The sequence below is a fragment of the Microtus pennsylvanicus genome, chromosome 2 (assembly GCF_037038515.1).
Source record: "Microtus pennsylvanicus isolate mMicPen1 chromosome 2, mMicPen1.hap1, whole genome shotgun sequence".
NCBI lineage: Eukaryota > Metazoa > Chordata > Mammalia > Rodentia > Cricetidae > Microtus > Microtus pennsylvanicus.
In genome coordinates, this window is record NC_134580.1 from 61,776,887 (window position 1) to 61,848,751 (window position 71,865).

At 45.2% G+C, this 71,865-nt stretch overlaps 1 protein-coding gene across 3 annotated transcripts; it reads left to right on the forward strand.

Moving 5' to 3' along the window:
* The first annotated feature begins 20,445 nt into the window (after positions 1-20,445).
* On the forward strand, positions 20,446-51,799 carry Azin1 (antizyme inhibitor 1). 3 transcript variants are annotated; one of them, XM_075961153.1, is made up of 13 exons: positions 20,447-20,844; positions 24,828-24,965; positions 31,986-32,131; positions 37,388-37,583; positions 38,569-38,742; positions 40,563-40,735; positions 42,152-42,286; positions 44,337-44,418; positions 45,379-45,453; positions 46,046-46,208; positions 47,516-47,631; positions 48,146-48,360; positions 49,476-51,799. In XM_075961153.1, exons 4-13 carry the CDS (start codon positions 37,482-37,484, stop codon positions 49,585-49,587), a joined length of 1,347 nt encoding a protein of 448 aa, XP_075817268.1. In that variant the 5' UTR covers positions 20,447-20,844; positions 24,828-24,965; positions 31,986-32,131; positions 37,388-37,481; the 3' UTR covers positions 49,588-51,799. The 3 variants fall into 3 exon arrangements, with proteins under 3 accessions (XP_075817269.1, XP_075817268.1, XP_075817266.1); XM_075961154.1 differs by lacking the exon at positions 31,986-32,131 and having other exon boundaries at positions 20,446-20,844; positions 41,996-42,286; XM_075961151.1 differs by lacking the exon at positions 31,986-32,131.
* Positions 51,800-71,865: the final 20,066 nt, after the last annotated feature.

Sequence of the window (71,865 nt, forward strand, 5' to 3'; positions counted from 1 at the left end):
CTCTGGCCAGGCCTTGTGGGAGCTTCTGGCTGGAGGAATGAGGGCCGGCAAATAGGCCCGCTCCAGCGGTGCTCTGGGACCGGAACTCGGGGTACTCCCCTAGCATTGGTAGGGTAGCATTGGCAGAACTTAGCTAGCGCACTAAAACTTTACATTGCTCTACTCCAGCTTTGGCATCTGGGAGATAGCTCAGGGGGTAATGTTGTCATGCAGATAGGAAGGGCTGAGTTCTAGCCCCAGAAAAAGGGGACAATCCAGGTGTGGGCAAGACCGGTGGCTCAGGGGTTAGGAGCCCTTGCAGCTCTTCCAGGTCCCGTGTCAGACAGCTAGCTCACAGGCAGCTGGCATTCCAGCTCTAGGGGTTCCTATGCTTCTAGTTTCTTCAGAAATCTGCACTCACACACACGAACTCATATACATAATTAAAAATAAAACTTAAAGAAAGAAAAAACAACCCAGGCATGATGATCCATACCTGTAATTCCAGGGTAAGGGAGGTGGAAACAGGCGGATGGGACCAGATAGATTCGCAGCCAGCCTACCCTAATGGTGAATTACAGTCCAGAAAGGAAACAAGCAAAACAGAACAGACTCAAACTTTGCTTTAAAAAATAAAAGGACAACCACTTGTGGGGCAGGGGTTAGGTAGAGCTCAGTGGAATGCTAGCCTAGTATCCACAGGCCCCGATTCAGTTCCCAGCTCCATAAAACTTCATTCATTCATTCATTCATAAGTTACTTAATGCAATACAAACAAGATATATATATATGTATATATATATTAGATATTTATCTCGTATGTGTTATTCGAAAGTTATTTTCTCTAGTTCTATGGTTGCCCATGTACTCTGTTGATAGTGGTTTTGCTTTTTTTCTTTTGTTTTTATTGAAATAAATGTCTTGTGCCTGCAAGGCAGGTGTTCTACTACTGACACGCGTGTGCCCGGCCTGATAGAGTGTTTGTTTGAGATAAGGTGCCATAGTAGATTTGAGCTCAGGAGGTTGCCAAAGATGACCTAGAACTTCTGATCCTTTTGACTTATCTCCTGGGTCCTAAGGTTTCAAGCACGCACTACCATGCCCCGTTTATGAAGTGCTGGGCACTGGCCCAGCTTGGTATACGCTAGGCACACACTTTCCCAGCTGTGCTATGTCCCTGTCCCCCAACTTCATTATTTTGCAAGCTTGTATTCCCCTTTTCCAGTGTAGTTTGTTTTCTGGCCCATTGGATAGTCTTGACACTCTCTTGAAAGCTACACAGTATTTGAGAAGATTTACATCTGGGCCTGCTATCTTATTTCATTGGCTTATGTGTTTACCTGTGTTGACTGAAGTTGATTTACAGTGAATTTTTCAAAATCGGAAGCATAAATCGGGCATAGTGGTATATGCTCTCAATTCCAGAATTTGGGAGGCTGAGGCAGGAGGATTGAGGGTTTGAGGCAAGGGGTGGGCATAGAGCTCAGTTGCTAAACATGCATGGTTTCAAAAAATAAAGTTTATGAGGCCAGCCTGGGCTATAAAGTTATGATGGTTTGAAAGAAAATGCCCCCCCAAAGGGAGAAGAGTGACCTTGTTGAAGTAGGTGTCATCTTGTTGGAGGAGTATGTCACTGTGGAGGTGGGCTTTGAGGGCTCTTGTATGCTCAAGCCATGACCATTCGACAGATCACTTCCTGTTGCTCACTGGTCGAGATAGAAGCGCTCTCAGCTCCTTCTCCAGCACCACTTCTGCCTGCATGCTGCCATGCTCCCTGCCATGATGACAATGGACTGGACCTCTGAAATGTAAGCAAGCTACCCCAGTTAAATAATTTCTTTGTAATAGTTGCCGTGGTCGGGGCTGGAGAGATAGTTCAGTGGTTAAGAGCACTGGCTGCTCCTCCAGAGGACCCTGAAGCAATTCTCAGCACCCGCATGGCAGCTCACAACTGTCTGTACCTCTAAGATCTGACACCTCACACAGACATACATGCAGGCAAAACACCAATGCTCACAAAAATCAAGAAAAAGAAAAGAGTTGCCGTGGTCATGGTCTCTCTTCACAGCAATAGAAACCTTAACTAAGACAAATGTAAAGCTTAAAATCTCTGGTTTTGTTCCTAAGACAGGGGTTCACATAGCATAGTCTAAGCTGGCCCAGAACTCTCCGTGTAACTGAGACTGGCCTGGAACTCCTGATGCTTCTGCTTTCACCTCCTGCGTGCTGGGGACTGTAGGCACGTGCCACTGTATCCAGCTTCCATTTCTGGTCTTTTTTTTTTTTTTTTTTTTTTTTTTTTTTGGTTTTTTCGAGACAAGGTTTCTCTGTGGTTTTGGAGCCTGTCCTGGAACTAGCTCTTGTAGACCAGGCTGGTCTCGAACTCACAGAGATCCGCCTGCCTCTGCCTCCCGAGTGCTGGGATTAAAGGCGGGTGCCACCACCGTCCGGCTCCATTTCTGTTCTTACTCGAGGTTGCTTTGGCTAGTCTGAGTCTCTTGAGATTTCATACAGATTTTAGTATGTTTTTGCAAACCAGAACCTCGGGGATTTTGATAGAGCTTGCTTGCTTTAGGGAAGCTGCAGGCAGAGGGAACAACGTTGGGCTGGCTCTAAACCTTCGTGCAGAATAGCTTGGGGTAGCTGAAGTCCCTGGAGCAGAGCCAGTAAGAAGGGAAGATGGGGAGGTGCCCTACAAAGACCCTGATTTCAAGGGAGACAAGGCATCAAGGAAGAATCCACATAAGTGCATGTGGTGGTCGTCACTGGGACGGGGTGTGGGGATGGTTACTGGGGACTTTTAGCAGAGTGCCTCTTAAGGATTAAAGATACAAAGGCTTGTGTTTCTAAGCTGTAATTTAGAGACTAATTCTGAAGAAGAGGATTAATACTAACCAGGTGCCCTGCCCTCTCTCTTATACTCATGGGAAAGACAGTAAATACGGGCACGGACAGACTGGGGTGGGAAGCCTGGCAGGCCTGGCAGTTGGCTTAATCTCTTATTTATTTTCGGAGAGACAACGTGGCAGTAGCATGATGGAACTGGGACAGGCCACCCCTGACTCCCACTTCCAAAGCTCAGGAGAAGCGCTAAAGCAACTTGTTTCCCCTGGGCTCCTTCAAGGCAGCAGCAGAGGAAGCGGTCAGCTTTCAATCAAGGCAAGGAGCAGGACAGGGCTGTGAGCGTGGGCTGGTTTTCTCACCACGAATTCCAGCAGGAACAGCAGGCATGAGGAGAGACCAACACTGTCCTCACTGAAGAGGAAAGAAGGTGGCTGATGGAGGCCCTGTTGCTTCAGCTTCTACAGAATGAGAATAGGGGAGTTTGTTGGAGAGTCATGGCCCTTAAGGATTGCTGGGGAATCTTGGCCCACAGAGACCTGGGAGGTCAAGTTGAGCATCAGAGAAACAGACTGGGATCTTAGTGTGATATAGGATTTGAGCTAGACCAGCATGGCTGTAGGACTTACGTAGATGATAAAGCAACGGGAGGGTTCCAGATGCAGACATCAGTGTGATAACCCACGGGCCTATAAGCAAACCAGACAGCCTCAAGCAAAACATTTGTGTTGGGGTTTAGGATATGGCTCCTGGGGTGGGGCTGGGGCTTGGGGAGACTTCTGAGCTAGCAGAGGTGTCAAGCCATGATTTGTAATAACCAGGGCTCATTACGGTTTCTTCCCAGTGGAGGACAGTGAAAACAGCACTTACGGAAGGTTGGTGTGGGCCACGCCTGTGCAAAGTGGGTAGGGCAGGGAAAATGGAAATTCCTTCTCATTTTGTAGCTATCCAAACATGCCATGGTGAGAGACAAGGAAATTTCAAGCTAAGGACTCTCTATACTTGTCTACCTGTGAAAGATGGGGAAAAGAGAGAAAGGTTCAAACAAGTTAGGCATGGTGGTGAAAGCCTTTAATCCCAGCACACGGGAGGCAGAGGGAGGTCAGTCTCTGAATTCAAGGCTAGCCTGGTCTGCACAGTGAGGTCCAAGCCAGCTAGAGCTCCCTAGTGAGATTCATACTCAAAACAAAACAAGAAGTTTGAAATTAGATGTTGTAGCTCACACCTCATCCCAGCGTTTGGATGCTGAGCATTGGGCTACATAGGAAGACCCCTGTCTCAAAGCACCCCAACAGCCCAGCTTGTCATACAGGTCTTCAGTCTTGGCAGCACTCTGGATGAAAAGGCAAACAAGGCCAGCCTGGTACATGTGAGTTCTAGGCCAGTCATGTCTCGAAGGAAGGAAAGAAAGGAAGGAAGGAGAGAAGGAAGGAAGGAAGGAAGGAAGGAAGGAAGGAAGGAAGGAAGGAAGGAAGGAAGGAAGACGAAAGGTGTGTTTCTTCAGGATGGGGGTAGTGTTGAAAGCCGCATAAGAGCTAGTGAAATACATGGCCCAGAGGTAAAGGCTCTCCCTGCCAAGCCAATGACCTAAGTTTGAACCCCAAAACCCTTACAGTGAAAGGAGAGAACTGACTCCCGCAAGTTGCCCTTGGTCTTCGGTGGTATTAAAAGGACCCATTCAGACACTAAACAAAAGCAGATTAAAAGAAAGAAGAAAAGATCACATAACAGTCTGAATACTAAAATGGAGGATCCCATGGGACCATTTGAGAAGCTGCATGTCATAAGCATGGGGCTGGAAAGATGGCTCAGTGGTTAAGAGCACTAAATGCTCTTCTGGAGGTCCTGCGTTCAATTCCCAGCTCTCTCTCTCTCTCTCTCTCTCTCTCTCTCTCTCTCTCGCGCGCGCGCCTTATGTGGCCAAGGCTAGCCCTGAACTCATAGATAAGTGAATATGAGTCTGATCCTCCTGCTGACATCTCTCAAACTCGGGAATTATGGTTTGTTTATGTGATATATATATATATACATATATATATATATATATGGTGTATGCATGTGTGTGTGTGTGCGCGCGCGCGCGTGCGTGCGTGTTTATATGGATGGGTGTGTATTCATGGATGCACTGCAAAGGCCAGAAGAAGAATCTGGTACTCTATGACTTTCTGCCTTATTCCTCTGAAGCTGGAGCTAGACTGTGGTTGATAGGCCCCATCTATCCTCCTGTCTGTCCCACACAGCCCTGAGCAGTAGAATTACAGACACTTGCACAATCATGCCTAGCTTCTTTTTCCTCCTCTTCTCTGTTTTTGTTTGTTTAAGACAGGGTCTCACTATGTAGCCCTGGTTGGCCTGGAATTTGCTATGGAGGTTTTTGCCTCTGCCTCTACCTCCCTGCTGCTAAGATTAAAGGTACATGCCATCATTTCCAGCTTCTCTGGCTTTTTAAGTAGATGAAGATTCCTCATACTAAGGCAACATGTCTAATAATCCACTGAGCAGTCTCCCCAGCCCAGCTTGCATTGTTTTTAGGATTTATTATTGTCACTACCATTATATTATTATTATTGTTTTTTGAAGCAGGATTTCTCTGTGTAGCCCGGCTGTCTTGGAACTTTCTCTGTAGACCAGCCTGACCTTCAACTCAGAGATCACCAGCTTCTGTCTCCCAGATGCTGAGATTAAAGGTATGCACCACCACCACCCGGCTTGGATTTATTTTTAATTGCATATATTTGTGGTATGTCCGTGTGGGTATGTGCGTGTGGGTATGTGCGTGTGGTATGTGCATGCGAGTGTAGTTGCCCACGGAGCCGCTGGAACCAGATGCACTTAGGTGGCCTGGGAGCTGGGTTTACTGGTAGTGTGAGCCATGAGTCATGGGAGCTGAATTCCACTTCTACAGTTTCCTCACCCTCCACCAAGTTTACATTTTTTAAGTGTTGATTTTACTAATTTCGTGGGTTTTCCCCAAATTCTAGTATCTTCCTGCTTTCTTCACCTATACATTTAGTAGTCTGCATGCTTAGGATAAAGAGACAAGAAGAACTTCCAACAGGCAAGTTTTGTAGTTTGCCTAAGTGTCAAAAGTTAAGGACTTAGATTTTCTGGAGCAACAGCCTCTCTCCCCATGAGAAAGTCCCACAGCCTTCTCTGCCATCTGGTTTACCCTCTGCATCTGTTAGATCACTGAGTTTGCTCTCTCTAACCTGGCTCCCTGAGATCTGAGCACCCAGAGGGCGGGACCAAGTGCCAGGAAGAGGACATAAGTAATGACAGTTCCCAGGAAGAGTACTGAATCTGCTTTCAGACCTTGGTTCTTTAGCGATTGAAACTGAGCTTACACCAACCACGTGAGGGATGCCGGTGCTCCATGGCCCTGTGACCCTCCTACCAGTGACCTTTCTCTCTGTGGCCTACAGCTCCGAGGAAGCAGAGACAGCCCACAGCACAGACCCTCCCGCAGTAAATCGGCTCCCACTCTGAGCGAGGGCAGCTGGAAATTTGATCTAGGACCCAATTTACTGTTAAGGCCCATTGTTTTTGTGGACAAAGAACAATGACCCAGGCTGTTTTCTTTCTTCTAAGCACTTTAGATTTTATACTATTAGAATGTCCCTCGTTTTCTATTCATTTACTTTCTTTGAATAGCAAACACTCTTAGTAATTAGGGACAAAGATAAACACCCACTGCTTTGTTTTGGGTGGTGTGTGTGTGTGAGGGGAGGGGTACTGGGGATTGAATCCAAGCCTTGTTGATGTTAAACACGAACCTCAGCTTCCAAGCTATGTTCCCAGCTTTACTCTGAACAGTTTTTCCTACTTTATGACTAAAGTTTAAATTTACTTTTAAAAAATTTGTTCTTCTCGAATTATACCCAAACATTTATTTTATTTTTCCATTTGTTTTGTTATTATTCTTAGAAGGAGTAGCAGAAGAGTGTGTGCCAGCGTGGGCACACTTGTGCCTCGGCTTCTGTGTGGCAATGAACAGAGAACTTTTAGAATGGGCTCTCTCTATCTTGTTTCTGACGCAAGGTCTCTGTGGTGGTTTGACTGAGGTGGCACCACAGTCTGGGCATCTGAATACTGGCCCCCAGGTGGTGGCTGTCTGGGGAGACTTAGGAGGCGTGGCCTTGCTGGGGGAACTGTCACAGAGGGCAGGCTTCGAGCTTCAAAGCCAGCTATTTCCAGTTCTCTCACTCTGCTTCCTGTTTGTGATTGGAGATGTGACCTGCTGCCATCAGTCCCTAGCGCTGGCTTGCCACACTTCCCCGTGTGATAGTGACCGTGAACACCTATCTCTCTGAAGCAATGCGCCCCAAATAAAACCTTCTTTCCATGCCTTGCCTTGTCCTGGTGTTTTAGCACAGCAATATTAAAGTGACAGAAGTTACCGGGGAGTGGGCTGTTGCTGTAAAGGAAATAACCATGTGTCTTTTCTTTCCGAAGACTGTGGAAGACTTTCAAACTCTGGACTGGAAAATTGTTTGACTGTTGTAAATAGAGCTTAATGGTCAGTCCTGGAAGGAACTGGGGAGACAGCAGAGCTGGGAGCCATGCAGACTGTGGAGGAGGCCCAGCTCAAGAGCTTTTAAAGCAAAAGAATATTAGCACCTAGGGTGATCGGTTGGAACCTCCAGGTCACTCCTGTGTAGTACCGGAAGCCCCATTCCCGTCTCTGTCTCTCTAAACCCTGCCCACTCAGAGAATCTCTTAACAAAGGGAAGGCACCAAAAAGCCTGATCCAGCATTCCTGGTGGCTATGGTAGCTTCCTCCCCTGAAACTGCCAGCCACCCAAGTCCTCACCTAAAGCAGTGAGCTTTTTACTACACCTGGGCAGAACCCACAACCTATATAATCTCCCTGCTTTAGTTGGGGGCTTGGCTTTTCTGGCCTCAATCTCTGGGACTGGAGAACCCACCCAGGAGTTGCTTTGATCAAATAAATCTGTTGTTATACTTTCTTTTGCGGGGGGGGGGGGAGGGGTTCTGAGACAGGGTTTTTCTGTGTAACAGCCCTGGCTGTCCTGGAACTCACTCTGTAGTTTGTTGGCTTCCCGTGTGCTGGGAGTAAAGGCATGTGCCGCCACCACCCAGTATTGTTATATTTTTTTTTCAGTTCAATTTGATCCAGTTTACTGTACTGCCAGAGAAACCTATTATTGGTGGGGGGTGGTGGTGGCACAGAAAACCTTTTAAGGGAATGAGTTAGAGGCCTTTCTTATGTTAGCTTGGCAAAGAATGTACTGCTTCCTGCCTGTGTCCCAAGAACTTGCCTGCGACTAGATTAAAAAAGTATTTAATTTATTTGGCAGAAGAGGTTTCAAAGCAGCCTAATACTGACTCTTCTGTGTTGTGAAGGTCTTCAATGAAAAGGAGCCAATGGTGCAGAAAGAAATACAAACTGTGTAGTTTGAAGAGAAAAAGTACCAGGATATTTAATGCTGCAGCCAAAGCTTGTGCTGAAAGAGAAGCAGATCAGGGATTAGCCAGGTCGTTAAGGGAATAAAGGTGGTTCTCAACCTTCCTAATGCTGCAGCCCTTTAACACAGTTCCTCCTCATGGGGTAACGACCCATGGTGACCCCATCCATAAAATTATTTTCCTTGCTACTTCATAACTATAATTTTGCTACTGTTATGAGTCGTAATGTAAATATTTTTGGAAATAGAGATTTGCCAAAGGAGTCTCGCCCCACAGGTTGAGAATGCTGGACTAAAGGGAAGGGTGTCCTCAGGGCGGTCAAGCTTCCAATGTGTGAAAAGATCTGAGATACTGTCTGCCCCTAGAAAACAACAACGAACTTCTGCAGATGTCATTCTAAGGGCCAAGGATCTGGCCCAAGCTGGCAGCTGAAACTGGCAATGCTGTCCCCGTGGTTCTGGCTTTAGAGTACCGAAGGACACACAAGTAAAGGGGTTGTAGGATCTTACAGCGGTTGTAGGATCTTCCCTCGTGGTTTCAGAGACTCCCTGCGGCCAGGCAATGTGTGGCAGGTGAGTCTCTGCGTGGCGCCCTCAGAGAAACCGTTGTGTTTGAAGCTCTGGAAGTGAAGCCCGGTTTGCAGTCTCCAGGGAGACCCCAAGATGTTGGAGTTGCCAGAGCTGTTGGATGTCTGCCAACAAGAGCTGCACCCTCTTCCCTGTCTTCGCTACTGTCCTGTTACTGTAAGGGTGCCCCATGACCAAGACAGCCTGTAAGAGAAAGCTGCCAGGGATCTGCCTAGAGAAGACACGATCTGCAGGTGAATCAGGATGGCTGCCAGCAGCATCTAATTGGAGAAAGAATACACTTTTTATACTCTATAGTTGCATATAGGATTAAATAGGAGAAAAGGAAGCACGTGAACTTGATCAAGGGTAGTGGTATCTAGCACTGACCTGGACAAAAGGTACCAACCACCTGTTAAATGGTAGAGCCACTAGTTCTTGTTAGAAGTAAGAAGAATGACTATTTTATCAAGCAGGAACTTTCCTCAAGTCCCTAGGGAATGGAGACCCTTATCCGAATGCCTGGCCTTGGAAAAGGTCTTCTTCTAAGGACCAGACGCTATGCTACAGTTTCTTAGCCTTACTCTATGTGCCTGTTCCCCTCATACTGTTCCCAAAGAGGAAGGGCCTGTCATCTTACTCTTTCCCCTTCATACTGCACCATTCTGATTTCTCTGTATTAACTGAACTCCTGCCCTTAATGGCCTCAGGACCTGGATCTGATCTGTAGGAGCTTCATGCCTGGGATCAGGTGTGTCTAATAAATCTCTAACTTTCCTGTTCTTGGTGTAATAAGGAGGGCACAATGGAATTTCTGATTCTGTGGTGGCGGGGATTGTTTTTTCCAAAGAATTATTTTGTCTAGGGAGGCTACCTTTGTACACATTTTTATCCTTTACTAAAGCCCGCACAAGATTTCCCAAAGGGAAGGGCATTGATAGTGAGAATTGCCAAACATGGAAGTAAAAAGGTGCTGGAGAAGTGTGGTCTGCCATGCCCAGATACTGGGGCTTTGTCAAGCAGCAATGGTCGCCATGTGGCCTAGGCCAGAAAGCATTTAATTGGGGGCTTGCTTATGTTTTGAGAGGATGAATCCAGGATCTTCATGGTGGCGGTGTGGAGGGAGGCAGGCAGGCAGGCACGGTGCTGGAGAAGCTGGGAGTTTACACTGCCCTGCCAGCTGCAAGGAGAGAGGGCAGAGGGCAGGAAAGAGAGGAGGAGAGGGAAGGGGAGGGGAGGGGCGGGGAAGGAGGCTGGCTTGTGAAAAGTCAAAGCCCATCCCCAGTGGCAGACCTCCTCTGACGATGTCACACCTACTCAACAAGGTCAGGCCTTTGAATTCTTCCCACAGGGGACCAGGCCTTCAAACTTAGGAGCCTGTAGGGGCCCTTGTCATTCAGACGCCCCACTCAAAAAAAAAAAAAGTATGTTACCGACAGCAAAGCTGGAAAAGTAAGAGCTTAGGAGCCATTTGCGTCTTTTGCGTCTTCTGACACAAAACAGGGAGTTGCAGAGTTTGCCCTGCAGGGCTTTGACCTTGCTTTGGTCCAGTATTTCCTCACTATGCCGTTATTCTTTCCTTTTGGAATGGCGAGCCTTTTCCATGCCAATATATGTGGGAAATTTGCTTTCTTTCCTTTTACAGAGGGCTCCAATTAGAGATGTCCTTGAGTTTCTGACAAGACTTGGACTTTTAAACAGTGTGGAAACTGATAATCTATGGGGACATTTGAAATTGGCTGCAAGCTGCAACACTATACAGTAATTGCTCAGTCGTCTTTTCATGAGCGGCTTATCAGAACCAGGGGATCTGGTAAAGGCTAAACCAAAGAGCAGGGCTTTTTGGCGTTATTGCTTTGATTTTTCGCAGTAGCTAACTCCCTTTCTGTTACATATTTGGGGATTAATTCCCACAGCTCAGAACTGTTTCGTGAGAACAGTTTCCCACTGCCAGCTCTTGATCCTCTCTCCTAGGTAAGCGTAGAGATCCGTCTTCCTGCCATATCTTTATCAGCAGGCATTTGGTCAGAGTTTAGGGCCCAGGCAAAGAACATCCCATCTAAGGTCTCCAAGATCTTCACAGATCTCCAAGGATGTAGAGTTACTACCTGCCCAAGCTGCTGCTCTGGTTTTACCCCACAACACCCACGATCAGAATGACTGATAACAGCCTAGCCCAGAGCTGATAATTTAGAGGCCTGGGGCTCTTCCTTTAGAGCATAAGTCCAACTCCAGACCTAGGTCCTTGGAAATTACGGTGTCCAGTGTATGTGCTGTATGATCAAGAGCCATCAGCTTCCCCTAGGTTGCCTAGTTACATCACAGCCTCTATGCATACTGGGGGGAAAAAAGCAGCGTGCTGATTAAAACAATCTGTGCCCTATTCATAATTTTACTGAAAATAAACTCCTTAGCTCTTTACTACCACCTAGACATGTAGCAGAGCGCACCAACCTTCCCCTCTAGAACTTCCTGATGATTTAATTCCCTGACTTAACTTTCTCCATTAAAGAGCTCACTGGACGTGTACTAGCCACTCACACAGATCTGTGTGTGTGTGTGTGTGTGTGTGTGTGTGTGTGTGTGAAAACTCTTATCTGATTTTCTATGGGGTAAAATAATTTCAGCCCTGCAGCCTGCTAGGGCTGGGGGATTGCTGGTTTTAAGAGTGTGTATGACTGGGAACACTGGTGATGGGCAGAACTCAAGACAAGGAGGAAGGATGCAGACTAAGGAAAAATGTAGAGCTAAGAACAGTGGAGAACGAGGAGAGCGAGTAACGGGCGGAACAATGAGAGAAGATGGATTGAAGGGAGGAGAATAAAGACACCTGGGCAGACAATTCCTGCTGTGAGTAGATTTCTTACCCCTCAGATCCTTACCTCAGATATCTAGCCCCCTTTTAACTATCCATGGTTCAATTAAACTCTCTTTAATTGAGCCCTGAAAGGGAGTCCTACAGGCGAAAACCTTAAAGGCTTCCTAAAGAAGTTGAACTAAATACATTTCTTACATTATGATATGGCTACCACACTATGGGGGCCAGCGAGGGACACGTGGTGGTTTGAATGATAAATGTCCCCCACAGTTCCCAATACTTGCAGAGTCCTTAGTTGGTGGCCCTGCTACCCAGCTTGTGAGCTTCCATGTAGCTCTCCTGTCATGGCCTCCCACTTAGTGCAGGAGTGCAGACACACACTTGTGCATCTGGCTTCTTCCATGGGTCCCAAGGGTCAAACTTGTCAGGTCTGTCCTACAAGAACCTTTGCCTGCTAAACCATCTCAGCAACGCTTGCTTTTTTTTTTTTTTTTTTTTTGTGAGATAAGTCTGACGCTGTAGCCCAGGCTGGCCTGGAACTCACCATGGAATCCTGGCTGTCCTCAGCTGCACAGCTTCTGCCTCGGCATCCCAATTGCTGGGATGTCTTCACATATTGTTCAGCAAAGCCTCCCCTCCCCCAAATAAGTAGTGATTTTTCCTAAAGAGGAGGGGTCAATCAAATGATCAATCGCTGCTCAACAGCATCTGATTTTAATATGGATAAGCAAAGAAATAAAAGTTCTTAGCCAGGCAGTGGTGGCGCACACCTTTAATCCCAGCACTCAGGAAGCAGAGACAGGTGCATCTCCGTGAGTTCGAGGCCAGCCTGGTCTACAAAGTGAATTTTAGGACGGTCTCCAAAGCTACAGAGAAACCCTGTCTTAAGAAAAAAGAAAGAAAAAAAGGAAGAAAAGAAGGAAGGAAGGAAAGAAGGAAGGAAGGAAGGAAGGAAGGAAGGAAGGAAGGAAGGAAGGAAGGAAGAAAGAAAGACAAGTCCTTTACATGTTAGTGTTTTAGTTAGGGTTTCTATTGCTGTGAAGAGACACCATGACCATGGCAACTCTAAGCTCTAAGGAAAACATTTACTTTACTTAGGGTGGTTCAGTCCATTATCATCATGATGGGGAGCATGGTGCATGCAGGCAGATGTGGTGCTGGCTACATCTTGACTAGAAGGCAGCAGGAACTAGACTGACCGTTACACTGAATGAAACTTGAGCAAAAGAGACCTCAATGCCTGCTCCCACAGTGACACACTTCTTCCAACGAAGCCAAACCTCCTAATAGTGCCACTCCCTTTGGGAGCCATTTTCTTTCAAACCACTACAATTACTAGTATGCATTTAAAATATTGCTAAATTTTTTTGAAATATGAAATAAATACATCATGATTAAGGAAGGATAGAGTCCAAGAGGTCCCTCCTGGTAAAGTCTGGTGACAAGACAACTTTCTGCTGCCTGAGACAGTCTATGTCATTGCCAGTAACTCTGTTAGCCATTAGAGAGCGGGCACAGGACTCTCTGTACTGAGTGTTCTGTACAACAGAAAAGAAAATCAAATATGGTGACTGGAGGAAGAAACGGAGGTTGATACAATCATATTCCATTGTATGTATGTGTGTATAAATATGTGTGTGCATATAAAATTCTCAAGGGAAAAAATGATTAAAAAATTAAGTTCTTACCCCAAAGAAAACACCTTGTTCACAAAAGTCAGTCAATAATGTTATAACATCAGACAAGATAGTATCAAAGGCCCACAGAAAGGCACAGACCCAACCTGGCAGAAACTCCGGAGGGACTGAGTTGCCTGTGTGGTTGACAGATCTCACTGATCTTGCTCTGTCACTGTAATTTCCCATTTACCTGCTGGAGCTTGACACTCCATGGCCAAAGTGACCCGAGGAGTCGATACAGCTGAAATGCTTGCTTTGAACTTGGCTCGCTCTGTGGATTAGTTGTCTTTGGGTGGGAACAGTGTTTCACTTTATAGCTCAGACCTGCCTGAAGTTTACCATGTAATCCAGGCTGGACCAATGCAGGAGCCTCCATCCTCAGCCTCCCAAGTGCTGGGTCACAGGCCACATCAGACATTTTTCAGAACATGAACCCGATCCTCTCTGTTCGACCATATGGTCTTGAGCAGGCTGCACAGCCCTCCTGTTTCTGTTTTCTCCATTGCGAAATGAGTAAAGAATGAGCTATGTGACAAGCTCACTCGAGACTTAACAGAAATCACTTTAACCTCATGTCTGCCACCTCAGGTAGTGTCTTGTTCACATACACGCATGCACACACTTGTTTTGAGTCAGTTTCTCTTTTATTTTTCTTTTCTTCTTTCTTTTTTGATTTTGCTTTTCAAGACAGGGTTTCTCTGTAGCTTTGGAGCCTGTCCTGGAACTAGCTCTTGTAGACCAGGCTGGCCACAAACTCACAGACATCTACCTATCTCTGGGATTAAAGGCATGCACCACCACTGCCCAACCGAGTCAGAATTTCATATAGGCCAGGTTGGCCTTAAACTCAATTCAGACCTCTAATACCTACTCAGAAAGTGCTGGGATTACAGGTGTGTACCTCTAGACCTATTTTATACATTGCTGGTGATCAAACTCAGGACCACCTATATCCCAGGTAAACATTCTACCAACTGAGATACACCTTCAGCCCCTCAGGGTTTTGTTTTGTTTGTGTGAACAGCAGAGGACAACTTGGAGTTGATTCTCTCCTACCATGTAGGTCCCTGAGATTGAACATAGATACAGCCTTGGCAGCAGAGGCCTGGACCAGCTCATCTTTTTCAATGGCCTTGATACCATTTATTAACAATCATGCAGGCAGCAGAATTAGTTCACCTGAGTTAAGCTACTTATTAAAGAATATAGAGCAAGCCACAGTTCAAGCAGAGAAGTTGACTTCAGAGCTCCCATTTTCTAAGCCACCAGTCCAAATGTCAGGCTTTCTTCCAGGCAACTGGAAGATAAGAGAGCTACAAACCTATCTGTGTATTGTACTGCTCAGCAAACAATCTACTGCTATCAGACAATGCCTGGCAACAGAATGCAAGTGAAATTAATTTTCCAAGGGTTTCCTAACTTCCAAAGAGCACGGGGAGACATAACATCAGACTTATGGGTCATGTAAATGCATTTAATTTGTAAAACTCGATTATCACTTTGGCCTCTGACGTAGGTTTCTAAATCAGTCCTCTTAAATTAACAGTGAATAATCTGTTGTTCCTTGAAGTAACAAGAGACGTCAGAGTGTTGCTTATGACTTGCTTATCACAGAAACCATCCAGGTCACTCAGGAAAGTTAAAATGCTGACCTACATCCAGTGACACACACAGCACTGAAAGAAAACAGGACAGCTTTAATTTCCCACACTTGGCACTGGAACCAGGCTCTGGTCTCCTCTGCTTGCCATGCAGGCTGTCTATAGGTAAATGTGGAGCTGGCTGATGGCTGGTGCTGGGCTGCAGAACTTCCTACACTGGCATTCCATATAACCCTATTGATCTGGCCGTACATTCTGTATACACAAATACATAGTAAAAGTATTCCTTATCCAAGGTGAAAACCAATCCAAGAAAAGGAATTACATTCATAAAATAAAGGAATACTGTTGGTGTATGCCTTTAATCCCAGCTCTTGGAAGGCAGAGGCAGTCAGATCTCTAAGTTCCAGGCCAGCCTGGTCTACAGAGTGAGTTCTAGGACAGCCAGGGATACACAGAGAAACCCTGTCTCAAAACACCAAAAAAAAAAGATAGTCTTTTTACATATTCATTTCAGAAGGAACAATATACAGTATAAAAGCTGAACTTTATACCTGGCAAAGTAATTTTTAACAATATTTACCATTACATATTTGCTATTAATACTATCAGTATTTGTGGTTTGTGTGTGTGTGTGTACATGCATGTGTGTATACCATTGTGCTTGTGTGTGTACACACATGTGTTTATCATAGTGCATGTATGGAGAAGAGAAGACAACTTGTGGGAGTCAGTTCTTGACTTGTAACACATACACATGCATGTGCGTGCACACACACAATCTCTACAGCTCAGGTTGCCCACACTGGTCTCCAGCTCACTACGTAGCCGAGGATGCCCCTGAACTCTGATTCTCCTGCTGCTAGCCCCCAGGTACTGATTACACATGCAATGTTATACCTGTCAGAGATTTTCTGGCTTTGTTTGTTTGTTTGTTTTTTGGTTGGATGGCTGTTTGCAGCGCTGAGGCTTCAACGTGGTGCTTGTCCATACTAAACAATGTTTACCTCTCAGTTGCACATCCTGCCCTCATGTGTCAAATGTAAACATTTGACTCAAAATGTGTACATTCTTGATTTCTATAGAATAGGGAATACTCTAGTATTTCTTTAGAAATAAAAATCTGCATTAAGACCACCCCCCCCCCCGTCAACAGGATCTTGCTATATAGTCCAGGCTGGCCTTAACTTCTGAGACTGCCCTGTTTTATGTTGCTATAGCAAAAAATATCAAAGACTTGATAATTCATAATGAATAGAAATGTATTGACTCATAGTTCTAGAGGTTGGGAAGCCTGAGATGGAGGGGCTGGGATCTAATAATGACGCTCTTGCCATGAGATCTCCTAATAGAATAAGGAGGTCTGGAGAATAAGAGGAAGGGGGTGGGGACCTGAACTTGCTCATTTAGAAGGAACCCGTTCCCTCTATAATGGAGTTCATCCAGTCACTTGACGGCATGATCTAATCACCTCTGATTAGGCCCCGCCTCCTCCTACTGTTTCATGGGGCTTAAGTACTCAAACCACAGCTCTCATTAACTGATTTTCCCCCTCTCTTAATTACTGTTGGTCACATTTACTTATGTGACTACATGAGACTTCTATTAGAGGCCAGTGATTTTAGGCTTACCTATTATCTATTTCGGAGTGACTTACCATTGTCTATAAATTCATTTTTACTCCTTTCTATTGGCACAAAAGCAAGTAGGTTTGAATCAATGGATCAGAATGATCTAAGTGTGAAGGTAATTATGATTTTAACCTTAGGGCTTTCCATTTAATAATATTTTCTCTGGCACTACCTCTGGATTTCTGTATGAGTAACCTGACTTGGCAAAATAACCCAAATCCCAAACCTCAGACATAATTGAGAATGCTGTTCTCATTAGATAGCTATCAGTCCGTTAGGTCTCTACTATGTTGTCTATTCAAATGTTGAACAATTTTCAAGTTTCTATTGTGTTCATTAAAAGGTAACATTATTCTTTCAATTGGAATATACATGTACTCATTACATAGCTGCATGGTTTCAATGAATAAATCCTTCCTGGTGTAAATGTTGGGGTAGGCCCTAGTTCGGTACCCTACACAGGAGAGGTCGACTTTCCCGACTTCAGCTGTTCATCCCTTGAACCTCCGCAACCTCCTGCCCTCCCACTTCACTGAAATTGTGCAATGGAAAGTCTCGAGTAACTTCTCAGACCCTTTTTCCACTAATGACTGTACTTGGTTCTCACATGCTCTCCCTGTCAAGACTCAAAAGGCTTTTTTCTTCCTGCTTTTGTAGTATTTTTTAAAATGGGGATAACTTTTTAAAAACACTTTTGTGCTCACTTTATGATTTATTTTTATTTTATGAGCATTGGTGTTTGCCTGCATGTATGTTTGTGTGAGGGTGTTGGATTCCTCTGGAACTGGAGTTACAGACAGTTCTGAGCTGCCATGTGGGTGCTGGGAATTGAACCTGGGTCCTTTGGAACAGCAGTCAGTGCTGTTAACCGATAAGTCATCTCTCCAGCCTCAAAATTGTCTTTCCCAATGCCTATGTGATAAAAATCCAAACAACATGAGGTTGGAGCTTATCAATATTATTCCGTTTGCTAACATTAAGCCCCTTTTCACCGTTTCAGGGATATGACAACTCCTTCCATACGGGAGCGCACACCCTGCTCCTAAGTGGCTTGAGTTTTCACAATTCTAATTCTGTTCCTTGGCCAGTCCTGTTGGCCTTCTCTGCCACGTCCTTTCCTGCTAGTGTTTCTCTAGGTGGTATGTTTATCTTCCATCTCCTACGCACTGAAACACTTCAGTTGTGTCTATACTGACCCCCAAACTCTCATGTGAAAGGCTCTGTCTCCCCATTTCCAGGACACTACCTGAATCAGGGTTCTTTCCTTTGCAGGAGGATTGCCCATCATCCAGGCTGGACTACAGCTGATTTTAAATTTATGGCAACCTTTGTTTTTTAACCCTCCTGGTGCTAGGATTACGGGCATGTGCCCCCACATCTGGTCTGCCAAACTGTCTATCATTTGCAATCCACTAAGTAATCTTTAGAAACATGTCTTTCCCTGGATATGGTGGTATGCTCCTGTAATCCCATCAGTGGGGAAATGGAGGCTGAGGACCATGACACTGTGAGTATGTTAGTCTACACTGTCCCTATTTAAAATGCTTCTAGAATGAAGGCCGGGTTCTGATCCCTCCTTGATCTCACCTTAATAGAACTTTTCATTCTCCTCTGCAACCATGCCTCTAAAGTGGAAGCAGAAGAGCTGCTCGTAGTTCTTCAACCTACCGTTTCTGTACCTCGTCTCACCCTTTCCTCAGCCAGAACACTGGCTCTCAGGATCCTGCTTCCCTGGAACATAAGCCCCAGGATTCACTCGGAAACGTTTCCTAGGAAACTCTTTCAGTTAGCTGCAGTTATTTCCTCCTTCCTTAGGTCCTTGCAACACTTGCCTTGGGATCTGCCAACAATTTGGTTGTTTTATACATGTTCTACTTCTGCTCGATTGTAAGAAAGTATCAAATGGTGTGTTCAGGGGGAGGAGCCTCCTTGGGAAGTTGCTGTGTTCTGAAAGGATCAGAAGTTACCAAAAGTGCAGGAGCCTGAGCATGGTGGTTCATCACCTAGAATCCCAGTACTCTAGAGGTTAAGTCAGAATTGACATGAATTCAAGGCCAGCATGGGCTACATATTAGCATCCAGTCTCAAAAAAGGAAAAGGGGAGGGGAGGGGGGGGGAGAAGGAGGAAAGAGAAAGCTATATCAAGAAAAATAGGGGAAAACAAACTCATGAATTGAGCCCACAGCTCCCAACTCCCACCTAAAAAGCTCTCCACCTCTGAAAAGCTCTGGCTTTACCAGATCTGCCTCTTGCTTTCCATTCGGATGATTTGCTAATCACTGTGCCGCTTACACGATAAATGGGGTGAAAGAAGGGCTCTAACAGATCTTAACCTTGGAGTGGCATCACAGACATGGCACAGGCCCGGAATCTCAGCCCTAGAGTCGAGGAAAGAGACTGGTTAAACTGGAGGTCAGCTTCAGCTACATGCTACAGTCCTGCCTGCCCATCCGCTCCCATTCATTTGTGCTGAGTCTGAAGTTGCGAAGCTTTAGCAGGGGAGGACTGACTGGCAGCTAGGGCTAAAATGGCCTTTGTTTTGCTTTTTTGAGACAGGGTCTCACTATGTAGTTCAGGCTGTCCTGGAACTTGCTCTTTAGACCAGGCTGGACTTGAACTCAGAGATCCACCATCTTCTGCTTTCCAAGGGCGGGGATTCACTCCACACTTCCAACTAAGAAATGGCTTGTATTTTGTTCTCCCCCTCCCGCACAGGGACCGAACCCAGGGCCTTGTGCTTGCCTACCACCGAGCTAACCCTTAACACTAAGAAATGGCTTTCAAACGTGCGTGCGAGAAAAAAAAATTTAAAAAAAAAATCAACTTGAAAGCCACATAGGGCAGCATGATTTGGTAATAAGATTTATTAAAGAATAGAAAAGCCAGGTGTGGCACATGCCTTTAGTCCCAGCATTTGGGAGGTAGAGACAGTGGGAAATCAACTTCAAGACTAATCTGGTCTACAGAGCGTTCCAGGACAGCAAGGGCTACAAAGAAACCCTTTCTTGAGAAACAAAAGAATGAAAAAATAAAGATGACTGCAAAAGGGAAATACAGGAGGTTAAAGAGGTGTGCCTTAAAGTCGTGTAACTTCCGCAATGTCTTCAGCGCTCGTCCCGCTTTAATAGGGCTGGGTCTGAGTGCAACAACCCTTTTGAAAATGAAGACAAAGAACAGCTACACTTAAAAAAAATCTACTGCACAATATTGCAACACGAGAACCCCTGAGGAACACTGTGGCGCGACCAAAGCCTCTGTAACCACACCGGACTGGTCCTTGCTGGCCACGGGAAACTCGCTTCCATAAAGGAGCTCCGCATCCCGCGGAGAGGCTGGAACCTCTCCCCCGGAATACAGTCCCCGGGTACCGTCCCCGGTTCCTACACAACCTAGGGAGCCGCAAGGCACGGAGAAAGCGCAGTGATGGCGCTCACCGGCCTCCCTCCCCTGAAAGGCAGGTGTCGCCCAGTCGAGGCCCCCGTACGCTCCCCGAGGCAGCGGCCAGCGCGGACTAGCCGCGGGGCTCACAAAGCGGATCTCTCGCCCGCCCGCCCGCTCGCTCCGCTCGCGTGGAGCGCAGGCGCCGCCAGGGCGGGGTCGCGCTCGGCCGTCGGGCGGGCTGCTCGCCCTCGGCCCCGCCCACGCGTCTCCGAGCACGCTCGGGGGAGGAGGGGGGCGGAGGGCCGCGCGAGGGCGGGAAGCGACCGGCGGGCCAGCACCTGCAGGCCCCGGCGGTCCCCGCCCTTCGATCCCGTAAACTGCGCCAGGCGAGCCTTCCTCTTCCGCCCCTCCCACAGTCCCCGGCGGCGGCTGGCCCTGCCCCGCGCGCGCCGCGGCCCGGCCGTCTGTGACGTAGGCAGGCCCCGCCCCTGACTATAAATACTGGCATCTCCGGCGCCGCCTTCCCACACTCTCTGGCTGAACTCTCGGCTGCGGTGCTTCCGTCTCTCTTTCTCTCTGTCTCTCTTCCCCGGGTTGTCGCCTGCTCCGCTCTCCTCATCCTTCTCGCTCTGCTGCTCTGCGGTGTGACGAGGCTGAATCCTCTCTCCCCGCCCCACGCAGTTCGCGCCTTTCCTCTTTTTTTCTTTCCCCCTCTCCCGCCGCTCCCTTTTCTCCCGTTCGGCTGCCGCCGCCGCTGCTGCTCAGCTGGTGTCGGTGCCGCGCGTTTCCCCCCACGTCGTCCCCGCAGCCTATGGCCCAGGCCACCTTGGGTATTTCTGCTCAAGGTAACCACATCCCTCTTTAAAAATTCCGCCGAAAAAGAGAAGACGCTTTACCCGACTCTTTGGGCCGTTATCTCACGTGAGTACCGGACCGAGGGAGGGAGGGAGGCCGGGAGGGTCGGGCCACGCCGCCTCCCGGCTGTCCCGTCGTCCCCCCCCCCCCCACAGTGCCTGCCCCGCAGCCGGCGGCCTCGAACATGGCGGCCGCCGGCGTGTGTGGCGGCGGCCCGGGTAGAGCTCCGGCTGTGGGGCCGGACACCTGGCCATCTGGGCGGCCGCCGGCAGCCGCCGCGGTTGGGCGAGGGGGCGTGTGCGCGTGGGGCCTGCGCTCGGGGAGGGGTCGCCGTCCCCGCCCGGCGGCATGCGGGCCCCCACCCCACTCCCGTGGTGCATTGCTATTTCCGGGGAGGGGGCCCAGCGGCGAAGCCCCGAGGGGTCAGGGTCCCGCCGCTTCCCCACCTCCCCGTCCGGGTCTCCGCGCCCGCCGTGGGGGCCTTGACGCCGAGTGGCCCAGCTAGGCGATGGGCTGCGGCGGCCGGGGCGCCGGGTTATGAATGGAGCGGGGCGGGCCTCGAGCCGGCATCTGGTGACAGCTGGGAGGAGGCTGGATTCTTGCGGGCGGAGGGTGAGGTGGGGGGGGGGTGCGGAGAGCGCGGTCCCCCTCTGCTGGAGGAAAGTTGACCTCACTCGGGGCCCGGCGGCGGGGAAGCCCGGGTGTCAAGTAGCGAGCGGGTAGGCCTTTGGCCCCTTCTGGAAACCTCGGCGCGGCTGCCCCGCCCCTGCGGCTCTCCTGATTGGGTCCGGTGGCTTTCACTTACCCAAGTCACCTCCTGGAGCCTGGAGATTAGTCACCATGGCTTCGTTTTCGGGTCCTCGCCGTGATCGCGGGGCAGAAAGAGGGCAAAGGGTAGGTGGATGCGGCTTATCAAGTACAACGTTCGCTGCCAGCAGTTAGTGATGACCAAGACGGGGTTTAACCGTGTCATTTATCTTGAACGCGTGTCCTGCCTAAGAAACGAAGCTGCCGGGGACACCGTTTCCAGCCTTGGGGTGTTTGAATCTTGTGGTGGATATGTTAGGTTGTTCCGTGTTCTGATGTGTTTTACTGCTCAGTCTGGGTGAGAACTGATTAACTCTTTCCCCTTCCTGAGTGCTCAGCTAAGGATTATGTGGACTGTGAACTAGCCTGGCAGAAATAGGTCTGACACACGAGAACATGCTTGTACTGGCCATGCCAATAAGGCCTGAGGCGTTCACGTTAAGTAGGAAAGAATGTTGAAATAAAATTGGAGATAATAATCAGTTTATAATCAAATAATCAATTTATTTCTCTCCCAGGGTTTTAATAGGATTCTTAACAAAGAAATCAGAGTGGCAAGTCCAACTTCGACCCCCAGCTAACATTGGGCAGTGCTTGTCTTACTGTCCAACAGTTTTACTGATCTCTGTTGCAGCTTTAGTATTTCCATATATTAAATACAGCTCTGATTTTTAAAAATTGGCAGTAAAATTTTCATATCTTGTTCTGTGTAATTTTTTTGTTCTTTGAGACAGGGTTCACTTTGTAGAGCAGACTGAGCTCGAATTTACCTCTCCCCCCTCAGCCTGGTGCTGGGATTACAGGTTTAAGTAAGTCTGGCTTCTGTTTGAGTTTTAACAAAGAAGTGATACAGAGGGTTGTACCTGCAGATCGAGGAAGTTTTTTTTTTTGTTTTTTTTTTTTTTGGTTTTTTTCGAGACAGGGTTTCTCTGTAGCTTTGGAGCCTGTCCTGGCACTAGCTCTTGTAGACCAGGCTGGCCTCGAACTCACAGAGATCCGCCTGCCTCTGCCTCCCGAGTGCTGGGATTAAAGGCGTGCGCCACCACCGCCCGGCTCTCGAGGAAGTTTTTGAAGCCACCCTGGGCCACATAATAACAAAATCCTGTGTCCAAAGAGGGGAGAAAGCTCTATAATCTAAACTGTCAAAATATAGAACATTGCTAACACTCCACAAAGCTTTTTCCTTAACTGTTTCTGTGGAGGCCTATCTGGTCTTCCATTTTGTTGTTATTTTGTTTTTAAATCAAAGAACTTAAATGGAATCAATTGAAACACATTCTTTTGTGTAAAAGACTTTTAATTAGCATGTTTTTGTATATTAATCAATAGGTTGTACCTGAATTGTGTAAATTAAAAATAAACCATTTTTTGGAAAAGTTGCAAAGATAATAGTAACATTTGTAAAGATGCCAAGAGAAAAACAATTTTGAGTAGTGTCAAAAAGGACAAGGTAGGCTGACAACTTTAATCCCAGCACTTGGGAGGCAGAGGAAGGGATCTCTTGAGTTTGAAGCCAGCCTGGTCTACAAAGTGAGTTCCAGGACAGAGAGAAACTGTGTCAAAAAAAAAAAAAAAAAAACAAAAACAAACAAACAAAACCAAGGCGAGTCTGGATTTGTATCTTAGTTGGTCAAGTGCTTGCCTAGACTCAAAAGCTCTTGATGTCCCGTCAGCCTGTACCCCAGTGAGTAGGTGCACACCTGTGATCCTGCCTGCCGTCCATTTTTAGTCTCAGTGCTTGGGAAAGGAGGCAGAAGGGTGAGGATTCAGTGTCACCTTTGGTTCCACAAGAGTTCCAGGGCCAGCCTAAGGCAACGTGGCCTCAGTTCATTTCTATTTCCGTAATTTACACAAATCATTATAAATGATAGTCAGGTATTTTTCTTCCCTCCTCCATTTTGGCTTTCCAAGATAGGATTTCTCTGCGTTGCCCCAGCTGTCGTGGAACCCAGCCTGCTTCTGTCTTTTGAGGGCTGAGATTAAAGGCTTGAGCCACCACGGCCTGGCTAGTAATTTGTTTTCCAGTCCTGCTTTCATCCACATTTCACTCAACCATTCTTTATGCCTTCTCCGTCCAGATAAGCATGTGCGTTTATCCTGTATGTAATGTCCATCTTACCCTGGGTTCCACTCTCGGTGTCTTTTATTTCATTTCATTTCATTTTTTATTTTTGGTTTTTTAAGACAGGGTTTCTCTGTAGCTGTGGAGCTTGTCCTGGAACTAGCTCTTATAGACCAGGCTGGCCTCAAACTTACAGAGCTCTGTCTGCCTCTGCCTCCCAAGTGCTGGGATTAAAGGCATGTGCCACCACCGCCCGGCCACTTTTGTTATCTATTAAATTGTCTTTGGTAGCTATGTTAAGTGAGAGAGTGTAGATGTCGCGAAGGCTAAGGTTTACTGTCCAGTGTCTCTGAGTGTTTGTCTTGGGTTGCCATGAGCCTCAGCATGGCTGTGAGTAAGATATGAAGACAACAACGTCTCATCTAGGGTAACTGTTCCATTCCTTAGGGTAGCTAAGAATTACCCGATTCCCAGCATAATTTAGTTGTTTTAAGATGAGGTGTTTGAAGAATCAGAATGTTTCTGATTTTAGGTGTGTATAGCACCTCTAAATCTTAACACCATCCAGTCAGTTATTGGGGTGACTTTCTAAAGCTAGTGTGCCAAGCTTCGCATTCATTTACTTCTGGGGATAATAAAATGGATCTAGAAGGAGATATAAGGAGGAAAACTTGCCCAGGGCTTTTCAAGTTACTTTTTTTTTTTTTCTTGAGACAGCCTCAAAAAACAGGCTCTTGTTTTTGATAATGGATGACCTTGAACTCCTGGTTCCTGGTCCCTTTGCCTCCACTGCTGCTGGGATCACAGGTGAAACCACCTTGTCCTTCTCCATTCGTAAAGCTTTTTAGTATTGTAGTGGGGATTTGTAGCAAAGGATAATTTGAACTTAACCTAAAAGGTATTCCAGATAGTTGCAATACTGTGCTAGAATATTTAAAGTCATTTAGACAGACCTTGTTGTGTGTAACCTAGGATGGCCTTGAACTCAAAGTTGTCACCCTGTTTAGCCTGCTGAGTTTGGGAATCAGTTACACGGTATCGTGCACAGCTGGAATGCCACTTTAATAGAGCACTACTAAATAAACTAAAACTTCATCTGTTAAGTCACTTAAATTAACCTGTGTGAAGCGCAACCTAATTTTTAAAACACAGAACTTTCTACTTTTCTTTATTTCTTTAGGGCGAACTTTCTGACCGAGTATACAACTACCCAGAAGGCCTAGGAGAAGTGCTGTATAGAGAGCAGTTCGACTTCAACGCTGAGCCACCTTGGGAACCTAGCTGATGATAGGGGGGTTCCATCTCCTAACTTGTCCATGTGAGTATCTTCACACCTGAGGAGACCTTAATAAAATTGAAATATTGCTTCAGTATTTTTCAGAATTTGAAATTATCTCTACTTCTTGGGACTTTACAAACTTAAGTTAGAGATTACTTCCAGGTGTGGCTGGTAAGGCTGTGTGCATTGTTTACCAATGATAGGATCATTGTAGCGTTTTCTTTAATAAAGAATAATACTACTATATTTAGTGTATTAGGAAATTGTGCTGGGGTCTGGAGTGGTTAGGATGCTCACAGCAGCCTGTAACTCCAGCTTCAGAGGGTCTGTCTTCCCATTTTGGCCTCCTGGCCCCATCATACCCGTGCACGTACTCATACATAGATTCATACCTGTGCACATACTTATACATAGAGGTGCACATGTACATACATATACATCCACACAAGTAAAAAGTTAAAAATATTTTTTGGAATTGTACTAGTCTTGGTTTTACTATAATTTGCAAAGTGGATTTTGACTTTAGGATTTATCATATTCAATCATTTTCTTAGCAAGTATGAGTATTGGCTGAATCCAGGGCTTTCTGTACACATGTGCTGCTCTGAGTAACAGTTGCTGGTATCAAAGACATGTTAGTAAAGCACTCCCTTTAGTGTATGTGTGTGTGTGCGTGTGCGTGCGTGTGTGCGTGCATGCCAGCACATGAGCCAGAAGAGTATATGAGACATGAGGGGACAGCTTGTAGGACTTAGTGTTCTCCTTCTACCAGGTGTGTTCCAGGGCTCAGATTTACCTGGGCCGTCTTGTCAGGATTCTGCTGCCATCCCCCATGGGAACACTGTGTCTTAGAGCTTGAGATGGGTATGAAAGCAGTTTTAGTTCATGTCTTCCTAGTAACGGTCATTCTGCCAGTCAAAGTTGTTTTGTTTTTTGAAGAGTTTTTCATTCATAAGATGGTTTCTTCTAAGTTTGTAGAAAACTAATGGTATAGGAGCCTTTTCTAAAGGATGATGCCTGAGAGTCCCCGCGTGCCTCATTTGAGATAGCCAAGGTTATTTTTTAGCTACTTAATTTTGTATGTGTGGATTATTTTAAGACTTGAGCCATTGTATATAATGTAATTTCTCAGTAAACTGTGGCTTAAATTTGAGAAATTCATTTATCTGTCTTATCTCTTTTTTTTTTAAGGTGTTTTTTCACTGTGTAGCCCTGACTGGCCTACAGCTCACTAAATAGACCAAGCTGGATTTGTGCTCACAGAGATCCACCTGCCTCTGCTTCCTGAGTGCTCTGATTGAGGGTGTACCCCAACATACCCAGCTGGTCCACACCTGTAATCTAGTACTGGGGCTCACTGACCAGTCAGCCAGACAGGACAGGCCTAGTTGATAAGCCCCAGGTTCCATGAGAGGTTCTGTTGGAATAACGCTTGACGTTTACCTCTGGTAAATTGTGTACACACAGTGACCCACACATACAGATAATTAATGCCCTAGATTTTATGGAATTGAAATTTGGTTTTTGAAACTGAGATAGGTCTTACATGAGCAGAAACAGCACTAGAAAGATCTCAGGAGGGGCAGTTTTCGAGCTATTGCCTAGCTCATTACTCCTTGCAGTGTAGTCAATAAAGTATTTCTTTGAAAAAAGAGAAAAATTTCAGGAAAACTAAGGTCAAAGCAGTGTTTCTTTTTTGACTTTTTGGAGTCAGGATTTCTCTGTAGCTTTGGAGCCTGTCTTGCGACTTCCCCCTGTCGATCAGGTTGGCCTCGAACTCAGAGATTGGCCTGTCTTCCTCCAAAGTGCTGGGATTAAAGGCATGCACCTCCACTGCCCAGCTTAAAGCATTGCTTCTTTATTTTCATTATAAAATAAATTTGGGAAAATAGATTGAATGAAAATGTTCTAGAGCTATACTACTTAGGTCTAAGTATAGTTCTAGAACACACCTACAGTCTGAGAATTTGGAAGGTAGAGAGTTGATCAGGAACTTGTGGCTTGTCTGGACTACATAAGATTCTGACTCTTTCATAATAATTTTGGACTCATTTTCCTTAACCTCCCAACTGTTAGGATTACAGGCCTGTGTCACCAAACCTTGCTTAGACTAGTTCTTTTGGTTCTAAGTAGGCACATTAATTTTTCTTTTATTTATGTATTCCTTATATTGGTATGGGTAATAATAATTGAAAATTCAACAACCTGAAGCAACAGTCTGCATTGTTTAGTGGTTTGTTTGCTACTTAATAGCATGCTTGCTACCAAATTGTTTCCAAGCCACATTTTTAATTTCTATTCATTTTAATCTGGTCTGCTTTTGATTTATTATCAAATAATATTATCAAAATGTTCTCCCAAGGTTATTTTGCTTCGTGTTTTTTTGAGACAGGGTTTCTCTAACATCCCTGGCTGTCCTGGAGACCAGGCTGGTCTCCAACTCACAGAAATCCACTTAACCTCTGCCTCCTGAGTGCTGAGATTAATGGCGTGTGCCACCACATCTGGCTTAAATTGGTTTATTTTTAAGTATCTTTTGGCACCAAGATACTTGGTGCAGAATGTTTGGAGGCTCAAAGTCTTCCATAACAGTAAGAGCTTATCTCAACAGTAGAGAAAATATATGTCTTTTGAAGTGGGTCTGATTGCCACTTTTTCTTTTGATCAGTTGGAATTTTAAAAGATCATTTATTCATATTTACATTTTGTGGTGGGTGTTAGGGGGGTGCACATGCTGTTGCACATTTACAGTCAGTGGACAACTGACCTCACTCTTCTCTCCACCCTGGGAATCACTCAGGTTTCCAGGCTTGCCTGGCAAGTACCTGTTCTTGAGAAATCATATTGCCAACCTATTAGAAGATTTAACAGATTGTAGAATAGGATGTGCAGATGGTATGTGTGAAAGTTAGAGGGCACTGTATAGTGTCTGTTCTTTATCCTTTTAAAAATACTTAAATTTGTTTATTGAGGTATATGTGTATGTATATATCTGGACATGTGCCACAGACAGACGAACCTGTAGGGGCTGATTCTCACCTTCCCCCATGTGGTCCTGAGAATTGAACATAGGTGTCAGGCTTGCTGCAAGTGCCACACCATCTGGATAGCCAACTAATTTGGGAGAAAAACTTGACCTGAATTTGTGCTGACTTGAAGCAATTTTTATTGTTTATTTAGTGTTAATGTTCATGAATTTTACTGTAGAAATACAGAGAGTTGTTCTCTTGTAAGCTAATACATAATATCTAACATGTACTACATGACTGCTGAAATTTGACAAGTTAATAAGTTCGGAAAGACATTGTTTCAAGGGTTTCACTAGAATAACAAATATGGTACCTCTCAGAAGTACAGTGTCTTTGTGTATGATAATTTGTGTCACTGAACACTGGGATCCTGGGATGAATCTTCTGGGGAGCCACAAAATATCGGGAAACTATTGGGAGAACTTAAAACACTGGTTTCCTGGAAATACCTCATAACATTGCTAAATATGTGACTGTAAGAAATGTATCTGAGCTGTCTCCATTGGGATCTTTTGTGCAGGTATTATAGACACCATGATTGGGCATCAGGATGGGTTTTCTCTTCTCCCTGACCTTTTGTGTGTTTGGGGTGTGTGTGTTTGGGAGGGAGGGGGTGTACTGCTATTATACCCAAGGCTTGCCTGGAAATTACTGACTCCTGCTTCAAACTCCTCTAAGTATTAGAATTATAGGCTTATATCATCATACCTGGCTTCATGATAAGGTTTTGAGTCAGCCATCAATTTTAAGCTAGTTTATTTCATTAAGTATATGAAAACTAGATATTCTCACACAGTACGTCAGTCTCCGTAGCCCGCAGCTCCACAAAAGGCTGATTTTTGAACTTCAGATTATAGCCTAAGTGCTGGAATGACAGGCATGTACCTCATAATCTATCAGACTCCTTTCAGGGGCTTGAGCGGTTCTCAGAGGAGGATAGTTAGATGGAGGAATTAATGATGACTACCAGTGCTTCACCATACTTTTTACTGAGCTGATCTTGTTTTTGGGTTTCCTCCTGATTACCTCTACCAAAATTTTTTTTGAGCGATTAATCAGTGATTAAAAATTATAAAAAAAAAATAAGGCATTATGTTCAAAGAAGGATTTGAAAATGTTTGAAAAGCTTTGAAAATGTAAAGGCTAGGTAAATTGGCTGTTTTGAGATAACCATTTTCCAGTTAACCTTATAGGAATAATATTTCAGGGTCATCGATGCTAATGTTTGCAATTTGTTAGCATGCTAATTGAAGCAGGTTTCCTTTGTCTTGTTTTTGAGAGTTTCTATATGTAATCCTGACTAGCCTGGAACTTGCTATATAGACCAAACTGGCCCCAAACTCTCAGAGATCCACCTGTAGGCATGTGCCACCAAATCGAGCCAGAAGCAGAATTTTGGCTTTTTCTCTGATAATAAATACTGTTACTTTATGGCAGGAGTAGTCTTACGTGTCTTTTGAGGACATGCTGTGGAATGGTATTACTTTTTAGTTTTTGGAACACTGTATTGCCTGCTGTTCTAGAACTCCAGGATAATTACTATGAATGGAGCACCATTAATAGACTTAACAGACTGCTAACACTGATGTGATTATCACACTCAGACTCAATGGATACTCCCTCATACTCCCTCAGGTTTTTCTGGCTTGTAAGGGTGTGAGGTTGTATATTCTTGTATATTCTAGTTGGGTTTTTTAGTTAAACATTGTTAAGATGCGGCATCGTATGACTATAGTCATGTAGACTAAAACTAGTATTGACTGTATGTTGTAAATTAAATTTTTAGTTCTTGCTGAGCAAGATGTAATGATTATTGCAGAGATCTCACTCAGTTTGTAAAGAATTATAATAAGGGGTCTGGAGAGATGGCTCAGCGGTTAAGAGCATTGCCTGCTCTTCCAAAGGTCCTGAGTTCAATTCCTGGCAACCACATGGTGGCTCACAACCATTTGTAATGAGATCTGGTGCCCTCTTCTGACCTGCAGGCAGAATAGTGTATACTGAATGAATGAACAAATAAATAAATAAATGCGTTATAATAAGTATAATTTTGGGCTGGTGCACTGAATGGCTTAGTTGACAAGGGTCCTTGCCACTGAGAAGCAAAGCAAGCCTGGTAGTGTGAGTTCAGTCCCTGGAAGCCATATAAGGTGGAGGAAACAAACTGGCTCTCCAGCGTCCACGGTGGCATGTGCACACTCAATGATGAGTAGAATTAAAATGGGTGTTTTCCTTTTTTGCTTTTTGTTTGTTTGCATTTTGAGACGTCTCTGTATGTAACGTGGATGTCCTGTGTACTCAAACTCTCAGAGATCCACCTGCTTCTGCCTCCTGGTACTGGATTAAAGTTGTGTGCCACTATGTCTGGCTCTCTGTATTTTCTTAGCTTGTAGTCTAGTGCAGCATAATTAACATGTTAAATTTGGTGTGAACAAAAGTAGGTTGGTATTTTTTGCTATGTTGGACATGAACGCCATAATAGTCCTGAGATAGTCTTCTGACTGAACAGTTTTGTCCTAATAACTCCCGAAGAGCTCTGAGTTGGACATATCACTTATGTATATGTTAGTACATAATGGGAAAACAAGTAAAAGATTTAAACTACTTGCCACTCAAAATCTTAATAGTTGTAGTTATGTGCCCCTAGACTGATGAACGTCTTGTCTAGTTTACCACACTCAGGATAGTGTCACTTGTACCATACTATAAAGTAGCATACATTTAAGCAGCAATTCTACATGTATAAGTATAATATGACTCTAAAATTCCATTATTTTATCATTAAGGTATTTTATTATTTGAAGCTTGGGAGATGGCTCAGCAATTTAGAGCTTTTGCAGAGAACCCAATTTCGGTTTCCAGAAAGCACCTGTGACTGGTAGTTCACAACTACCTGTAACTCCAGCTCCGGGGCATTCCAGTTCTCTCTAGCCTTCCTAGATACCATTGTTCATATGCACAGACACATATATACATAGCTTAAAATAAATCCAAAAAAGGGGGACGAGGGCAACTGGAGGTATTGCTCCGTGGTTACAGCACTTAGTGCTGTTTTCAGGGAATGTGAATTAGATTCCAGCAACTGTGTGAGATAGCTTTTATATCAGTGTGCGTCTCCAGCTCCAGAGTCCAATGGTTTTCATAGGCATATGCTCATGTGTGCATACAAATAAAACATGGACACACAGTTTTAAAAAAAGATGAAGACCAGATTGACCTTGAAGAGATCCTGCCTTCCCCTGTCCTCCAAGTATTGAGATCAAGGTGTTCACTGCCAGTCCTGGCAAAATAAAATTTTTAAAAAAGATTTTTTAATGTTTATTGTGAGTTATCTTAGAGTTTGAAGTAAGTTGGTCTCATTTCCTTAGTCCTTTCTTCCCTCATATCTCCTGCTCTTTCTTGTTCTCTTTTAATATAACTCTTTGTGGAAATGTTTTCTGTCTAGGCATAGTGAATTGTTTCATCCCTGGAAAATTGTTTTTATTGTCATTATTAGCTTTCCAGTTACTGTTTGTTGAGGGCAAACCCTGTTCTGGATCTCATGAGTACCCCATGCAGGTTGTTTTCGGTCTGTCAATCACAAAAGTACTGTGAACTTTTATCTCCCAAGGGAGCTTCTTGGCTACCTTCTTTAGTATGTAGCTTCCTGGTGCTTTTTCTCCTCCTGAAGGTTATAGTGCCAGTCATCCTGTAGAGGCCTCTCCTAGTAGTTTTTAGACAGGTTTCTTCCAAAGTTAGCTTGTGTGGTAAGTAACATGCTCTGTTGCAGGTGGAATGCAGGGAGGGGCTTAGACACCCTTGATATTTTTAAAGTTGAGCTGTCTAGTGCTTACGTGAAGAAAAATAGAAATGGCTGCAGTTAGCCACTGTACAGCAACTGTAGCAGTTTACATTTCAGAGACATTGTTTCCATTTGAGTGAGTAAAGGTCCTGCTGAGAAGTGGTTGGCCTTTAGTAAGGTCAAGCTTCCTGATTAGGTGTCTGCCAAACAATACTCTCAACCTTTCAGCTCTCCCTGTTCTACTTCCAGGGAGGTCTTCACTTCAGAAACCCAAGACTCATATTCATCCAGCCTGGTGTCAAGTGGGCTGTTGCTGCCAGAATTATCTTGTGATTATATGAAAGATGTATCAGTTTCTTCTGAAGTGCAATCAACCATAGAAGCCTTTGTAGCAGGTGTGTAACACGGCAAGTGCCCAGCTGCCACAACCTTCACTTTTGAAAGTGAGCATGAGGACTCCAGTTCTAGAAGCCATTTTGTTTCTTTTGGCAGCTTCTTCGTGGAAAGTGTATTCTCAAAACACCAACACACAGGTGGAAATAAGACATATTACATAGTTGTTTTTTTTTTCAGAAGTGAGTCCAAAGGAAATTATTTACAAAAGTAGTACTGTGATTTCAGCAACACTAAATGAGCTTTTATTCAATCAGACTTTAATAAAGGTTTTAGTTGCTAGATAGCTTTCAGCGTGGTAGTGACTAGAGAATTTTTCCTAGTAACTGCTCTGGGCTTCTGGGTCCTGTTGTATGTGCCCTCTGCTCACTCAATTTAACCTTCCTGTCTCAGACCAGCACACCCAGCAAGTTTATTCTTGTAAAAAGAATGGGAAGGTTTAGAAAACTGCTTTTTGGGGAGGATTAACTTGTACTTTCCAACCCGTGGTATGAACTATTCCCACTTCCCATCACCACATGAACATTTTTTTTTTTTTCTCTTTTGCTTGTTTTTGTCTTTGGTTTTCTAGACAGAGTCTCTACTTGCCTCAGGCTGGCCTTGAATTTACAGATCTGTCTGCCTCTGCCGAATGCTGGGATTAAAGGTGTGGTCTATCATACCTGGCTTTAACATTGTTAATGCCTCTTAAAAACAAAAACACTTAAAAAAAATTTGTCTTTTATGAGAGTAGAGCTTAAAAGTATTTCTACTAAAACAAAGAAAATTGCTTAACAACTAAAGTTGCTTGCTGCAGTCAAGCCTCACAGCCTGAATTCATTTCCCAGAATTCATGTAGTGGAGAGAGAACTGACTCCTCGAGTTGTCCTGGGACCTCCACATGGGCTTAGGTTTGCATGCTTGCAGGTGTTTTTTAAAATTCAAAACTGAAAAGCATTCCTGGAGTCTCTATACTGCTTTTTAGGGCTCTAGTGAAATACTGTAGAGGAGGAATAGGAGAGACAAGATGAGGGTATCAAGACTCTCTTTAGTCCCTTTTTAACTGCCCAGGCTGTTGTCCAACTTCACTATGTCGCCAGCAATGACTCAGACTCCAGCCTTGCCTCTCTCCTCAGTACTAGATTATGAATGTGTGCTGCCATGCCCTGTTTGTGCCAGGCCAGGGATTGTCCAGCCTCAGACATGCTAGAAGCCCTCTATTTTGGTCCCACACATACCCCACCCCCACTCTCTAGTTCAAGGACTTTTTTGTGCTTGTTGACTTCAGAGTATCTTAAAAAGTCGGTCTCCTGAGGTATTTATGTGTAGCATATTCTTTCCGTTTTTCTGGACCTAACATGTAACTTAACAGTAATTGATAGCTGAGTTTGTCAGTTACCTACTTGTGTGATAAGGGCTTCTAACAGTTTTAAGATTGGAGAAGATAGATTTGCTTTATTAATATTTTTATTGTGACTGGTTTCATGTAGCCAAGTCTGGTCTTAAACTCATGTAACTGAGGAAGATCTTAAGCTTCTGGTCCTCCTGCCTTGGCCCCACCACTGCTAGGCCTATAGGTGCTTCAGCACACCCAGTTTGTTTTGTGCTGGGAAATTAAACCAAGGCCTGGGACTTCCTCAGCTGAGCTACATTGCAAACTCCTGGGAGAAGGACTTGATAATTAGACAGGGAATTTGTTGTATTACCGTCTCTTAAGCTTAAGACCTTCCAGTGTGGCTAGGGATGTGCAAGGCGCTGAGTTTAATCCCAGGCTACAAAAATCAAAACCTTTATTTATTAATTTACTAAGTATCTTTTTGTTTTGTGTTTTGTTTTGAGGCAAGGTTTCTCTGGAGCCCTGGCTGTCCTAGAACTTGCTCTTCAGAGCAGACTGGTTTTGAACCCAGAGATCTCCCTGCCTCTGCCTCCCAAGTAACATGATTAAAGGCATGCACCATCACTCCCTAGCTAGAACTATGTCCCTGAGACTCTGGTCTGGGCTCGTAATTTGTGGGAATCTCAAAAATGAAGATAAAGTTTTTTTATAGTATTGATTTTTATTGTGATTCCAGCGTAAGGAAATCAAATAACATTAGTGCCACATTTATTTTACACTTGTTTTTATGGTTTTGGGTGTATGGTAATCAGAATTTTTTTTTTTAACTTTATTTATCCCTGAGTAATTGGGCTGTCCTTGAACTGATAAGATTGGGTTGCCTCTGCCTCCTGAGTGTCAGGATTAAGGGGGTGTCAGCACGCCTTCTTTCTAGCAGTTTTAGGCAGCCTATGCCCGGGATGTGTGTGTGTGAGAGAGGCTAGTATATGAAGCTGGCTGTTTGACAGCCAAGTAATGTAAACTTCATTGGAAGTTCCTTACCTTACTCTTTCTAATATTTACCTTGGCACTCATCTTTTTCATTGCTTTTGGTGTTTGGTTGATGATATCCCTAAAATTGATCTTCTAGCTGGAGTTACGCTGTTTAAAACAGAGTCCGTGCTTAGCCTAAATATCTAGTCTCAATGAACAGATTTATTCCAGTCCTAGTATAACATCCTTTAGAGAATGTCTAGGCTGTGGTCTCTCTCTACTGTGAAACACGCATCTTATACAGATAAATTCTGTCGTAGCACAGGAGGTTTGTTTATTGAACGGAGTGTTGTTGTCTTGAAAAGGAATGTTATAGTGCCTTCCAACTTTGAATTGAGTGTTGTGTCCTGAAATTTCACTAATAGTACAGCTTATTAATGTGAGTAGTTGATTTTATTGTTAAAAAAAGCTGATACTGCTTAGGAGCTATTGAATGAACTGTGTTCAGGTTAATGGGCAAGGTGGTCTCTAAAATGGGGTGCTGGGGTGGGGGTGGAGGAGTAGCAGAAGGAACCAAGTACCCGAGAAAGGCTGTCCAAGTCTGTCTTGTTTTGTCTCAGGTTGTTTGTTATTTTTTTTTCCCCTTCCCGAGACAGGGTTTCTCTGTAGCTTTGGAGCCTGTCTTGAACTAACTCTTGTAGACCAGGCTGGCCTCAAACTCACAGAGATCCTCCTGCCTCTGTCTCCCGAGAGCTGGGATTAAAGGCATGCACTGCTACCACCCAGCTTTTTTTTTTATTATTAACTTTTTATTTTTATTTTATTTTATATGAATTGGTGTGAAGGTGTCAGATCTCCTGGAGCTGGAGTTACAGACACTTGTGAGTGGGAATGTGGGCCCTCTGGAAGAGCAGATTCTTTTGTTTTTTGTTTTTCAGGGTTTTTTTGTTGTTTTTGTTTGTTTGTTCTTTGTTTTTTGAGACAGGGTTTCTCTGTGTGTAGCCCTGGCTGTCCTAGAACTTGCTCTGTAGACCAGGCTGGCCTCAAACTCACATAGATCCACCTACACCTTTGTCTCCCAAGTGCTGGGGTTAAAGGCGTGCGCTGCCACCTAACTGAATTCTCCATATTCTTGATGCTAAATTAAACTTAAACACTGTCATTAGTAATTGTAATTAGTGATCCCTTGGACTTTGGTCTTTGTGCTGTTTCTCTGTTGAATTCTTAAATAGTTACCATTTTCAATGCCAGCAGGAAGCAGGTCATCACCCTTAAAACAACAAAGGTATCCAGGTATTCTACCTAAGATTGATTCCTTCTCAGTAGAAAGGGCCTGTGTGTATGGAGGTGCATCTGTAGAAGGTAGGCAGGGGGACAAGAGCAGGTAGAGGCAGCTCAGTGTCCATAATTAGTGCGCCATGTTGGTGCTGTCATTTCCTGTGGTAACCTAAGGACACAAGTCCCAGCTCTTGTCAGGGTATGCAGTCCCGGAGAATTGTTTTCCTGAACCCAGAAAAAGAGTAAAGGTTTATTTTTGTTTGAGTCAGAAGAACCCTTCTTAAAATTGAGGCTAACCTAGGCTATATAATATGGCAAGGTTCATATACAGTACCTGACTTATACCAACTATGGCTGTTTTATGAAACTAAAAAGCAACATCTAATGTATCTCTGCTAGCTACTGTGTACTCCTTCTTGGCCTCAGACTAGCAGGTTCTCAAGAGCTGAGAATATAGGTGGGTGCCGCCTCACAGCTATGACCTAGAGTTAGTTTTGCATTTTAGACAGTTCAGTTTTAGAGAGCAATTGTACATGCACACACAAACACACACATATGTTGTGTGTTTTATTATTTAGACAAGGGTCTTTTAGGCTGACTTCACTTAAGTGGTTGAAGAAGAACTTTAGGATCCTGCTACTGTTAACTCTCAAATGCGGGGCTTGTCACAACTACTGTTTGAGAAGTTACTAAATGACATCACTCAAAACCAGGGGGTTTGGTGCCTGTTAAATAATTTCACCAAGTCACATGCACCTTATAAGTGACCTACATAGCTGTAAGAGTATCATTTAACTTGAAGGTACAACTTAGATAGCTTCAGGGTGTCCCTTACCTGTAATTGTTCCTTTGGCCTACGTGTGCAAGTTTTTGTGAAAGTGTCTCATTGTTTGTACAGTCTAGGCTAGCCTGAAACTCATGGTAATCATTCTTACCTTCACCTTCCAAGTGCCCAAGTGCTGGAATTACTATCATGAGCTACCAAGCCCAAGTGTCTAGAATTTTATTAGAATATAAGCATCTGTACTTTGTTTGAGACAGGGTCTCTACATAGCTTTGACTGTACTGGAACTCATGGTGGCTACAAGTATCCACACTTACTTTATAGTGTTAGGTCATATAACATGTTATGGGACTGCCTTTTTAGTAAGTTGTATTGAACTTACTTTAAATGTTTTATCTGCATTTTTGTGGCAATGGGAGATAAGAATTTAAGTAGCCAATGTTACTCTTGAACTCTTGATCTTTACTGTCTCCTCCTCACAGTGCTGGGTTTATATGCCTGTATATCTGGCCTTTTTTTGTGTGTAGACATGTGTGGTTGTGTGGATCAGATATCAACACTGGGTATCTTACTCAGTCATTACCCGTTTTTGTCTTTGAGATAAGCTCTCTTTCTGAACGCAGAGCTTACCCCTTAATAGATTGACTGCTGCCCCAGCTTTAGGATTGCTTGCATCTGTTATTGCAGTGGGCGTTGCAATGGGTGTTGGAGATGAGGCTTCAGGCTCTGATGCTTACCCAGCAGGCACTGTACTTCGTTTAATTTACTTTTAAAATAGTATTAAAGGTCCAGTGGGCCACAGACTCCTCACAAAATTAAACGCTTGGCAGTTTTAGTGACTCACTCTTAATACACCACGTCTTAATTATGGAAGTAATGCGGAATTCGATCTAACTTCTATTTTGACAGTTTGTTGCATATTCTAAGGACCCGACATAGGCTTCGTGGCCCGTCTCTTGTTTTTCCTGGTTTATGACTTTCGGCTTTGTGGAATACGGCTGAGATGAAAGGATTTATTGACGATGCAAACTACTCCGTTGGCCTGTTGGATGAAGGAACAAACCTTGGAGATGTTATTGATAACTATGTTTATGAACATACCCTGGTAAGTGTGCGATCATGTTTCCAAACTTGAAAACAGATTATTGATTGTGTTTCTCAGACATTGGTCTAATAAAATGACTTGGTCCAGTTAATTTTTGCAGCTTTATTTTTATACGTTTTTGCCTGCGTATGTTGATAGAATTTGATCACTTACTGTGGTTTATGATCTACTATCTCAGCGCACTGCAACAAACCCTGTTTATTAACACATGAAGTTGTTTGTTTTCATTTGATTGTTTCCATTTATTTATGTGAATAGTGTGGCAAAGTTTTGTTACCTTTGTTTGTTTGTTTTGGGTTTTCAAGACAGGGTTTCTCTGTGGGACAGTCCTGGCTGTGCTGGAACTCACTGCTTCTTCCTGAGGGCTGGGATTAAAGGCATGTGCCATTGCTACCCAGCAGGATTTTGTTCCTTTGTGAAAGATAGATTTCAGCAAACTTGGAGAACACAGAGTTTTAAAGTTGCTCTAGTTTTCAGTAAAAGTACCAGCCAGGCAATGGTGGCACATGCCTGTAATCTCAGCTCTGAGCTCAAGGCTAGCTTGGTCTATGGAGTGAGTTCCAGGACAGCCAGGACTGTTAACACAGAGAAACACTGTCTTGAAAAACCTATATATATATCTCAGAGGGAGGGAGGAGAGGAGAGGGAGAGAGAACCTTCACAAAAATGACCAAGTCTCCTAGCAAAATTCACTTATTTGTCTTTGTCATGGGATGCTTGAGGGGAAGTGGTACTTGATGATGCTAGGAACTCCTGAAAACAAAGGCCATTCATTCTCACCCTATTGTTAGGGACTCTTAATCAAATCTGATGACATTAGTTACTTGCTTTTCTCAGGTCAGGTAGAAAGAAACACCACTTCCGTTCTGTTTGACATTTAATGTCGTGAAGTAGTTAATGAAGTACCCTTAACTACTTAATTAAATACAGTGGGTATCTTTTCAGTGGTTTTTTTTTTTTAACCTTTTCTCTTTATCCTTAACAGACAGGAAAAAATGCTTTTTTTGTGGGGGATCTTGGGAAGATCGTGAAGAAGCACAGTCAGTGGCAGAATGTGGTGGCTCAGATAAAGCCATTTTACACAGTGAAGTGCAACTCCGCTCCAGCTGTACTTGAGATCTTGGCAGCTCTTGGAACTGGATTTGCTTGTTCCAGCAAAGTAAGTGTTTCTCCTTTCCACCAATAGCATCATTTTAAAATTGCTAACTGCTAGCTACATTCACCAGTAGATCAAATGTAAGAAGTTTGATGTTGGGTTTTTAAACAACTATTTAAAGGGTTTCTGTTGGAGTGAAGAGACACCATGACCACGGCAGCTCTTAGGAGAACATTTAATTATGGTGGCTTATGGAGAGTTCAGAGGTTTAATCCATGGTGGGTCATGGCAGTGTGCAGGCAGACATGGTGCTTGCTATTTCTTGATCAGAATGCAGTAGGAAGCTGGCTGTCTCACCGGGCGTGGCTTGGGCATATTTGAGGCCTCAAAGTTCTCTCTCCTCCACAGTGACACCTCCTAATAGTGCCATTCCTTTTATTTTCAAACCATCATGGACATTAGACAATAGCCTATTAATTTTTCAGCTATGTTGATGAAAGGGAAGTTTTTTTATTACTTATATAATATTTTTGCTCTATCTGTCACATTGCTTGCCTGGTACTGATAGGGGCTAGAAGTGGGTGTTAGATTCCCTAGAAGTAGAGTTCTGGAAGAGTGTAAGCTTCCATATAGTGAATGCTGGGACTCACACCTAGGTCCTCTTCAAGAATAGCAGTGTTTTTAAGCTGACTGTGATGTTTGATTCCTTTAATCCCAGCATTTTTGAGACAGATCACTCTCAAGACTGGTCTTAGCAGCATAGTGAGTTTGAGCCAACGTGGAGGGGGAGGGGGTGAAACCCTGTTTCAAAACAAAATTTCTTCATTCTTAGGCTGTCTTCTCTTTGTCTTTTTGTACTTTCCTTTTGAAACAGGATCCGTAGTTCAAGCTTGTCTTAAAACTCCCTATGTCACTGACGATGGCTTTGAATTTCTGTTCCTCTTGCTTTAACCTCCCAGGTTCTAGGGACATGTATAGGCTGCCACATCCAATTTATATGGTTCTGTGGATCAGACCCAGGGCTTCATACATGTGAATTAACCAAACACTCTATAACACCTGAGCTACATCCCCAGTCCTGTTCTAAGATACTTCTGACAATAGCAAATATTTGTAAACTATGAGATTGTTCTTGTTAAAAGATTTTTGTGGGGCTGAAGATGGCGGTTAATAGTGCTTTTGCAGAGAACCTGAGTTTGATCCCCAACACCCAGCAGCCCACAATTACCTAGTTCCAGGAAATCCAGTGGATCTGGCTTCTATGGACACTTCTACTCGCCACAAGCACACATATACTAAATCATTGTGTTTTTAGATTTGATTGTGTTTATGTATGGGAGTTTGCAAGTCCCGCAGTGCACCCGTGGGAGTCAGGGCAACTCTTGAGATAGGTTCTTTTGTTCTCTATGTGGGTTCAGGGGATTTAACTTGGGTAATCAGACTTGGTGACAGGTGCCCGTGTATGCTGAGCTATCTCACTGGTCCTGTTTTGGTTTGGGTTTTATTGTTGTTGTTGTTTTGTTTTGTTTTTTGTTTTTTTTTTGAGACACGGTTTCTCTGTAGCTTTGGAGGTTTCTCTGTAGCTTTGGAGCCTGTCCTGAAACTATCTCTTGGCTGGCCTCAAACTCACAGATCGCCTGCCTCTGCCTCCTAAGAGCTGCGATTAAAGGTGTGTGGCACCACCGTCTGGCCCTGTTTGTTTTTTAAAAAAACACAGGGTAGGGAAGCATTGCCAGTATGTGAATTCTGTGACATATTGGTTTAACCAACTGTCTAGAAGGCATGTAGTTCAGTCCTCAGCATTGGCAGGAGAAATAGGATATGGTACTTAAAGTAATTTAAAATTTACTGTTAAATAAATGGTAGTGTTAAATCTTTTACAGAATGAAATGGCTCTAGTGCAAGAATTGGGTGTATCTCCGGAAAACATCATTTACACAAGTCCTTGTAAGCAAGTGTCTCAGATAAAGTATGCAGCAAAAGTTGGAATAAATATCATGACATGTGACAATGAAATTGAATTAAAGAAAATTGCAAGGAATCACCCAAATGCCAAGTAAGTGTGTACCTAAGTGCTTGAAAATGTTGTCACTGATTAGTATTAGAGTTCGTCCCCCAGAGAGGGGGGCGTTAATAATGACAGAGCCAGTGCTAGCTATTGTAACTTCACCTTATTTAGAATCTATGAAAAATGCTAACAGCATTTTATGTTCTGCCTACTTTTGATCCTTTTTATGGACTTGAGAAACAGTGAAGCATTCTGGGATATGACTTATTAGCTCATGGAAGAAAATTTGGTGTTGTCATCAAATTAAGGCCATAGCTATGTGTGTTCCTGAAAGTTTATATATCGTTTGTCTAACTCAGTGGTTCTCAGACTGTGGGTCATGACCCCTTGGAGTGCGTTGTCAAACAGCCTTTCACGGGGGTGCTTTATAATTCATAATAGTAATAAAGTTACAGTTAGGAAGAGGCAATGAAATTAATTTTATAGTTGGGGATCACTACAACATGAAACTGTATTAAAGGGTCACAGCATTAGGAAGCTTAACCACTGGTCTAACTTGGTGGCTTTAGTGATGTTCAGGCATTTATTACCTTGAAAACCTCTGGATAAAGGCCTTTGGGGAAAATTATAGAGAAACCCTGTTTTTCTGAAAAAGGTATGCCCTGTGATCTCTAGGAGACGACTTTGGCTTAGTGTATGCATTGTTTGACAGCTGATTCTAACTGTAAGGAAAATAATTAACTTCTATCAAGTCTTGCTTTCCGATCAGGAGTCATTCATCGGAACTCCTTGGGAAGAGTTTTACATATAGTATTTATGCATTTGTAGGTTTTTTAGCATCTGATCATTATTTAACTCCTGATAATATTTAGTCAGTCTAAGTCTTAGTTGTTAGTAGTTAGTGGTTGAAAAGAAATCACTAGATATGAATCAGGGATGGTGTTGGGATATGCATTCAGTGACTAAAATGTCCTAGCTTTTTTCATTAGAAACCTAGGGTTTGAGAGATTTGTTTAAGGATTAGCTAGGTAGAAAAATCTGGAAACTTTGATAATTAACAAAACAACAACAAAAAAAACCCCTGCTATTTTTATTGAAAGACCTTGATGGCATTGCTGTTCAATTTAGTCTTTTTTGGTGGATTCATGAACTGAATGACTTCATTTGGAAGTAATGTCATCTTTCATTACAGAGCCCAACTGACAATCTTGCTGCTACAACAGAGTTTTAACTTGCTGCATTTTCCAAAATCCCATCCGTGCAAGCGTCATGCTGTAGGCCCTAATTGCTAGTTTTTTCTCTATACAGGATTGTTTTTCATTAGGTTCACTTGATTCATCCATCCATCGCTGGATTTGGGAACACTGGCAACATAATCAACACACTTCCTACAATCTTCAGGCTTCACATATGCTGATGATGATGTAAACCAACTCTGCCCCAATCATCTTCCCCTTCTCTTAGGGTCTTACTACATATTGCAACAGAGGATGATATTGGAGGTGAAGATAGTAACATGAAGTTTGGCACTACACTGAAGAATTGTAGGCATCTTTTGGAATGTGCCAAGGAACTTGATGTCCAAATAATTGGGGTTAAGTGAGTATTTATGTCTTTGTTTGTTTTGTTTCAGTACAGAAAAGAATAAACATGTCTTTTTTTTGATTCTTCTTTTAGACAAGGTCTTCTGTATAGTCTTGGAGCTAACTATGCAGCTGTCCTCAGCTCAAAAATCTCCCTGCCTTTGCCCCTTGAGTGCTGAGATTAATGGCATGCACTACCACTGACTAGCTAAACATGTCTTTTCTATACTGTTTAGTAAGGTTACATCTCCTTCCTCCTGTTGAAGTGACAAGCTAGCACAGGGTAATGAAATCTGTTGGTTTGGGTTTTGCTGTGCCAGGTGTTGGACTCAAGCCTTGGCTTTATCGCTGCACTACATCCCATCTCTACATTGTCTTACTGATTTTAGTTTGTTTTGTTTTGTTTTGTTTTGAGGCAGCCTTACTATGTAGCTCTTGTTTGGACTACACATGAGATTCTGCTGTAATTTCTCAAGTGTCAGGATCGTTGATATATGTAGCACCAGCTAAATCGCCTTTTAATTTGAATGTGAAGAATTTACTCCTGATTCTAATGCTTGTTAAAATGGCATTCAGCTTATAAATTGTAGGTTTCATTTTGTTTCTGTTTCTAATGATTTATTTTTCTTTCAATCCCTCACTGGCACTTAAGTAAGTCACACTTTGAAATCAAGTATAGTGGTACTAGCCGGGCGGTGGTGGCGCACGCCTTTAATCCCAGCACTCGGGAGGCAGAGGCAGGCGGATCTCTGTGAGTTCGAGACCAGCCTGGTCTACAAGAGCTAGTTCCAGGACAGGCTCCAAAACCACAGAGAAACCCTGTCTCGAAACACAAAAAAAAGTATAGTGGTACCTACAATCCCAGCATTCAGGAATTAGAGAGAGTGGAAGAAGGCTTATAGGTTTAAGGCCAGCCCTGTCTATCTATAAGAGACCTTGTCTTTAAAAACCAAAAACGGGAAAAAATGAGCTTTATCTTTATTTTTTTGTATGAGGAACCCAAGACTTAAGTCGGTTGTTCTTTGGGTTTTACTTTGTTTAGGACAGTCTCTCTAGCCGTGCTGGTCTAGAACTCTGAAGTCAGGTGGCTCAGTATTCAATGAAGGAGGTTTGTAATGTCAGTTGATTGGTGCTTGTTACTTTCTGTATACATAAAGTAAGCCATGCTTTAGTTAGATCCATGGCTTCCAAATAACCATACAGAGACTTATTATGATATGAATGCTTGGCCGATAGCTTGGGCTTATTAACTAGCTCTTACATCTTAAGTTAACCTGTATTTCTTACTTACGCCCTACCACGTGGTGGTACATTTTTCATTATGGCATGTTCCTCTTCTCTCTGTGCCTCCTGGGGACGCCACCCATTATCCCAGTATTCTCAGTCTGGTTTTCCTGCTGAACTTCTTTCTACCTGGCCTTTGGCCACTTAGCTCTTTATTAACCTAATGAGAGCAACTCATCTTTACAGTGCACAAAAGGATTATTTATTCCACAGCAAATTATGGTTGTTCTGTGTTAGCATTCTGTTGCTATAATAAAAACTTGGAGAAAATGGGTGTATTTGCCATAAAGGTCCATCAGGGAAAGCCAAGGTAGGAACTTAAGGTAGGAACCTGGATGCAGGAACTGAAGCAGAGACCAGGCTCACTCTCCTTGACTTGCTCAGCCTGCCTTATACTATCCATAGAAGTGTTATTATTCATAGTGGGCTTACAATTGTACCCAGAGGCAATGGATGCCAGTCTGGTGCAGGCAGTTCCTCACTTGAGTTTCTCCTTTCCTGGGTAACTCTAGTTTGTGTCAGATTAAAGCAAACAAAAACAGCTAGCCAGCGGTCACTGAGTGATGCTTGACTCATTAGAATATGCTTTTGCTTGTAGACAAATAATATAAATAATATTGTCCAAACAGTGTCATAGCATGGGGTACTTAGAGTCTCTGGTATCAGATACTTGGTAAAGATGAAATGTGCTCAGCAGTGTCATTACCTAGTGATAACTGAAAGGGATTGCAGGAACTGCTTCAGAGCCACACTGCTTTAAATGGCTACCTTTTTTCTTTCAGATTCCATGTTTCAAGTGCTTGCAAAGAATATCAAGTATATGTACATGCTCTCTCTGATGCTCGGTGTGTGTTTGACATGGCTGTAAGTTCTCGAATTATTATCTTTAAACCAGGGTGTTATTTCAGAATCATTTTCAATTAGTATGAATTAGTTACTGTTTAAAATTAGTACAGCATACACATGATTTTTTTTTCCTTTTTTTTTTTTCCCCCAAAACAGGGTTTCTCTGTAGTTTTGGAGCCTGTGCTGGAACTAGCTCTTGTAGACCAGGCTGGCTTTGAACTCTCAGAGATCTACTGCTCTGCCTCCCGAGTGCTGGGAGCGCCACCACCACCCAGCTCACATGATTTTTTAAAAAATTTTTAGGTTTTATGTTGCTTGTATGTATATATGTGCACCATGTTCATGCCTGGTGCCCATGGAGGTCAGAACAGGGTGTTGGAGCTCTTGGAACTAGTGTTAAGGATGCTTTAAGCTGGGAACTGAACCCAGGTTCTCTAAAATAATGACAAGTGCTTTTAATTATTGAGCCATTTCTTCAGGATTGCATACTTGAATTTTATTATATTTTTGGTTGAGACAGGGTTTCTCTGGCTGTCCTCTGTAGACCAGGCTGGCCTCGAACTCAGAGATCTGCCTGCCTCTGCTTCTGAAATTAAAAGCGTTGTACTACAGCATCTGGCTTCCTGATTTTATTAATGGAAAGATTAAAGGTTCCACACATTAGTACTTCATATTGTTTAAGTGGACAAAAGATTGAAGAATAAAGCGAGCACAGGCAAGGATGAGGAGACAATACGGATAGGGTTTATCTGTTCCCGAGTCTGACAGCAGAAATCTGCTGGTAGCTTGAGTACTCAGGAGACTGAGGCAAGACGATCAGTGTGCTGCCATAAAGAGAAACAAAACCATAAGAGCGCAGGAGCGATTGGTATCGCGGTAGAGGTCAGAAATATTTACCTACCTAGGAAGAAGAGGTTTTTTGTTATTTTTTATTTGTTTGCATTATAATTTGGAAACATGAAAGTTTTTTGTCTCTAGGGAGAATTTGGCTTTACAATGAACATGCTAGACATTGGTGGAGGCTTCACAGGAACTGAAATTCAGCTGGAAGAGGTAAACTTTCTGGGGTTGGCTGTACATGATTGGTGGGTACATGGACAAGAATTTTTATAAAAGCATTACCTAAAGCCTGTTGTAACCGAGCTACTCTAAATCTGGAATTCTGTGAACCCCATCAAATCTCGAAGTAGACTCCTACTTGTTGGATTTATAATGTACTAGACATCAGATTCAGTCTCACAAGCTAGGCAAGTGTGCCACCACTGCGCTACACTGTAGCCCACAGAAAATGTTGTTTGAGTTGTGTTTTATGTGTTAGATGTCACATGAGCTTCCAGCTTCATGACTGCAATAGCAAGGTGCATGTCACTCCTGCTTTTATTCTGCAGTGTCTGGAAACTGAATTGAAATTTATTCCTCCACCAGCAGTCAGACACAGTATTAGAATTGATGTGGGTTTTTTTTATTTAATTAATGCTATTGTAATTATTACCAAAAAAAGCTGATGTAAAAAGCTTGCCTAATTGAAGATACCTGCTATGTGGCTAGGCTTGCTCTGCAATTGGAATTGCTTAGTTTTCTTGGTTAAGAGCTAGACTTCTGTGATCCAGTATTGAAATTTAAGCCTGTAATTTAAAACCCATAGGTTAATCATGTTATCAGTCCTCTGCTGGATGTTTACTTCCCGGAAGGATCTGGCATTCAGATAATTTCAGAGCCTGGAAGCTACTATGTGTCTTCTGCGTTTACACTTGCAGTTAATATTATTGCTAAGAAAGTTGTTGAAAATGATAAACTTTCCTCTGGAGGTAAGTTACAAAGTTTATATCTGATGTTTTAAATAAAACTTCCACCATGTGATTTTTACCCTGAAAGCCAGTGTTTTGTTGTTATTTCCAGTGCACTCCTCCTGTCTCAGAAGGAGAATCTGCCTTGTATTTTGATACAGGGCCAAAGTGTTCTTTAAATCCATCTTTAAGTCAAACCAACAAAATTGTTTTGTGTCATTGTAGAATACAGTTTGCATTAATAAGACCATTTTTTTTCCACTATGGAATAATCTTTAGTCCATAGAAAAATTGATTTCCCCACTATTTATTTATTTATTGCTTTTAAGTATTTATTTGTTATGTATACAGTATTTTGCCGGCCTGTATGCCTGCAGGCCAGAAGAGGGCACCAGACCCCATTACAGATGGTTGTGAGCCACCATGTGGTTGCTGGGAATTGAACTCAAGACCTTTGGAAGAGCAGGCAATGCTCTTAACCTCTGAGCCATCTCTCCAGCCCCCCCCCCCCCTATTCTTTTTTTCTTTTGTCTTTGTGTCTTTGTTAGATTTCAGGACTGCTTTGTATGTGCTTTTTCTCTTTTTTATTTCTTTACTGATACTTTTGAAGGGTAGGTCTTTTTGGGTTGGTTTGGTTTGGTTTTTTTGATGCTTCATCTTGGTGTGGGCTTCATTCCAGAGTTTTGGAATATTTTGTGTGTCTCATTAGGAAGCGTATGCTAATGGTTTGTTCTAATATGTTTGGGCTTGGTGGCAGGTACATGACTGGCTTTTTGTTTAGTGGTATTTTTTTTTTTTTTACCCACATGTGTGTGTGCCTAAGAGACTAGAGGTGTGGGATCCCCTGGATGACGCTGGAGTCATGGTCAGTTGTGAACTGCCTTTCAAGGGTCATAGGAGTTGAATTTTGGGTCCTCTGTAAGAGCAAACAGCATATGCGCTCAGCTGCTGAGCCATCTCTCTCCAGCCATCTGGGTTTTGCTTTTATTTATTTAGAAACCAGTACTTACTCTTGAAGCACAGGCTGGCTAGGAAGTCTGTGTAGCTAAGAATTCTCCTGTGTGAGATGCTGGGATTGCTGACATGAACCCCAGCAATTGACCTAGTACATTTTCGGTTCTGGTGCATCTAGATTCTGGGCCCATTGTCTTTCCAGACTATATCCAGTCATTTTCTCCACGGAACCCTCCCTGGTTTATTTTCCTGGAAGGTAGAATTTCAAATCCAAGGAAGGGATATTGGTGTATAGAGAATAGAATTGCTATGTGCTGAGTAAGATGCACTCGTTTTGGTTTAAATTAATCTTCCTCTTTGCTATTTAATTTCAGTCGAAAAAAATGGGAGTAATGAGCCAGCCTTCGTGTATTACATGAATGATGGTGTTTATGGTTCTTTTGCGAGTAAACTTTCTGAGGACTTAAATACCATTCCAGAGGTTCACAAGGCAAGTTTGTTTGTTTGTTTTTCCAAAATGTCTTTGGCGGTGTAAAAAAAAAAATACAAAAACTAGCGTGCAAAGATGACTTAGTTGGTAAAGGCATTAAGCCATTGGACCCACGTGGCAACAAAAGAGAACTGATCATGCAGGTTGTCCTCTGACCATGCACACAAACACACCCTACACAAAGAAATAAATTGTAATTTTTTAAAAAGTTTTTTAGTGCAGTGTATTGGTACAGCTCATTCGTTTGCATGTCTTGGATTTAGTCGGCAAGAATCCTGCCTTCTTAAATCTTGATTATTATATTTATCATATGTTTTGAACTGTTTTTCTAGGATTCATATTCTGATCTCCTCTTCAATTTATTTCCTAACTATGCAGTTCATAGTAACAGTTGAGACTTATGCCTGGTCCTCAATCTCCCTTAGATATATGAGATCTGATAAACTGAAATTGCCTTTTATTTTTCTTAAGATTAAGTACCTGAAAGAATTTGGTAACTTTTCTTTCCCTGTAGAAACACAAGGAAGATGAGCCTCTGTTTACAAGCAGCCTTTGGGGTCCGTCCTGTGATGAGCTCGATCAGATTGTAGAGAGCTGTCTTCTTCCTGAGCTGAATGTGGGAGACTGGCTTATCTTTGATAACATGGGAGCAGATTCTTTCCACGAACCATCTGCTTTTAATGATTTTCAAAGGCCAGCTATTTATTATATGATGTCATTCAGTGATTGGTAAGGTGATTTTATTTTATCTGAAAACAGATGGGATATTGGAAGTGGTATTTTAGATTTGCTAATACCTTCAGAACATTTCATGAAATTTCACACTGTGATAGAGAAAGGTGATAGTTTCCTTTTTGTTTGAGACAGGGTCCCTTACATAACCCTGGCTGTCGATATTCACACTAGGCTGGCCTTGAACTCACCGTTGCCTCTGCCAGGATTAAATCACTAGTGATAGTTCCTTCTTTTCTTTTTTTTTTCTTTTTTTGTTTTTGTTTTTAGAGACAACTCTGGCTATCCTGGAACTCACTCTGTAGACCAGGCTGGCCTTGAACTCACAGAGATCCACCAGCCTCTGCCTCCCTAGTGCTGGGATTAAAGGTGTCCGTCACCACCGCCTGGCTATAGTGTATTCAGCCCTTGCATTAAAAGTAGAAAAATCTTGGGGCTGTGGAGATGGCTGCCACATAGGCTCGAACAGCTGAGTTGGGAAATAGAGGGGTAAGAAAGAGGCAGAAATGAATAGAGTCATGGAGCTGGCTAGACAGCCATTCTAGCCAGTTGTTGAGTTTGGGGCTCAGTATGAAACCCTGTCTCAAAAGATAAAAGAAAATGAGGGAGAGAGCCATTGAAGATAGCAGAGGATAATGGCTGGCCTGCACACACAGACACCTCCTACTCCCCCTTCTTGTCTGTCCATGTATGCCTGGATCTGCTGCACTACCTCAGGAGAGTGTAGGTCAGGCTCCGTTTCTTTCTTTCTTTTAATTGTTTTTGTTTTTCGAGACAGGGTTTTGCTTGTAGTTTTAGAGCCTGTCCTGGAACTAACTCTTGTAGACCAGGCTGGCCTCAAACTCACAGAGATCCGCCTGCCTCCCGAGTGCTGGGATTAAAGGCGTGTGCCACCACCGCCCGGCCAGACTCCATTTCTGTCAGCATCCAAACCCCCTTTCTGTCTAACATGGGTTTCAGAAACTAAACTTATTATCAGGCTTACATGGCAAGCACCTTTACCATCTCCCTGTACAAAAACATAGTCTTTTAGGGGGACTGGAAGACTAGTTGTTACGTGTTTTGTGGTTTTCTAAATATTTAAAGCCCAACTTTTTCATTTTTCTTAACAGGTATGAGATGCAAGATGCTGGAATTACTTCAGATGCAATGATGAAAAACTTCTTCTTTGCACCCTCTTGCATTCAGCTGAGCCAAGAAGACAGCTTTTCCACTGAAGCTTAAACAGGCATTAACGCTTCTTTAGATCTGAAGTCGCAGGTTAAGCTTGTCTGGTCTACATTCCAGTGTGGGGAAAATTCAATCAATCTTCATTCTGTTAATTATCTTGGAAACAAATTCATAGTAATAGCTATTTGGGACCAGACAAAATCAGCTTTCATCTATAATTCATTGGGGTAAGAGGGATTTAGATAATGTATCCAGATTTAAACATATCAGTTTGACCCACCCCTTAAGCGTTTAAAATAAAATATGCAACAAAATGGATGACTTAGTGGAGATGGAAGCCCATTGTGGGTTCCCCATCAAATCGTTTACATACAAGTACACAGTTTTATAATAAGGATTCCTGTTAAAAAGTCTTGTAAAGTTGATGTCTTTCACCCAGATATATCACATGTGAGTGGAAGACCAGTGTGACTTCATTAGATACGTTTAGTGTATTTAGAATGTGTAAATTTGTGCTTTGAACTGTAGTTTAATAAATGTAAAATTGCATCATAGTGTTTGTTGTATTTGACCTAATGTAACCCTCGTATGATTGCAATAAAACTTTGGGTAGATTTTACTGTTTTTCAGGCTAAAACTTTGGGAAAGGGGCTAGCTAGAAAGGTAGTTTTGAAGTAGTCGTGTGTGTGGTCTGTTTTAAGGGTTGGTTTTCTTTATAGCCCATTTAAGTTTGGTTTAGCTCAATACACTTTTAGTTATTTAATTAGTAATTTAAGTAAAGTGTTTGATAAATCGTTGTGGAGCTGAAATTATGGAGAGTTGATGTGCAGTAAGCATGATGTTTAACAATTTAACACCAAAAAATGTTAGTCCTGCATAAACCAATTGTCATGATAGTTGTTTCTGTACAGATAGGATGCTTAGCGTACTTTAGTAAACCTTGAAGTTACAGATTTTTCAGCTGATGGAGAAGATTTTATTAAACACTGAAAACTTGGTGGGGAGGGGAATGAGACTGCAGAGGACTGCAGGACCCTAACCTTACAGAAGGGCTATGTCTTTTTTCCAGAATCCTGAGGCCCTTTCGCACAGACATTTAAATGCAGAGGGCTTTGGGGTGGTGAAGCACACTTTCTTCAATTTCTCACTTGTAATGGAGGGGTTATTGTTTTGGGGTTATTTTTGTTGTTGTTGTTGTTGTTGTTACTGGTTTGAACCTAACCCTTTAGTTTGTTATTTCCCATTTGTTCAGCTTAGTAATTCTTTTCGTACTAAAGCTTGTTGGTGGTGGGGAGGGAGTTAGCATCACTAACCTGACACTGTTCACTGCTGGTGTGTTAGTCCTAGGTCTCAGAATCACAGTAGCAATGAGACAACTTACATGGGTCCCTTTACCTCACTCTGTGCTCACAAGTGGAATTCCTGTCCCCAAGAGGAAATGTGACTTCACTTTGGTGCCAAGGACAGAAAATTCCATTTGTACTACATAGGGGTGGTTTGGGATACCCTTACATAGCTGGTTTTCACACCTTGATTTCAAGGTGGAAAGAAATTGATCATGAATCTCTAATTTCAATCTCAAACCATTAGGTGCTTAATGTTTTTGATTTGACAATTGCCCACTTGAATATCATGGGTTCTATTAATTATATAAAGAACTGAGAACCCCAGTCCATTGTCATCCATGCCCTTGGACTTTTTTCCAAGGTGTAATAAGGGGTTTTATTCAAAATTCCAAGCTACCATGTAACTTTGAACTAACAAGGAGGGGAAATTGTTTCTTACCTCATTTGTATTATGCATTGTTGTGGTCCAGAAATGCCAAAACTTGGAAAGGATGGTGCAGCTTGAGTCCTTGGCTTGACTGTACAGGCTTGAGCTTTGTGGCCTATCAGTTTGCCATCTGCATAGGAGAGCGATTGTATGTAAAACAGCCCAGAGTTGCAAATCTCACATGTGAATGATAGGTAAGCTTAAGAGTGTCTGTATTGTATTTGAAGACTGTTTGCCATAAATCTAAAGTTAACCTATGTATTTCAATTTGGAATGCTTACAAATAATTAATGTAAAATCTTTTTTATATGATATTGTAATCAGTTCAAAATTTAATTGAAAATATAAAACCCAAATGATTTCTATATATAGTAAATTGAACTGTAAAGGTGACTTGTGTGTGATTCTGAATACACAGATAAAATGTTTTTATTCCTCATGCTTTACTTTGATGGCTTCTATCATGAAATAGACGTGAAATTTTATGAATTAATTTTGTGTACATTGCCCACGTTCTTTCAGAATCTATTAAAAGTAAAGTGATCTTGGAATTGCCTAGCACAATGAAGGTTTTGATGAGTTGGGTATTCGTGGGGCCACCTTTTTAGACTAGGAGGTGAATCACTCACTGTTCAGTATAAACTTAGATTTAAGAAACCATAATTATTAAACTGTGTTGACCTGCTGAAATTAAAATCAACACTTCAGTTGTTTGTTGCTGTGTAGCCTGATGGAGAAACCAAGAGGATACATTAGGTTTAAACAGTTTTGTTTAGGTAATAGGCTGAGCATTAAAAGAGGTAGACTGGATTCATCCTGCCTGATTCCAACCCTGCTTCTGCATTTGCTCTTCCAGCAGAGGCTAGACACCTTACTTCTCTGTACGGATAGTGCTGTGCACAGGAGCTGGCGGGTCTAAGGGTAGTTAGGGGGCCTGGTCACTGGGGATTATACTTGCTTTGTCTGGCAAATGACAGAAGTCTAACTCTTCCTGTTTGTTTCGGCCTTGTATTTAAATTAGATGAACTAGCATTAAGTTACAGTGTTACCTAAAACCATCTAGCCAGGAGTTGTCTGGCAGCCTGTTAGTAAAGCTGCAGGAGTTTGTGCAATGCAGCTTTGTAGAGAGGATGAACCTATCCAGGAATTAAAACTGGCCTTAAAAACCACTATGTAGCTTCAAACCTAGCAGTTCTGCCTTGGCCTCCTGAACATGGGCTGGCAGAAGGTGTGCACTGCCGGGGGCGGGGGGGGGGGGGGGCGTTTGCTAGAGGCCAGTGTTTTGTATATTGGTTTGCTTGTTTGTTTTTAAAGTCTTACGCTAAGTAGCTTTAACTACGGCTGTTTTCCTCTGATTGAACTAGTTGTCTTTGAAGAAATTACTGTAAAAACCAGGCTGGAAGGCATCCTGCTTGTGGTATAACCGAACCACCCATTTACAAGAAGACAATGCCTGTGTGTGATGTGATGACTGACGTAACTCCCAGGCTACAGAGAAACAGTAGATGCATACAGTCGATGTTCAGCTAAGCCAAGGAGTGGTATTGTTTTCCCAGTTTCTGGGATATTTTCTCAGCTCTAAATTTTCAAGCCTTTTTATCCTTAAAAACAAAAACACCTGATCTCAGTAAGTTTCCCAGGCTGACCTTGAACTCTTGGCTCACGCCTGGAAGCCGTAATTGGTACCTTTCCTGTTAGAGGGTGTTTCTCTGATATCAAATATTGAGAATCTGAGTGGGTTTTAAAGAATTAAAGCATAAGTATAGTTTATAAACTAAAAAAATCTGCTCTGGCAAGTTAATTGGTGAACAATGTATCATTGCTGTGAAGTCTGCTGGTTATCAGCCCTCCTTATATTTTGCCTTCCTGGAGGATAATGGGCCATCTGGCAACATTGTCGAAGCCCAGCAGGGTAAGAGGGTTGGTTGGGCTGAAAGCTTGTCCCTGTCAGTAAAGCACCCCTGCTATGAAAGCTGTCGGACTGATGGGCTTGCCGGATGGCGGGGCAGTGCCAGCTGTGTGTTGTGTGCTTGCCTCTGCGGGTCAGACTGCTCAGTCACTGCAGTTTTTAAAGGGGATGTTTACTGTGTGTGTCCATGTGGCGTGGCCTACCTGTGGAGGGCAGGACACCCCCAAGGAGTTGTGTTTCACTTTGTAGACCCAGAAAGCCAGCTCAGGTATTTGGATAGGAAAAATGGATACCAGGGGGCAATCCCTGCCTGGCCATCCTAGCTAAAACAGCAAGGTCCAGGTGTGTATCTGCCCTGTGCCAACATCGGGCTCCATACAGGCACATACACACAGTCTTTTAAATATAGAAATAGATAATAAAGGAAGCAGGGAAGGGTTAATTAGTGCTGTGTGGTGTATGTGTAAGGGTGGGGCTCGTCACACTGAACAGAACTCAGAATCATGTAAGGTGAAACTAGGTAAGCACTTACATAGGTGACCAGCCTGAGCTGTGGCCAGTTCCAACCCAGTCTTAGCTTAGTAAGACACAGCAGAAAGGGAAGGGGGCAGGGCTTAAATGGTACACAAAACATGCGGGACACTGGTGGTGCATGCCTTGATACCAGCATTCATGAGGCAGAGGCAGGTGGACCTCCAAGTTCCAGGACCATCCAGGCTCCATAGAGAAACACTGTCTGCCCTGCTCCACCACCACCACCTCTGCGCCAAAAACAAAAGTTAGATGCAAAAGCAGGTGTGCGCAGAGACCTCTAAATAGTGTATAGACTGCAGCAGCAGATACTCACACTAGATGGCGCTCCCAGGCCATGTTTGGTACAATGCTGGCTGAGTAACACTGTTTCCTAAGGTTCTCATACTAACATGTCACCTGCTTCTGCCTCCCAAGTGCTGGACTTGGAGGTGTGTGCCACTATTGCCTGGCTACCTTCCATTTGTACGGCTCCATGTTGTGAAGTGTCAGGAAGCCAAGAGGAAGACAATTTCAGTCTCTTCCCCACCCTATCCCAAATGCACACCCCAAGTAGCAAGCAAAGGTTTCCCTTTAACCAAAAATACTGCTGGTAACTCAGAGCTGTGCTGAACCATAGCAAAAATATGGGAAGGTATCCTATGTCTGAAAAGAATTCCAGGACAGCCAGGGATATGCAGAAACCTTGTCTCAAAAAACTAAGAGTATCCCTTCCATGTTGTCCAGGCTTCAGCCATCCTATGGCACAGCTGAGCCAACAGGCATATGTACACTGAGCCCACTTCTGACCCCTCCTTCCCACCCCCTGATTTGCCCTGCCTACTCCCTTGCAACTATTCCTCATGAAACTGCCCAGTCTCCACCCCACTCCCCCAGACAGTTTTGGAGCCTGTCCTGGAACTCTTTGACCAGGCTGGCCTTAAACTCACAGAGATCTGCCTGCCTCTGCCTCCTGAGTGCTGAAATTGAAGGCGTGTACCACCACTGCCCAGCTGAAATTGCCCAGTCTTACTGCCACCTTCTCCCTGCTTAGTCTCTGATAAGATTCTTGTAATCCACCACCCTTTTAAGAGTTCTTGAGGACACAGCTTCTTAATATCCCAGGGGTTATTATGCTGGGTTAATATGCTGGGCCAAGTATACTGATGGACCACATCCCCAACCCATTTTGAAAGGCTGAGTGAGGTGGGACTGCCTTTCAGGGCCAACCTAGGCAACAGGGGACCCTGCCCCCCCCCCCAAATGCTTTTAAGAGGGACTAAAGATAGGCTCGCTTCTTGGGAGAGTACTCAACTAGCATGTTCAAGGCCCCGTGCTCAGCATCCAGGGCCACCTAAGTCATGTGGTGTGATGCACACTTGGAATGCTGGGAGGTGGAGAATTGGGCATCTTACACCAGACAGATAAGGCCGACCTCTTTGAAAAGCAACATAGGCTGGGTCCACTGACCTGATCGGGAGCTTTTCCTAGGGAATTGGCAATTGCACAGACAGATGTGAATGAATAAACAGTTTAAGTGGCAGGGTGGAGGGAGAATTTAGCACGCTCAGTGTGCTAAAACCCAAGTCAACACATTGGTGCATAGAGACTGCAAGCAGCATGCAGACCATTGAGGGCTCTGCAAGCCTGTTGTAGACACGGTTCCATTGCTGTGACAAAATGCCATGACCAAGGCACTTTATAAAAGCTTTTAATCTGGGACTCACCTTTCCAGAGGATCAGACTCCATAGCCCATCATGGCAGGGAGCATGACAGCAGACAGGCAGGTGTGTCATTTAAGAGGAGGTAGCTGAGAACTCATTTTGATCCACAAGCATGAGGCAGAAAGAGAGCTAACTGGGAATGGTGTGGGCTTTTGAAACCTCAGAGCTCACCCCCAGTGACACACCTTCTCCAACAAGGTCACACCACCTACCTAATCCTCCCCAAACAGTTCCACCAACTGGGGACCAAGTCTTCAAATACAGGAGCCAGTTAAGCCGCCACATAGGCTTCCAGAGATCCAGTTTTAAGAGAAATGGGGTTGCAATTTTGTTTTGATAACTGGGTGTGTGGGGCTGGAGAGATGGTTCAGAGGTTAAGAGCATTGCCTGCTCTTCCAAAGGTTCTGAGTTCAATTCCCAGCAACCACATGGTGTCTCACAACCATTTGTAATGGGGTCTAGTGCCCTTTTCTGGCCTGCAGGCATACAGACAGAATATTGTATACATAATAGATAACTGGGTGTGTGCTGTGTTTCAGAGCTGCCTAGTGATTCTGCAGACTGAGTCTGGGGAGTACACATGCACACATGCTGTGTGTGTGCTTGTGAGAGAGAGCCTCATTTCATAGAGGTTTGTCCAGACTCATCATAGAAGGAAGGATGGGCAGCATTGGGGCCTGCCTGCATTGGCAGTGGTGAGCCTGACTAGGCTCTTACATTGGGACCAGGTGGGAGTTGTAGAGTAAGAACTGCTTCAGGGTTAAGTGGGAAGGTGAGGCAGGCAGTAAAAGGTTGTAGTCCCTAGTTTGTGTAGCTGGACGGGTGACTGATGGCCTCAGTCACTTCCACAGATAGCGAGAGGACAGGTTTCCAGGGGAGATGTGTGGCCTTGGGCATTGTGGAGTGAAGGCTGTTGAAGTGGAGGGCTAGGAGATGGTCAGGGCGGCACATGACATCATCTGGAGGAACTGCACCACACATGACTTTGGTAAGCCTGACGTGTTTGCTTCTCATACTCTATGTGAGAAATTGCAGCCTTTGGCCACTGCGGTGCTCGCTGTAGAGATCTTCATGTCCCACATGGCTTTTGGCCTCTTGAAATGAGAGCAGCTGGGCTTGTGCACAAGGCCCTCACAAGGCCAGGTGCATAAGACAGGGAAGAATGGGGCCTCTCAAAGGGATGTGTGTGGACCTTTCTCTGTAGGGAATCTGTGAAGCCCTGGTGAAGGACTATACTGTTTGGCCTGAGGACCCATGCCTCAGCCCCATAGGAATGCAAAGTCTTCCCCAAGTGAGGCTCAGGGGATGGCAAAGTCTTCCCTGGTCCAAGCACATATGTTGACTGTGGGCAGAAAGTAGTCATTGTAGCCTCTCCCATCCCATCCCTGCCATGTTTACAGCCTGAAGAACCGCTCCCCCACAGAGACCGCTCCCACTGCCTCCTTGTGTATCTGTATAAAATAACAAGCCCTACTTCATATAATAAGCATGCTGAGTATGGTTTATTAGTAAGCACTCACCTGTGCTCCCGTGTGATCCCAGGCAAACCCACCGGGTCACCAAGCTAGATTTAGGATTATTGATCTGTTGTTAGCGTCGCACCTGTTGTGTGCCTAGGCAAGTTCGTGCCAACAGCTGGCACCAAACAAGGATGTAATGGGGCCAAAGATGCTTTGGGATCCAGCCATAAAATAGGCGAATTAAGTGCAGCGATCCAAGGATGGGGTTTTGGGGGGGTCGTCCAGAGTGACCCCCATCCTTATGGGGTACAGAGGGATACATCTCCATCAGTGGGGGTCTGCCCCATGAGCACAGCGTGCCCCCGCGTGGCCAGAGCAGATTATAAGCAGGTGTGGCGGGGAGATAAGACGTGTGACTGCGGCTGTTTGCCCTGGAAGAACTTGCCTGTGTAGGGAACATACACACCATGTAGATGCTGTTCTCTGCACTAGCCTTGGCACTGGGAAGAAAGATGGGACAACAGAGGCCGAGATGGGGGGGGTGTCAGTTTGCTGTTCCTGTGGGTAGAGGGTGGAGAGACACAGATGAGAGTCGTGCTAAGTGACCCTTCCTCATAGCCAGACTCTCGGAGCCCAAGGAAGAACTGGACAGAGGGGAGAACATGCTCAGAGTGATAGAAGACATTGCGTTCATAGAGAAGAAAGGGACCGTGGGACTCCGTGCGCCGCTGGGGCACGACTGCAAGGCAGATGGGCACAGGAGTCTGTAGGACAGGCAGGTGGGTGGGACCCCCGTGAGCACTGCGGGAGTGAAGAAACTAGAATTATCTAAGGCTGTGTAAGCTGAGGCAGTCTGAGGGAAATGGAGGCCTTGAAACAGGTAGCCCCAGTTGGTGGTGCCATTTGGGGAGTTCACAGGTAGGTATGTCCTTGCTGGCCAAAGTGTGTCACTGGGGCGGGCTGTGAGAGTCTATAGCTTTACACTACTTCCGGTTCACTCTCTGCTCTGTGCTTACTGTTGAGGATGTGAGCTCTCAGCTTCCTGCTCCAGGCACCATGTCTGCCTCTGGAACTGGAGGCCCAAATAAACTCTCCTCTTGACACTGCCTTCATAGTGTTTTCTCACAGCCACAGAGAGTATCTGAGACACAAGCAGTTACAGGCACTGGATTATCCCGGACTGAGGTCCCCATCCATAGTAGGGACTGGAGACACCAGAGAAAGGACAGGATCAGTGCCACCAAGTCTGATGACCTGAATTCTATGATGACCAGGACTTTATGGTGGAAGGAGAAGACGTAGGATATCCTCTGATCTCTATAGGAGTGCTGCAGCATGTAGGCCTCCACACACACACACCACACACACACTACACACACCACATACCACACACAAACACACACATTCACACTACACACATCCACATACCACACACAAACACACACATACACTACACATACCACACATCCACATACCACACACACACACACATTCACACTACACACACCACACATCCACATACCACACACAAACACACATACACTACACACACCACACATCCACATACCACACACAAACACACACATTCACACTACACACACCACACATCCACATACCACACACAAACACACACATACACTACACACACCACACATCCACATACCACACACACACACACACACAGTACACACACCACACATCCACATACCGCACACAAACACACACATTCACACTACACACACCACACATCCACATACCACACACACACATACACTACACACACCACACATCCACATACCACACACACACATACACTACACACACCACACATCCACATACCACACACACACACACACACAGTACACACACCACACATCCACATACCACACACAAACACACACATACACTACACACACCACACATCCACATACCACACACACACACACACACAGTACACACACCACACATCCACATACCGCACACAAACACACACATTCACACTACACACACCACACATCCACATACCACACACACACATACACTACACACACCACACATCCACATACCACACACACACATACACTACACACACCACACATCCACATACCGCACACATACACTACACACACCACATACCACACACAAACACACATACACTACACACACCACACATCCACATACCACACACAAACACACACATTCACACTACACACACCACACATCCACATACCACACACAAACACACACATACACTACACACACCACACATCCACATACCACACACACACACACACACAGTACACACACCACACATCCACATACCGCACACAAACACACACATTCACACTACACACACCACACATCCACATACCACACACACACATACACTACACACACCACACATCCACATACCACACACACACATACACTACACACACCACACATCCACATACCGCACACATACACTACACACACCACATACCACACACAAACACACATCCACTACACACACCACACATCCACATACCACACACACACATACACTACACACACCACACATCCACATACCGCACACATACACTACACACACCACACATCCACATACCACACACACACACACACAGTACACACACCACACATCCACATACCGCACACAAACACACACATTCACACTACACACACCACACATCCACATACCACACACACACACATACACTACACACACCACACATCCACATACCACACACAAACACACACATTCACACTACACACACCACACATCCACATACCACACACAAACACACACTACACACACCGCACATACCACACACAAACACACACACACACTACACACACCGCACATACCACACACAAACACACACATTCACACTACACACACCACACATCCACATACCACACACAAACACACACATTCACACTACACATACCACACATCCACATACCACACACACACTACACACACCACACATCCACATACCACACACAAACACACACATTCACACTACACACACCACACATACCACACACATACACACCCAGGCCTGCACTGAATAGTGGCTGTGGTATTTGATGCCCAGTCACTGAGCCTGCTAGGACTGTTGTCCCTAAAGAATTGACAGACAGGTGAGATGGCTCAGCAGATAAAGGCACTAGCCACCAGTCTCGGCAATCTGAATTTGGTCCCTTTGACTCACATGTTGAAGGAGAGAACTAACTAGTAAATTACCCTCTGACTAGTAAATTCCACACATGCCTGGGTGTGCCTATTCACATAGACACACATGTGTAAAGAAATGAATGTGATCTTAAAAAGGAAGTAAATTCAGCAGGGGCCTTTGAGACTTAGGTATGGAGGCATTAGCGGGGTCCCAAGGTGGGTCGTGGGCTTTACAAGGCAGAACAGGCTCGAATGATGTAGACTCGGCACGCAAACTTGGTTTTTACAGAGCTAATGTAATGGAAAGGAAAAGAAAAGGCACTCAAAAGCCAGTGTAGCGAGATTTGTGTTGAGTCAGAATTCCTAGCTCTGTGAGTTCGAGACCAGCCTGGTCTACAGAGCTAGTTCCAGGACAGGCTCCAAAGCCACAGAGAAACCCTGTCTCGAAAAACCATAAAAAAAAAAAAAGAAAGAAAAATGGTGACAGCCACATTCGGCACTTGGATCTTTACCACCTGAGTTCAATGGGTTTTAAATGAGAAACCCGTGCAAGTGGGGAAGATTAAATCTGTGTGTGTTGTTGGGAAAGGGAGATTGTCCTCCAAGAGAGGGCCATGTACACCTCTCTACTGCAAGTAAATATTCTAGGGTAGAGTTCGGTGTTCCAGCCCAGGGCCCTTTCAGCAGCCAGTATGGCCGATGGAGAGGCAGGGGCTGGCTGTAGTACCCCAGTCCTGAGTCTGTCGCATCTGGGCTTGGCAGGATGTCTAGAAACAGCTTCCTGCCCCCAGCTCCTCAGATGGCAGGACCCTCCCCAGGATGTGAAAATGGCTGATGGAAAATTCAGGATTTGGAGAACTCAAGTTGGGACTGAGCTGGAAGTCCCTGCTCCCAAGCTAGCAGGCAAAGGGGAAGTCACACTGCTGCTCTCCTTCGGAAGCCCTAGGTAGGCTCTCCAGAACAAGGTTAGTCCTAGCAGTGGGGCGAGGTGACAGGAAAACACTCCACTGGGGGTAGAGAAGGCATCTGGCCATACTTCCAAAGGAACCAAACCCTACCCTTCAGTAGCATCTCACCAGCAGGCAGAACTAGAATACAAAAGAGGCAAATCCAACAGACTTGCTCACGGCAGCCTGTCGGTGGGCACAGGGGCCAGTGTTGGTCCACTCGACCTTCTGCTTCAGGCTGCAGAAACACTCTGGAAAACCCATTTGCCCTGACCAGACATGTAGCCTGCTGCAGCACCCACTTGACCACTCCATGTGAACAGTCATCCATTCTGCTACAGAAACTGGGCGTGTTTGATTACAGGGTGTCGTCCTATACCCCGTTAGGGGACAGGCCGTCTGATGTCACTGTGAGCGGTCCTCTGTCCCAAATCCATTTGGCCTCCAAATTCTAATTAACCTGCATAGTGGGCTATTCCACTGTGAGTTTTGTGGGTACTCACAACCAGGGACGCAGGAATCCCGTAGGAAACATAAGAATGGTAAAAAACGGTGGAGTTAGCTGGGTAAGACGGACCCATTTCTACAGAAACTAAATGTTTTGAGTATCCATATCACCAAAACTGCATTCTTTCTAAAGAAATTATCTAGGAGTTAGCGATGGCAAATACTGTAATCACAGTCCCTCAATTCAATAACAAGACCCTGTATAAAAAACAAAAACATATATAAATTTGCAAATTTTTCTAGAAAAAAAGGTATTAAGACTTTTTTCTTCACATTTCAGAATGTCCTGCAACGCACGCGGCTCATTTTTCAATTCGGATAGCTTCTTCTTTTTCTCTGCGAGGATGGCAATATTAAGGACGTCCCCCGCAGCAGTTCTCCGCTTAGGTCCGGGCGGGGTCCCTGCTTAGCTCCGAGGCGTCACCAGCAGAGGGCGCTGCCGCCCACGGGCTCGGGGCGGGGCCGGGCGCGCTTTTCTCCCCAGCAACAGGGGCCCCGCGTGGCGCTCCGGGGCGCGGCCTGGAGGCTTCCCCGGTCCCGCCTCTCCCCGCCCTCCCGCCCTGAGAGCGCCAAGCTGGGGCGTAGCCTGCCTAGCGGGGACCTCTCCCCTACCGACCCGGGCGCGGCAGGGCTGGGGACCACTCCCGTGCCCGCCCCCGGCGCAGCCTTCCCACGGGCTGGCCCGGCCGCAGCTGGCTCGCACTTTGGAGCCGGATGAGGAGACGTGACCGCCGAGACTTGGGCGCGCCAGGAACGGGCGGGGGTGCGAGGGGGAGGCTGGGCTTTGGGGCACCTGGGGCAGTTCGCGTTCCCCGGGGAGGGGAAAGGGAAACGGGCGCCCCAGCTCCGGCAATGTGCGTCCCCGGGTGCGCGCGCCAAGACCAATCCTTCGGTTCCTCTTCCCGCTCCAGAGCCTGGCCTGGGATGGGGGCCAGGCCACCACCGGTCCAGCCCGCAGTCACCGGACGAGTAAGGATTCTTGCATTGGAGTAGGTAGACTTCACGCATTGCAGTAGGTTTACACAAGTTAGTGACGGCGGAGGCTCACTCCCTCCTCAATTTCCTAATCTACAAAAAGAGAACCTGGATCACCCCACCCGCTCTTCCACCACGACCAGCAGATCTAAAGACTGAGCTTTTAATGCTACAAGGGAAGGGCCCGGGAGGCAATCCCAATGACAAAATTACCAGAGTGTGCCTGCTATCAGTTTCCAGGGAAGTCAGTCCCACCTCTGATTGGACATTCGGTGCCACTTCTGCATTCCCCCAAGGACCTTAAATCTGCTTGCCTGCTACCTTCCCTACCCCACCCTCAGGAAACACTTTGCTATGGGTTAGCTGCTTTTCAACCACAGTTTTCTTGGTTTTAACACCCAAACGCCTATGATTAGGGATCTGTAGCCGGACGTGCACACACAGCAAGACAAAGTCCCAAGACCTTAGAGGCAAAGGTCACGGAGGAGTTGTCGAGTTCCTTTTAATGCTGGTGTTTCAGATTCCAGTCCCAGCACCGCCACGTGCTGCCCCAGTGGGGTACAGTGTCTCAGTCTGTTTCCTCAGCTGACGAACTATACTGCTTGGCAGTGCCAGATCTGGGGCTCATGAGAAATCCTCTCCCTTGGCAGACCCCCACGAGTCCTCTAATGCTGTTATGTGTCAATAAATGATTCCTACAGTGCTGCTCAGGCTCCGGCCACATCACTTCTTCGAGAAAACATCTGGTCACCTGGTGTCCTTTTCCTTGCAGCAGCCTGGCTATATAAGGCCTTAGATGGGACTTCAGGGCCTTTCTTAAACCCCGTGGATCAGGAAGTGGGTGGTGATGGTGGTAAATAAATTCAGGGAGGAATATTGCTCAGATTGGGAGTCTCGATAAATTTTCAAAGTTACAAGTAATAAACCAGGATCAAGGGGGAAATGATCACCGCTGGGGAATTTACCTCAAGATTCCCAGTTATCACCCAAAGCCCCCACCTGTCCATAACTACACCTTGGTATCCCTCCCGCTAGGTATGTGTGTGTGTGTGTGTGGGGGGTGGTTGGGGATGTTGTAACGTGGGCTGCCATTGCCTTGGGGGATTTACTGCCTCTCCTGCCTCCCTCCTTCCCTCTCCCTCTCTCTCTCCCATACACACACACACACGGAGGTCCATGGTAGGTATCACCAGGAAGAAAGGGCATCTGGTTCTTGCTCTGCTTCCTGCTAGAACCTTTGACCTCAGCTGCCGGATGGGTGGATGCCTGGGAAGACATAGTTGCTCCCATTGGCCTGCAGCATCCTTAGCAGCCTGTCAGAGATGAGGAATCTGAAGGCTGAGTGTAGGGCTGATCCAGACAGTCTTGTTGGTGACCGTCTCGATCAGCGGTTCTGTGAAACCACATTTCCGGGCAAGAGAGGGGGTGGGGGGAGGGCAGGCGCCTCTCCTACAGCTCCTCTTTCACTGTTTTCTAAAGCAACTCTGGGAAACCCCACCGTGAACCGAGAAGTGTTGGTGTAGGCCAGTACAGTGACCGAAGGACGGAACAGGAAAAGAATGTGGAATCTGGACTAAAAAGGCTCTGCATCGGGCACAAAATCATCAAAAGCCACCCAAGGCCGAGCGAGGCTCCTGCAGATGTGACAGAGCAGGACTGTGGGATGCTTGGAAGGGACCCATGTGTCTGGGGATGGGCATGGCTACATGCCCGGAGCAGTGAGCACAACCATCTCCTTCTGGTCCCTCTGGGCCACTGAGCATGCTCCTGTGCCACAGCTGTGCTGAGCACCTAATACTCTGGGCTTTCCCAAGCAAAGTGGAACTGCTTGCTGTAGGGAGACTTCCCCGGGGCGTCTGGGGACGTCCCTCAGGGCATTTGGATTGCCTTTTCCCACCTGTCCAAATCATTCCTACCAATGTCCCCACCCTAACACCCGACCACTAGGGTTTAAGCAACTGTTTTCCGTACCCACCCCACCCCTTCCTGTGACTGCCTCTGGTGCACACGTTGTTACACTATTTACGTAACTGCAAGCCTGTGGGGTCTTATCAGATCCTGCAGTATTGTCCTACCTGTTTGGAAAGCCTTGCACGGGGAGCCTCACACAGCTTTAATGCTAGAGAATTTGTCCCTGTTTTAGGACAGGGTGGACACTACGCAGACACCTCCCCCAGATCCACACCCCTTTCTGAGAATTCTCTGACCCCGGCTGCATTTCCTGAGTGCCTTGGGGCCTTGCGGTCAGCCTTCAGTGACAGGAAAGATCTGGAGCCAGGCTTTGAGCCAGCGAGCGGCGTCCACCGCCGCAGTGTAGTTCCCTAGAGAGGGCTAGGGTAAGATTAAGGTCAGGAAGGAAAGAATCCAGTCCCCGGTACTGATGCATGCCCTGCTCTTCCCAGACAGACCTCCAAGTCTTAAAACGGGGGGGGGGGGGAGGCAACACCAGTGACCTCGGGTAACACCCTAGTCGTTGTGGACGCGTAGAAACAGCTCTGCGACATCTGGGAGGGAACTCGCTGCCCGCCTCTGGGCACAGGAAACCACGGAGTGTGGGCAGGGGTGGGGGATGGTCCAGCCTACGGTCGCTCGCAGGCGGCCGCGCTGCAGGTGGCTCGAGCAGCTGCCTGCCATGCGGCTTCCCGCTGCAGTGCCCGCCCGCGCCCCAGCCTCTTCTTGAGGGGTTTTCCGGCTCCGGGCGCCCCAAAGCCACCCTGGCCACGCACAGCTTTCTGATGAGTCAGCAGCAGCCGGGAGCCTCCGGCCGCAGCGGGCATCTGCTCAGTGACGCACCGTGAGTCACGGGCGCCAGGGCAGCCGCACCGGAGCAGCTTCGCTGCAGCGCCGCCCCCACGGCGCCCACCAGGCCGCTCGCCCGCACCCGCACCGCCTCCCGAGCCCGCCGGGCCTCTCCTTCGCCTCCCCGCCGAGGCCGGCCGGGCTCCAGGCTGACATCAGACGCTGGCCGCCAGGCCACCCTCTGAGTCAACAGTTTCCGAAGCGCAGCCTGCTGCCAGGGGCGGGAGAAAGCGCAGCCTCCCGGGGAGGCGCGGCCCGCACCACTGGCTGCGGTGGAGGGCGGAGGTGGGTGGGGACGAGCGGGGGCCTTTACCAGAAATCACGAGGGCGAGGGAGAAGGGAGGGCCATCGCCACCCTGCGGGGTAGCTGGGCGCCGTGGAAGCCCGCCGCCGCCCCCATCCACGTGCTGCAGCCCGCGCTGGGTGGCAAGGCTGGAACCGCCCCAAGGGCGGGAGGAGAGGAAAGGCGAGGCCCTTGCTGGGAAAGGCCCCAGGCCAAGTTTCTAGAAGCAGGACTTGCACCTCCCTAGAGACCTCTCTCAGACTTAGGGTACCGACCTGGGCGGGGACAGGCTTTGGGGCTGAGACGTGGCCTCCAATCAGGGTTTTGATGGGGGCAGCTTTGATTAAGCCCCTCACCTTACTCTCGGTCAGCGGCAGACCCTGTAGTCAACTTGGGATGAGGAAGTGAGGAAGCACCCTTGTTCAGCTAAAGAGGTGTAGTCAAAGTTAAGAGTTAACAGAGCCCTAGTAAATGGTTAGCAGATGACGTCCTATGAAACTGGGTGGTAATGGTATAAAGAAAGGCATAAAAAATAAGAATTTTGAGAATTTTTTTTTTAAATTATCATTAGAGGGCATGATTCTTCATCCCTAAGCAGGTTTCCAGAAGCTGGGGGTGTGGCTTGGTGGTTGAGCGTTTGCCTTCACAGGCAGGTCTAGTTCTCAGGAGTTGCATGTTGGGGGTAAGTGGGGGAGACTGAATTGCCAAGCCCCACGTACTGTAGAATAATCTAGCCTTCTACAAAGCTAGGCGTCTGGGTGCTTCGAACTGCCTCAGAGTCTGCCCAGCAACCAGTCCGAGAGGCGCTCTGTTTCCAGGAGGCCCAAGGAGGGCGAAGCTGGAGCTCCGGGGACTGAAGATGTTGCTGGTGGTAGGACACCTCCCTAGCCGGCTTCATCAGGCTACAGCGGCTAGTTCTGTTCTCCAGTCACGGATGCAACAGTTAAAAACAACAACAACAACATAAGAAACATCTACCGTCAGTGAACTTCGTGGCCTCTGGAAGCTTCTTTAACTCTGGGAGTTATTCCTTACCAGGTCAAACAGGAAGGCAGGTTATGGAGGCGCCAGGAGGACACGGAAGGCAGCAGATGTTACAGGTTTGGTTTTTCTCCTTCGCACACGGGCACCTCTTTGACCCGTTCCTGACCCCAGGATGAGTAAGACTGGGCCTCCAGCCGGAGTTCATCCTGGGCCTCTTTCCTGGATTTGGCTGTTCTCCCCAGAGCCACCACTTAGCAAGTGATGCCAGCCGGGGAGAGAGGTGTCTGTGTCTCGCCTTAATGGCTGGGCTTTAAGAGAGATCCTGTTGGTAGGTAGCCTTTGAGAGGGACCGTGTGGGCTTCTCATTGTCCCACTTGACACTCATCTAGACTCAGCTCATTTCTGCCAATCCACTCCAGCTGGGAAGAGCACTGAAGCATTCTGGGAAGCCCTGTGCTTTTTTTTTTTAAAAAAAATTAATATAACTTTTCTGCAGAAGAGTTAAGAATGGCGGCTCTTGGGAAATCACAGGGCCTAATTTGCTGATTTGGGGGCAAGATGCAGAACCCTGTGACATCAGAGGACGAAATAGTGGCCAAGGATGTGGGGCTTGAAAGTGGTCATGGTTGAGGCCCCAGGCCTGTGTGGTTGCCCTTCAGGGAGTGTTGTGGGCTGGAGCAGCGTGTGTTCACTTTGGAGCAGAAGGCAGGTGCAAGAGGGCTGCAGCTGTTGCTTGTACCACAGACTCCACAGCTCGTAGTTTCCGCGTTATCCAGGCTCCGAATCCACGCTCTCTTATACCACAGACTCCACAACTCGTAGCTCCCGCATTATCCAGGCCCAGACTCCACAACTCGTAGCTCTCGCGTTATCCATACCCCGAATCCACGCTCTCTTCAGAAGGGTTTCCCCCACTTCTGTCGTGGGCCCAGCCCAGGGGACACCTGTCTCCTCTGTGTAGAGCTGTTTGCTCCTCTGGCAGCGTCACCTTGACTGCTAGTGTGCCTGGCTTGCCCTGCTTGTCCCTACTACCCAGAGGCCCTAAGAAGCGAGAACTTAAACTGCTGGTCCTGGAGGAAGTGAGTGTGAGCTGCCAACTCTGCCCACCTCTTGCACCTCGGCTCCACATCTGGCCTCGGGAGCAACCTTTGTGTCTGACAGAGCTTCCTGTTTGCTGTGACCGCTTCCAAGGCAGTCTTATCTTGACTTTTGACACCAGCTCTTCCTTGTCTGACTAAATAGCCCAGCTCCACTTCTTGGCAGCCCCAATGGTCAGTAAGATTGAATACCTTGGCACCTTTTCATGGTCGAAATCAGGGCAGGGAGCCAATGCCTGGCCAAATGTGTGTGTGTGTGTGTGTGTGTGTGTGTGTGTGTGTGTGTGTGTGTGTACATATATATATAAAGAAATATTTGTCATGTTTATGGGTGTTTTGCTGGCCTATCTCTACCACATGCGTGCTTGGTGCCTGCTGAGGCCAGAAGAGGGCATTAAATTCCCTGGGACAGAAGTTGCCGGTGATTATTAAATGCCATGTGGGTGCTGGGAATCAATTCCTGGGTTCTCTGGAAGAACAGCCAGTGCTTTTAACCACTGAGTCATCTTTCCAACCCCCAAGTATGTATTGTCTCAGTCATCTTCCTTGTAAGAGCTCTAGTGAGAACCAGGTGGTGCACACCTTTAATCCCAGCACTCGAGAGGCAGAGGCAAGGGGATCTCTGTGAAATTTGAAGCCAGCCTGGTCTACACAGCTGGGTGTTAGGGGCTGTAGACTCTTAGACCCTGAACTTTCTATGACCTCTTACCTGCTGGAGTAAACAACTTGTTTTCCTGTGCTTGCAGCTGCTCTGAACACAAAACCCTCGTGAGTTCCTAATAACAAGGGAGTGGTTTCTGGTGGGCTTGCAGTAGAAAATCCTGAGAGTGAGGGCTTAGCCCCTAATCAAGGAGAGCACTATATAAGCTGCCCTGGAACAGTAAAACTGGCATCATTGCTTCAAGAGTGCCCCATGTCTCTGTGTTCTTTAATTCCAAGACCCTTGCCTGGTCATGGTTCTAGTGAGACCAGAAAAGGTCAGTGAGACCAAGTGGACAACTTAGTTAAGAATTGCTTAAAAACTACCCATGCGGCTGGGTTACAGCTCAGCTGGTAAAATGTTTGCTATGTGCATGAATCTCTAGATTTGATCCCCAGCACCACGTAAACCAGGTTTGCTGCTATATACATGCCTATCATCTCAGCACTTGGAAGAGTGCTATGGGCTAGCCCTTCTGTATGCTGTGAATATACATTGCTCTCATTGGTTGACAATACAAGCTGCTTTGACTTATAGTGGTGCAGAATATAGTGAGGCAAAAAAGCCAAACTGAATACAGGGAGAAAGAAGGACAGAGAGGGAGAGATGCCAGCCAGTCTCTGGAGGAGCAAGATGTATTAAAGCACAGGTAAAGCCATGAGACACATGGCAAAACATAGATTAATGGAAATGGGGTAATAGAAATGTGTTAATTTAAATGTAAGATTAGCTAGTGATAAGCCTGAGCTATTGGTTGAGCATTAATATAAGCTTCTGAGTGATTATTTGGAAGCGGCTATGGAGCAAGGCAGGACAGAGGAATCTCTGTTTACAGAAGAGGAGGAACAGGAATTCAAGATGGTCTTCAGTGTCCTCATTCATTGCTTGCTTCGTTGCTGTTAAAAATATCCTGACAAGCTAGGTGGTGGTGCTGCACAACTTTAATTCCAACACTATGGAGGCAGAGGCAGGCAGATCTCTGTGAGTTTGAGGCCAGCCTGGTTTACAAAGTGAGTTTCAGGTCAGGCTATGCAGAGAAACCCTGTCTCAAAAAATAAAACAACAAAGTCTCAAAAACCAAAACAACAAACAACAAAAATCCCCAAATGACAAGAGCAATTTAAGGGAGCAAAGTCTTATTTTGGCTTGCAGGTCTAGAGTGCAGTCCACCCTGGTGGGAAAGGCATGGCAGTGGGAATATGAAGCAGCTGGGTCACATTGTATCTATTGGAAGCGGTTTGCTACATTGTATCCATAGTCTAGAAGCAGGTTGTCACATTGTATCTATAGTCTGATAGCAGGTTATCACATTGTATCCATAGTATGGAGGCAGATTGCTACATAGTATCCATGGTATAGTGGGCAGATTGTTACATAATATCCATAGAATAGGGGGCAAATTGCTACTTAGTATCCATGGTATGGTGGCAGATTGTTACATAGTATCCATAGTCTGAAAGCAGATTGTCACATTGTATCCTTGTTCCTGCTCAAGTTTGTCTCTTTTGGTATTCAGTTCAAGACCAAAACCTAGGGACTGGTACCACCCACTTTTAGGCTGGATCTTCCCACTTCAACTGGTTCTTTTTTAAATTTGGGGTTCCGGGGATCAAACTCAGAGCCCCATGCATGCCAAGAAAGAGCTCTACTACTCACCACGAGGGAGGGCTGTCTTCAGCTTTAAGTCTGCTCAGGATGGAGAAGGCTGACCACATGGAATGACCTTTGTGAAGCCATCACTAGGAGACCAGCATTTGAGGAGAAGTGAGCCATTTAAGAATGCACAGCCTGTTCCACTCAATGTTCCCAGCTAACTAACCTGGAGACTAGACCCACCAGACTAACACCCAATGACAAAGGTGGCTGTGGTCCTGACAGGCACAAGTTATACAAGAACCACTAAAAGAAGGCGTTAATGTATGAGGGCTGTAAGAGCCTGATGCCCTGTTGTGTTTAATGCAAGAGTTCAAAGCAAAAAATACTGAGTTTATGGTTTTGTGTGTCTTTTTGTCCTGTGAGATATAGCCACATGTAGTGAATAGTGGGATCTGGAGCCTGGTGATGTTCCTGTTCCAGGGACAGACCTGACTGGGGCAGCAAGGAATGAAGAAGACACACACACACACACACACACACACACACACACACACACACAGAGAGAGAGAGAGAGAGAGAGAGAGAGAGAGAGAGAGAGAGAGAGAGACAAAGCTGGGATCATGTGGTCTGGCCTCAACATGTTTATGATATATAGCTGTCTGGGAGGCAGAGTCACTGCCTACAGCAGGACCAGAAGGCAGGGGTGTCGTAATAGATAAGGGAGGAGGGATGATTTGTGGTTCATAGCTGGCTCAAGGAGGCAGGGTTGGCTGTTCTTGGTAGGAGAAGTCTCTGTAAGAGAGCAATCTTCAGGTCAGACATGGGGATGGGGCATGGTGGCCATTTTCTGTGCACACTATGAGCACTCGGACTTTGTCGTTCTCCTGAGGCAGAGGCTGTGGGGTCCTTGGCAAGACTGCTTTGTCGACAACACATTCACTCAGCTACCGACTAAAGTGAAATCCTTTATCAGACCTTAAACAGGTTGTGGAGTGAGTGTGGCAGACAGGGGTACTCATTACACTACATGCTGACATGGGGGTAACCTGCAAAATGGAGCCGGAAGTTGGTATGTCTACCAGGAGCCTCTAAAACATCCCCTACCCCACTTTTCTTTAGCGCTGGGGAAGTGAGCCTAGGTCCTTGCACATACTTGGTAAGTATTCAACTGCTGAGTTATGTCTCCAGCCCACAGTCACATCTTTGAACTCAGTGATCCATTTCTGCTGTGGGACAATGGTCTTGTGCTCTGTAAAGATTTATCAGTTGTGTTGCTTTTAATAAAATGTTGATTGGCCAGTAGCCAGGTGATATAGACATGAATAATTTGCATTAGTATAGATTTTGCTTTATTTATAGAGATTTAAGGTCAATTTCAAACACCTTTAATCCCAATGCCTGGGAGGCAGAGACAGGCGGATCTCTGAGAGTTCAAAGACAGCCTGGTCCACAGATATACGCTCAAAAAGCAAAAAGTTAACTTAGGAATGTCTCAGCTTAGATTCTTAAGTGCCTAATGATTTAAAGGCGCAAATCAAAAGTGCTCCTGGATAGTAAAAAATTGCAGATTCACAATAGGACAGATTCAGACCACTGAATGAGTCACACTGTTGGATGAATGTACGTAGGCTTGGGAGAGAGAAGAAAAAGAATATAGAGAATAAAGTTAATGGTTTAAAAAGAAAAAAGTAAAAGTAAAGTCTTTAAAGAGACAGAGTACAGATAGTTATAGATATAAATAAAAATAAGCCGCGTAAAGATGGAAAATTCACAGAGAGTCTGGATTATGTACATTGTGTTTTCTTTAAAATTTTTGACTGCGAAGGAGCTAAGTACAGAGAGACATTTCATTATATGGGCTGCCAAGTGGAACCAGAACGGATATCATG

Bases quoted from the DNA above. Each gene is read 5' to 3' on its own strand.
- Azin1 (XM_075961153.1), top strand. From the start codon at position 37,482: ATGAAAGGATTTATTGACGATGCAAACTACTCCGTTGGCCTGTTGGAT. The intron at 42,287-44,336 runs GTGAGTATTTAT...TTTTTCTTTCAG, and splicing joins GTCCAAATAATTGGGGTTAA to ATTCCATGTTTCAAGTGCTT. The intron at 47,632-48,145 runs GCAAGTTTGTTT...CTTTCCCTGTAG, and splicing joins CCATTCCAGAGGTTCACAAG to AAACACAAGGAAGATGAGCC.